Source organism: Chlorocebus sabaeus, chromosome 20 (genome assembly GCF_047675955.1).
Source record: "Chlorocebus sabaeus isolate Y175 chromosome 20, mChlSab1.0.hap1, whole genome shotgun sequence".
Lineage (NCBI taxonomy): Eukaryota > Metazoa > Chordata > Mammalia > Primates > Cercopithecidae > Chlorocebus > Chlorocebus sabaeus.
Genome location: NC_132923.1, coordinates 5,136,317 through 5,207,917, shown reverse-complemented (window position 1 = coordinate 5,207,917; position 71,601 = coordinate 5,136,317). Strand labels below are relative to the sequence as shown.

General features: G+C 43.4%; 2 protein-coding genes, 1 long non-coding RNA gene and 1 pseudogene across 6 annotated transcripts in view; 1 reads left to right on the top strand and 3 right to left on the bottom strand.

Annotated features, from left to right (window-relative positions):
- Positions 1-19,974: 19,974 nt before the first annotated feature.
- SMIM42 (small integral membrane protein 42) lies at positions 19,975-21,139 on the bottom strand. The gene is made up of 2 exons (XM_073008183.1): positions 21,109-21,139; positions 19,975-20,506 (listed from the first exon to the last, which is right to left on the bottom strand). Exons 1-2 carry the CDS (start codon positions 21,137-21,139, stop codon positions 20,208-20,210), a joined length of 330 nt encoding a protein of 109 aa, XP_072864284.1. The 3' UTR covers positions 19,975-20,207.
- Positions 21,140-24,397: 3,258 nt separating this feature from the next.
- LOC140709338 (uncharacterized) lies at positions 24,398-41,406 on the bottom strand. The gene is made up of 2 exons (XR_012089858.1): positions 40,930-41,406; positions 24,398-25,007 (listed from the first exon to the last, which is right to left on the bottom strand). It is a non-coding gene; the product is annotated as an uncharacterized lncRNA (long non-coding RNA).
- Positions 41,407-66,343: 24,937 nt separating this feature from the next.
- On the bottom strand, positions 66,344-69,808 carry LOC103223797 (RNA polymerase II elongation factor ELL2 pseudogene; annotated as a pseudogene).
- A 150-nt stretch (positions 69,809-69,958) lies between these two features.
- CD1D (CD1d molecule) overlaps positions 69,959-71,601 on the top strand; it is a 6,914-nt gene continuing 5,271 nt past the window's right edge. For all 4 annotated transcript variants that reach the window (XM_073008245.1, XM_073008244.1, XM_073008243.1 and 1 more), the window contains exon 1: positions 69,959-70,044. The gene's annotated coding sequence lies outside the window, so the exon portion shown is untranslated. The remainder of the gene's footprint in view (positions 70,045-71,601) is intronic.

The following is a 71,601-nucleotide window of genomic DNA, read 5'->3' as shown; positions in this document are numbered from 1 at the left end:
CACAGACCCTCACTTCTGGGCACAGGTTCCTCTTGCATTTAAAATATTCAGAGGGGCAAAAGATCTTAAAGGCAAGTGTAGAACCACTGGGATTTTGGTGGATTGAGGAGAAAAAACAAAAACTAGTATTCAAGTTTAGGCCAATGGGCTGGTTAAGCATGTCTAATTCAGATATGTGGGGTCCATCAATAACACTGAAGCACTCTCAGGGTAGGGAAACACCTGCATGTCTTTTTATCTGCAAAAAATTGGGGGTCTGAAATTTAAAGTAAAGAACTAGAATTGCATTTTTAAAAGGGAATTGGATCAATGATTTCTAATTTCTCTCTAAACACTAACATGTAGGATTCCATGATTCTGATCTCTTTTAGGGATGTCAAAGTGGTGGCAACTAAGCCACTTGAATTTTCAGAAAAGTACAATTCCAAATGTTCTGCACCAATTTTCCCTTCAGAACTCAGTTTCTGTATCTACAGTGTTGATGGCAAATCAGTGGCAAGAGCAAGGATCTAGGTCTTTTGACTCTAAGGCTTTTCCTCCACAGCTTGCTTTCTTCGTAACATGGATTAATCTGTTCTCACACTGCTATAAAGAAATGCCTGAGTCTGGGTCATTTATAAAGAAAAGAGATTTAATTGGCTCGCGGTTCTGCAGGCTAGCTTCTGCTCTGCTTCTGGGGAGGCTTCAGGAAACTTACAATCATAGCAGAAGGTGAAGAGGAAGCAGGCATGTCTTACATGGCTGGAGCAGGAGGAAGCAAGAGAGGGAAAGTGCCACACACTTTTAAACAACCAGATCTCGTGAGAACTCACTATCATGAGAACAGCCCCCAGGGGGAAATCCACAAACATGATCCAATCACCTCCCACAAGGTCCCACTTCCAACACTGGGGATTACAATTCAACCTCAGATTTGGGCAGCGACACAGATCCAAACTATATCATTTGGTACTGACTTTGTGCAATATCTCTGACTCTTTTTGAGCCTCCATAAATGTCATTTAAAAAGACAACAAGGCTCATTCTTGTTTCTCTCTTTTTTTGAGACATGGTCTTGCTCTGTCACCCAGGCTGGAGTGCTGTGGCACAATCATGGCTCACTGCAGCCTCGGCCCCCTGGGCTCAGGTGATCCTCCCACTTTAGCCTCCTGAGTGCATGGGACTACAGGTACGTGCCACCATGCCTGACTTGGCTCATTCTTATTTAAACACTCAAATCAGGCATTATCTCCTCACAGAAGGTCTGCGCCCCACCATGCCAAATTAAGTGTTCCTCCTTTGTCATCTCCTGGTGCTCCCTCCCTATGGTCTCACGTGCCTCTGCTATTGTTTTTATACCCAGCACAGCTTACTAAGTTATTGACAATTTCAAGAGGAATTGTAGTGCCAGCTGTCATCTACATCATGAAGTCATGCCCGTTTTTTTTTAAAAAAAATCTTGGCTTGATGCAGTGGCTCACACCTGTAATCTCAACACTTTGGGAGGCCGAGGTGGGCAGATCACTTGAGGTCAGGTGTTTAAGACCAGCCTGGACAACATGGTGAAACCCTGTCTCTACTAAAAATACAAAAATCAGCCCAGCATAGTGGCGTGCCTGTAATGCCAGCTACTGGGGAGGCTGTGGCAGGAGAATTGCTTGAAACTGGGAGGCAAAGTTTGCAGTGAGCTGAAATGGTGTCACTGCACTCCAGCCTGGGTGACAGAGTGAGACTTCGTCTCCAAAAAAAAAAAAATTTCCTGTCTAAAAGAAAGAAGAAAATGCCCTACAGCTAAGGTCCAATCTCTCTCCTTCCCTCCACATCTAAGCTTTTGGAAAGCCATTGTCTGTATTTGCTCATTTCATTCTCTCCCTTCTCAACACAGTACAATCTGTCTTCTGCTCATCTCAACCTTCCCAGAGAGACATTGTTCCAGTGGTCAAATCCAGTGGTCACTTTTCAGTTATTTTCTTCTGTTATGGAATTTTTTAAACTTTTTTTTTTTTTTTGAGATGGAGTCTGGCTCTGTCACCCAGGCTGGAGTGCAGTGTTATAATCTCAGCTCACTGTAACCTTCATCTCCCAGGTTCAAGTGATTCTCCTGCCTCAGCCTCCTGAGTAGCTGGGATTACAGGTGCCTGCCACCACACCCAGCTAATTTTTGTATTTTTAGTAGAGACAGGGTTTCACCATGTTGGCCAGGCTGGTCTCAAACTTCTGACCTCGTGATCCACCCGCCTTGGCCTCCCAAAGTGCTGGGATTACAGGTGTGAGCCACTGTGCCCAGCTACACAAATTTTATATCACAACTTTCATACAGATATAAAATGAACACATGTCAAAAACTGCATTTGATCCATTAATTAATGAGGGTTCCAGTAACATATTTCAACTAACTTCAAAGGAAAATTCAAAGTACCACACTTATATAGGTCAACCAGGAATTTAGAAATGAATTTACAAATAGTCATAAAACTGGTTTATCCACAGGGCACTAATCAATTGCATTCCACTAGACACAACTAATTTGCATTTATTTGGGCAAAAATCATCTGCATTATTATCAGTTTCTCCAATTTACATAGTTGTAAAATAGCTCATAGACAATGTAAGGTAGAGATAACCCTGATGGGTAAATTAGTCCGGACACTCAGTAATCTTTTTTGGTCCATTTTAAAGTCTTTCCTGACAATTTTTCCTGATACTTCCTTGACCTATCTTCAGCATTTCACACTACTTACCACTCCTTGAAACTCCTCTTTTGCTCTGTGGTGTCACCTCAGATTCCCCCCTCACCTCTCTATCTATCCTTAGCAGAAGTGGACTCCTCTTCTTCTGTCTGTCTGTCTCTCTCTCTTTTTTTTTTTTTTTTAAGATAGATTTTCACTCTTGTTTCCCAGGCTGGAGTGCAATGGCATGATCTCAGCTCATTGCAACCTCTGCTCCCAGGTTCAAGAGATTCTCCTGTCTCAGCCTCCTGAGTAGCTGGGATTACAAGCATGTGCCACCATGCCCGGCTAATTTTTGTATTTTTAGTAGAGATGGGGTTTCACCATGTTGGTCACACTGGTCTTGAACTCCTAACCTCAAGTGATCCAACTGCCTTGGCCTCCCAAAGTGCTGAGATTACAGGTGTGAGCCACCGTGCCCAGCCAGTCTATCTCTTAAATATAAATATTTTCCAGTGTTTTATCCTGGGCTCTCTCTCCTTGTACTCACACTTTTGAGGGTAATCTCATCTATTTTTTGTCTTCAAACCACCAAAATCATGCTGATAACTCTTAAACTTCTATCTCCAGCACAACTTCCTTCTGAGCTCAGAACCACATTTAATTTTTTTATATCCCTGCAGTACCTCAAAACAACATGTCTTACCTACAAAACACACTTTTTCTTCCCTGGGGTGGTAAGACCTTTTACCCAGGTCCTTTTTTTTTTTTTTTTTTAGAGGCAGGGTCTTGTTCTGTCACCAAAGTTGGAGTACAGTGGTCATTACAGCTCATGGCAGCCTTAAGTAATCCTCTAACCTCAGCCTCCTGAGTAGCTGGGACTATAGGCATGAGCCACATGCTTGCTTACATTTTTTTTTTTTTTTGTAGAGACAGGTCATGTTGCCCAGATTGGGTGTTAAACTCCTGGTCTCAAACGATTCTCCTACTTCAGCTTCCCAAAGTGTTGGGATTACAGGTGTGAGTTACCATGCCCACATGTCCTTAATCTAAACTCTTCACAGCCAGGCTTATTTCTTTCTCCTTCCTCACTCCTCATGTCCAATCAGTCACCTTCTGGTACATGCCTTCTGTCTTCTCACTCACCCTTCAGCCTGGCTGCTTCTCTCCATTTCTACGATGCCTGCCTTGGTTCAGGCTTTCTTCTAATACCAGAACCTCCTATCTGATCTTTCTGTCTTCAGTCTGACCCCATGTAATCCATCCTTGACTCTGCTGCTTCTGAAATAATCCTTCTAAAATGCAAATCTGATATGATATTCTCATCTCTGAAATCATTCCATGGCTCTCTGTCAAGGTCGGGATAAAATTAAGCCCACTGGCAAGCTGGTTGCAGGCCTCCTTAAACTGACCTCAGTACCCCTTTCTGTGGCCTCACCTCTTGTTGAATCCCTTCATAGGGTTTTAGGAGGTCACCTGAGTCTACTTAACAGTTCTCCATGATGTGGGCCATGCCATTTCTTGCCTTTCTCAGCTCCTTGGAATGGATCCTTGAAACACTTTTATCTACCCCCATTTATCTCTTCCTGACTCATGGTCATCCTACAGAACTATATCAGGCTTCACCTCCTCCCAGATTTCCTCCTCTCCTGCTCCTGTCTGGATTGTGGGCTTGTCCTAGGTGCTACCCCATCCTTGCACCCGAGTCACACACAAGTTTGTGGCTGTTGGCTTATCTCAGGAACAGCTGTGGTCCCTTGCTTTTCTCTTTCTATGCACTTAGCATACTGGGTTGTCACTGTCTACTTGCCTGGCTTCCTTATGAGAGTATGACCTCCTTGAAGGCAGGCACTGGACTCAATATATACTCCTCTCTGCCCTCTTCAATGTTCTCCTTCTACACAGTTCCTGAGAATGTCTAAATCCCCTGAGGAGGCTTCATCCAAAGACCCTCAACCATATACAGCATTTTAGGGGAGAACAGGAATTGCAACAAGGGTATAATAGTAGGTGGAGGAGACAAACCTGTGATGGGTTGGTGATTCGAGACTCTCGGTTCTTCTTTTAAAACTCATTCATGGCCGGGCGTGGTGGCTCAAGCCTGTAATCCCAGCACTTTGGGAGGCTGAGGTGGGTGGATCACGAGGTCAGGAGATCGAGACCATCCTGGCTAACATTGTGAAACCCCATCTCTACTAAAAATACAAAAAACTAGCCGGGCATGGTGGCGGGCACCTGTAGTCCCAGCTACTCGGAGGCTGAGGCCGGAGAATGGCGTGAACCCAGGAGGCGGAGCTTGCAGTGAGCCGAGATCGCACCACTGCACTCCAGCCTGGGCGACACAGCGAGACTCCGTCTCAAAAAAAAAAAAAAAAAAAAAAAAAAAAAAAAAAAAAAACCTCATTCATTCATGCATTCGGTACTGGACACTGTGCTAAGTCTCTGAGGTATGGAGATAAGTAAATTATGGTTTCTGTCCTTTAGGAATGTGTAGTCCAATAGCAGAGACGTAACTGTATGCAAATAACCCTAAACGTGATGTCATTGCTAAATACTAGGAGTCTGAACAAAGTACTACCTTAGCAGGAAGAGGAAGCGATTACTTCTGACTGCCGAATTCAAAGTGAGACTGTAACCTCCGAGAAGGATGAGAAGGGCAGCCGGCTTTCTCTCATGAAGAAAGCCATCCCGGGCAAAGGCACCGAGCGCTTGGTGTGGTTCTCCTGGGATAAGCCTACAGTCACAAACCTGTGCAGGGATGGGGGCACCGGGAAGCAGCCCGGTGTTCCAAGCCTTTTGAGATTATCCGAACCTGCGCGCCGCCGGCTCCGCAGGGGGCTCGGCCGGCGCGGGCGGGGGGTGGTGGGGGGAGGCTCTGCCTGCCCGGTGGTGGCCGCGGCCTCCTCCGCGCTGCTCTCCACGCCTGGTTTATTATGCACGAGGCAGGCAATTTGCCTTCCTCCCGGGGGACCCATCTCGGAGACAAGAAGGTAGTTTGTTCTCTGTAATGGCTTCTGCTGGAGTGTGGCGGGGCCCAGGCGCGAGCAGGTCCGCGGGCGGGGCGCGGGCAGCGAAGGATGCACCCGGCGCCCCCCGGCGGCAGCCCGGAGCACGAGGTCGGTGCGTGAGGAGCGCAGACTCCGCGGGCCGAGCCCTCCCCTGCCCTCCTCTGCCCTCCTCTGCCCTCCTCTGCCCTCCTCTGCTCCTCCGTAACTCCGAGCCGTGGCCCGCCTTTCTGCCGCCTCCACGTCTCTACTCTTCCTTTCTGCCCCCACTGTTTGCATCTTAAGGGTTGTCCTTTGTTTCTGCCATTTCCCCTGTCTTTTAGCTTCATATTCGTTGGGTGCCCCATCCCTTCCCCCGCATCACTCTCTCCTTAGTGCTGGGGACCTGGGGATGAGGAAGGAGGCAGGAGGGATACAGGGATGACTGAAATAGGAACTCAGGCTGGCGGAAACTTAGCTGGCTCCCTGCCTGTCCTAGGCCATCTCTCCTTTTCCTTCTGGTCTTCTCATTGCCTTTTTCTCAGCCGACCCTGGCCTTTGTCCATTTGCCCACAGAAAGACACCCGCATCACCCCTCCCATCGTTTCCGGATGATGAAGATTGTCTGAGACAGATTCCTAGAATGAACAACCTTCTCTCCTGAGGTCTCGCCCATTGCCTCCTTATTCACCAGAAATGTTTCCTTCCCTGAAGCTGAGAGAGAGAGACAGAGAGACAGATCCGAAGACGGCCAAGCCAGGCCAGCATCTCCTGGGGAGATCTTTGAGGTGTGGGGTGACTGATTCATCCAGTTGACCAGTTGACTATCTTCCCAGCTGTAAGATTCCCAGAAAGGCTCAGAAAGAAGTTGAGGAGTGCACACAAAAATTTTAAAAGTTGGCCTGGCATGATGGCTCATGCTTGTAATCCCAGCACTTTGGGAGGCTGAGGCGGGTGGATCATGAGGTCAGGAGTTGGAGACCAGCCTGGCCAACACAGTGAAACCCTGTCTCTACTAAAAATACAAAAAGTAGCCAGGCATAGTGGCAGGCGCCTGTAGTCCCAGCTACTTGGGAGGCTGAGACAGGAGAATCACTTGAACCTGGGAGGTTCACTGCAGAGGTTGCAGTGAGCCAAGATCATGCCACTGCACTCCAGCCTGGGCAACAGAGTGAGACTCTATCTCAAAAAAAGTAAATAAATATAAAATTAAAAATTGGAAAAGGGGGCCAGGGGCCAGCCGCAGTGGCTCACTCCTGTAATCCCAGCACATTTGGGAGGCTGAGGCTGTCAGATAACCTGAGGTGAGGAGTTCGAGACCAGCCTGGCCAACATGGAGAAATCCCATCTCTACTAAAAGTACACAAATTAGCCGGGCATGGTGGTAGGTGCCTGTAATCCCAGCTGCTCCAGAGGCGGAGGTAGGAGAATCACTTGAACTTAGGAGGTGGAGGTTGCAGTGAGCCGAGACTGCTCTCCAGCCTGGGTGACAGAGCGAGACTCTATCTCAAAAAATGAACAAATAAATGAAAATTAAGAAGAACTGAGGAGACTCAGCCTGTCTCCCAGGAGTCCCATGAAGAATTATTCCCCACTCTCACCCCCCACCCATACTCTCACCATCACACCAGGCCATGGATGAGTGTCTGTGCAGATGTCTGTATAAAGGTGTATGAGCACTGAACGGAGTGAGTGGCAGCATGCCATTTACATACAGATGACTGAGCTGTGGGCCCTTGGTTACTTACCTCATCTCTCAAGTCTCAGTTCTTTTCTATAAAATAAGGAGGTTGTATTCCACGGACTCAGAAGTCTACAGCTATGTTAATCTATGACTATTTTAGGGGTAGAGACCAAGGAGAATATCCCAACAAGAGAGTGTCCTCTGTGTCTGTGGACTTAGGAAGGTTCTCTGTAGAAGAGAGTGGTTGAGTAGGCTGGGGTAGGAAAGGAAGAGGAGCAGGTAAGGCTTGGGGTAGGTGTGTATCTAACGGATCTGGGCAAGAGGGACTGGGCTGGACTGTCAGGGGAGCCACAAGAATAATATGGGGACTGGGTTGGGAGTTGATGCCCAGAGCTTCAGGACACCCCAGAGGCGATATCCTCAATGCAGAAGAAGTTGAAAGGCTCTCAGGGAGCAAGGAGCTGGGAGGGTGTCAGACAGAACCAGAAGGACCTGTGCTGGTTGGAAGAAAGACATCTGAGGAGCAGTGATCAGGCCAAGCCTTGACTAGGGACCACTGGACCAGGAGCCGCCAGGACACATGGCTTTCAATGTAGGGAAGAGCTGTATTGTGGGGGACCTTGTCCTTCTGTGCTGAATCTCCTCCAAACCTGTTGACATCTGAGGACCCTGTTCCTTGAGGTTTCCTGGAATTTTCAGTAGTACAGGGGGTGTCCTCCAAAGAACTTGTGGGTTTACCCTCAAGATATCCATGTCCTTTACCCCTTTTTAGGAGTGCAGAAGTGGCTCCTCACTAAAAGACTGACGGTCCCCAGGTATGTATGTTTGGATGGGAGCACTTGTGTGCACAATGACATCTGTGTTAGGGAATGGGCATGTGTATGGACTCGGCAGTGCCTAGATGGGAATTTGTGGGTGGGGGTCTGTGCAGGAATGGGGTTGCTGCTGAGGCTGGGTGGGGCTTGGGAACACCTGTGAAAGCTCAGCCCCTAGCTCTGGGGAAAGAGGGAGGAGCCTGGAGAAGACACAGGACCACAGCGAGAGAAGTGTTTCAAAGAGAGCCGGCCTAGGCCAGGGAGGAGAATGAATGGGCCTGACGAGGAGCGAGAATCTTTCCTCAGTTACAGATCTTAACAAGAACAAAGGAGCAGGGAGGAGGCGCGGCAGAGAGGGAGAGAGGAGGGTGAGCAGAAGCCAAATGGAGAAGGAGGACAGAGTGGAGAGGGAGAGCAGGAAGGACAGAGCCAGAGAAGATTGATTCAAGGAGAGGCCCTGTCAGTTCAGCTGTGGTTGTGAACCCAGTCTGTGCTGGAGTGGGTCCTGCAGCTGGGGAAGGAGGAACCCATCCCTGCTCTTAGGTCCAGGGGTCCTGTAGGGGACCGCATACAACCCTAGGTAATTTCACCGTGAGCTAAAGGTCGTTTGTGTGGGGTTGTGGGAGCAGAGATGGGTTGCTAATCTTACCTGGGGTTTCAGAGAAAGCCGGAGGGGAGGATGAGCGAGAGACTGAGATACATTATATAGATATAGTGAGAGAGGGAGTCTGGTAGGGAGCAATCTATTTTGAGGGACTAGAAGAGACCAAGCTCTGGGCTAAAGAAAATGGCCCAAGAGATAAGTATTGATCACAAAGCCTCCTCACTGAAGCTCTCCCTGACCCCCTCAGTGGACGACATCAATCACTCCTGCTTTGGTGGCTCCTCCCAGAAGACCCTTACATATTCAGCTTTTCTCTTTGATGATACAGACTAAATTATGTCATGCCTAGTGCCAGGCATTCCATTGGTGCTTAACAGATGCTCCATGAATAAATGAGTAAATGAAGTAGTGTGCCTTGCACCCAGGAAGAGCCCTCCCTCCAAGGAAGATGGTATTTTTTCCATTTCATTGATGAGGAAGCTGAGGCTGTCCTTCAGCTTTGGGAGGATTTAAAACTAAAATCTTAGCATCCCTGGGCTCGAACAGTCTGTTTTTCTAAAAAAAAAAAAAAAGCTCAACATGCTTTTAGGCTTGATGACTTGATTTATTTCTATTAGTTCTATTAGCGTCTATGTTGGTCAACATAAATCAATTATAAATTAAAAATTACTGTGAAGGCCTGGCACGGTGGCTCATGCCTGTAAACCAGCACTGTGGGAGGCTGAGGCGGGCAGATCACCTGAGGTCAGGAGTTGGAGACCAGCTTGGCCGACATGGTGAAACCTCATCTCTACTAAAAATACAAAAATTAGCCAGGGGTGGTGCCACGTGGCTGTAATCCTAACTGCTCTGGAGGCTGAGGCAGGAGAATCATTTGAGCCCTGGAGGCAGAGGTTGCAGTGAGGCAAGATCCACCACTGCTCTCCAGCCTGCGTGACAGAGTGAGACTCTGTCTCAAAAAAAAAAAAAAAAAAAAAAAAATACAGTGAAAATAACTACCATTTGAATTTCTTTTTTAAAAGGTAGGTTTGGAGGCTATATATACCATCTTTCAGGTTTTCACCCAGGAACATTTTTTAAAAATCTTACTGGCAACAATAACAAAAATGGGAAGGATCAGGGAGAAGAGAGTAGGAGTGGAAAGAGTCTGGGCAGGAATGTAGGGCATGAGAGAAACCTGGTGAGAAACTAGAATTCTGTCAGCTCCTAGATCAGGACCAGGAGCGGGGCTGGGCTCCTCCATGCTCTGCACTGCTTCTCCCCCAGTGGGAGCTGCAGAGAATCCTGTGCCGAGGCAGCGCAGCCCTGAGTGGTCTGGTTCTGGTTCTGGTTCTGGTTCTGGCTTCCCACAAAGCAAACAACTTTGAACCAGGCACCAGAGCCCCCTGCGTCTGTCATCCTTTAAAGGAGCCACTACTCAGTCCCGAGAAGTGTTTGCGCTTCAGTTAGAGCTCGCCCCAGTTCTTCCTGACTCCTTAGTCTGCCCCAGCTTGCTGCCAGCTTGGCCCAGCCCCTGTCCTCCCACAGTTCAGCACCCACTGCCTTCCATATCCCCCACCCCCATCCCCAACACACGCAGTCTGGAGGTTGCCATATTGGGAGAAGGCTAAGGCAGGGCACAATTTGTCTTCGTGTAATTATCTGTCAGGTACAGCTCGTGAAACCTCAGCCACCTCCCTGCAACCATGCAGGAAAATAAATTACACACGAGCACGCAGAGACGCGGCGGCACCATCTTCCCCTGGGCCCCCGACGAGCTTGGCGGAAGAAATTCAGCTCAGCCGAGCCCAGGGGTGCTGATACCTGCACTGGAGCCGGCCACCCATCTTCCCCTCTTCCAGGCCCTGCCACTGAAGCTTTCATCTTTTCAGCGTGTTCCTTGCTGTGGAGGAGGGGAAGTCCATTTGGTTTCTAAGAAGTCATGAATGCCCAGAGAGAGAGACAACAAAGTCTTGGCTATTTCTGATTAGCGTTGTTGGAGGTGGGAGAGAGGCCTTAGGATTGCCTATAATTTCTAAAATGGACTGTAATGCAGCTACACATGCAATATACTCAGTGCCTGCTCTATGAGAGTGATAGTGATGACAGTTTTTAGGAGCCAGCCTGTAGGTCCCAGGCACCACGCTGTGCTCTTTGCACATGCTTTCTTGTTGGGCCCACACAATAAAACCCCGTGGAATGGATGCGTTTATCATCATTGTGGTGATGAGGACTTAGAGGCTCAGAGACGTCGACTGACCTGCCCCCAGTCACACAGCTGGTTGTACCTACCTCCCAGATTTTTCACCATTAGCAGATGGGGCTCTACGTGGGGTGGGGGGTGGAGGTGGTGGTGAATGGGAGGCGGGACCCTTGACTGCAGAGTGGAAGGGGGTGGGCTGGGGTAGCTGTTGCTCACTTCCTGGTGAGCTTCAGTTTCTTCCTCTTGAGATCTTTTTGGATCTTTGTGAGAATTAAACGAAATAGCAACTCTTGGTACTTATTGGAGCTCAAGAAATTAGGTGGCTTATCCTTCGGCCCTCCATTGTCCCGCTGCACACAGAGGAGCTTGGTGCTGGGGGCTTGGCCGGCCCCTGAGGACTCAGAGGAGCATTCTGGGTCAGGGGATCCTGACTGTTTCTGTGCCCAGGCCCCCTTTGGCAGTCTGGTGAAGCCTGTGGACTCCTTACAGTGTTCCCAAATGCAGAAGCTGAAATATATGGGATTACAAAGGAAGCCAATTGTACTGAAATACGTTATTGAAAGCATCAAAAAGCAAATTTGTGACATAGTAATCTACTGCCTTCTTTAACAATGCATTCAATAACCAGATCTAGTGGCAGATCTAATAACTACTATAATTTTCAAGTTGTGATGAGTATAAACAATATTTCAAGAGACTACAACAACTGATAGGATATGAAAACATTTTGATTTCTATTAGTGACAGAGACACAGGTATTGCTAATACTATTGGGGCTTGTAATAAACACATACTAAGTTCACTCAGAGGTTAGTGAAAATCTAGTCATCCTCCCATCCAAGTACTAAGAACCCTCAAAACATATCCATGGATCCCAGGTTTAGAGTAGAAGTAACTGGTTGAAATCCATGTTAATGTAAATTTTAAAAGTACAAGTTAGAGGTATTTTTTAAAGGAATAGATACTTGGGGAGATCAAGTAAAGCCTTTCTTCAGACAGAGAGGATTTGACAGTAAGTGTGCCTACCTTTTGCTTTGTTCTACTCCAAAGAGCTTTTTGGAATATATAGGGCATTTTTATGGACCTGGGACCATTTTTATGGACCAGGGTGGTGACCTGTCCAAGAGCCCTAAGGGGTAAGCACTGGAAGCAGGGCTCAAATCCTTCAGTGCCCCTGACTCTGATCCTCTGTGAGCTCCGCTTCCCTGGGCAGGGTATCTCGGGTCCCCCTCTTCCTCTGCCCACTCGGTTGCTCGCCCTGCTCCCCTACTCCTCCACGCTGTGCGGTACCTCCTGTGTGGCTCACTGTGGCACAGCTGTGAGGAAACCTCGCTTGGGATATTTGTCTGAATGGCAGTGGGGAGCCGGCCTCAGAGGAGCTGTGGCAGCCCCTTCAAGCTGAAGAGAAAGGCAGGGTTACCATTCATTTGGGACGAAAAAAACGATGGCATTTACTGGGGATGAGGGAGTAGCGGTCAGAGGCCCTCTTGGTTCTCCTCTGGCAGACTGGGTAAATTGGGTTGTACAAAGCCAGTGGTGACTAGAGCTGCCCACATCATCTCACTGGGAATTGAGGTGGTGTCTTCTGGGGTCGAACAGTAGAAAGAATGCAAACCTTAGACTCAGCAGATCTGGCTGCACCTCTGACTTGCTTTGAAAGCTTTAGCAGGTTACTTTACTTCTCTGAGCCTGTTCTTGTAGAAAGAAGACTAGCTTCCTCTCAGTATTCTTAGAAGGAGTTGGGATAATGTAGGTGAAATCATTTTTAAACTCTAAAGTGTTAAATAGGCACTCATTATTATTAACAGGAAAGTACAGTTTTTCCCAAATCACATTTGTATGGCTGTCTTCTAGAACCATTTTACTCGGATTGAGCATTAATTGAATCAAGGAGACCAACTAAACTCCAAGGAACATGCTCTTGCTAAATCACTGCTCCTTTCTGAACCCAAGCCAGGCATATTGATTTTTCTGCATATATTAAAAAGGATCTACCTATGTATGAAAAGGATATAACTATTTAGCTTTTCCTGCCTGGGACAGTTACAGTAAGAAATACTGAAGGGCACTTTAGACTTCACAAAGATTCTTTCTGTCTCTTTCCTTAGCTCCTTACAATGTGTGTATTTTTTTTCCCTCCATTTTACGCAGGAGGAAACTGAAGCTCACTTACACAGGGAATTAGTGGCCGGGTCAGTCTAGGAGTCCATCTTCTGACTCCTTCCAGTATCTAATTAGAATTAAGACAGACTCATTCAGCTGGGGGGCGTTGGCTCATGCCTATAACCCCAGCACTTTGGGAGGCTGAGGCGGGTGGATCACTTGAGGTTAGGAGTTTGAGATCAGCCTGGCCAACATGGCGAAACCCTGTCTCTACCAAAAATGCCAAAAGTTAGCCTGGCATGGTAGCACATGCCTGCAATTCCAGCTACTCAGAAGGCTGAGGCAGGAGAATCACTTGAACCCGGGAGGCGAAGGTTGCAGTGAGCCGAGATCACACCTTTGCACCTCTGCCTGGGCAACAGAACGAGACTCCATCTCAAAAAAAGAGACAGACTCATTCAGGAGATTTGGAGGGTGGAGGTAGCAATGATAAAAAGAAAAAAAAAAAAAGCCTGGGGAGGCATTACAATATGAAAATCATTCTTGCTTAAAGGAAGCCTGGTAACTGGGACTCTGCATGGATGTGTCACCTATTCCCCTATTCTTGGTGTTTATCATCCGCATGGCCGGGTCAGCTGCCCCTATTTACTCATAGTTGGAAAATGTCATAGCTCCTAAAACAGCTGTTTAAGGGACACATTATCTGAAGTGACTTTTCTTGTTCTGGAAGTGACCATTTTCGGAAGAGCTTATTTTGCTTTTTGTCCTGAGCCCACTCTGCTGTTCTATTTGTGCGGGGTTTCTGCCCTCAGGTGGTGAGAGAGATGAGCTACAGGTGCGCTAACAGGTTCTGGGAACTCAGCTGTTGCCGATAGGCACCTTACTGTGGTGTGTCTAGAAGGACCGTCACTCACTGTGTGCTGCTCTTGACACAGGGGTCTTCCCCAGGTACAGATGGGACCTTGTGCACGCAGATCTTGGCTTCCAGCAGGAAAACATCTTTGTCCCTTCACAAAGTTTTGTTTCCCAGACACTAGATCTTGACTCTGAATGCCAGAGAAAGCCAAGAACTGCTCTGAGCTGATATTGGAGAAAGTAGTGTTTCAAAAACCTTGCCTAGGCATTTTATATGAGGTCTTTTTAAAGCCTCAACTATCCTGTGAAGTAAGTGTTGTGTCCATTTTACAGATAAAGAGATGGATAAGGAAATTTAAACTAAAGAGTTTAAATCAGCGGTTCTCAAACTTTTCAAGTCTGCCTTTACAATCTTAAAAATTATAGAGGATCCTAGGCCAGGCATGGTGGCTTATGCCTGTAATCACAGCACTTTGGGAGACTGGGCAGGTGGATCATGAGGTCAGGAGTTCGAGACCAGCCTGTCCAATATGGTGAACCCTCGTCTCTACTAAAAAATACAAAAATTAGCCAGGCGTGGGGGTGCATGCCTGTAGTCCCAGCTACTCAGGAGGCTGAGGCAGGAGAATCACTGAACCCAGGAGGCGGAGGTTGCAGTGAGGTGAGATCGTACCTGCACTCCATCCTGGGCAACACAGTGAGACTCTGTCTCAAAAAAAAAAAAAAAAAAAAAAAATTGTGGAGGACCCCAAGGAGCTTCTGTTTGTTAGAAATTAGCACTAAACTTTTAAAAATACTTATTTCATGTAAAAATAACTATGATAAACTTATTATATATTAACAGAAATAACATTTGGAAAGAAGAATGACAGTGTTTTTACATGTTTGCAAATCTCTTTAAAATGCGTGATGTAGTCTTTCAAAAGCTCTTCTGTACACTCATGAAATTAGAGTGAAAAATATCAATATTTTTATTAAAATAGTTTCCAGTTCATGGATCCCTTGAAAGGGTCTTGGGGTATCCCTAGGGATCCCAGAACCGTACATTGAGAACCACTGGCTTAGGTAATTTGCTGTGGATGCACAGCTGGTATGTATTTGCTGTGGATGCACAGCTGGTATGAAGGGTGGAGCCAGTATTCCACTCCCAGTTTCTCTGGGCCACGCCTCCACACTCAGGCCTTCCCCACCTGCCCCCTCTGGGCACCAGAGGCCTCTGTAAAGTGAGAGTGAAATTCTGGGTGGGTCAAGGACCTTCTGGCTCTGACACTCCATCAGTCTGTCTGGATGATGGCAGCTCTGGGCAGTGCTGATTCTAGGGCTGCTGCCCCTGCCCATTTAGGGAATCCACAGTTTTTGAGCTTCAGTGGTCTGGAACAGTTAGAGAGCATCTCACAATCGCATGAGAAGACAGCTCTGTGAGTCCCAAACTTTTCTAAGTTTCTCACCCCACCCCCAGTTTGTGGCATCACCTGTTTCAGCTACTGACCCAGCCAGCTGGCACTCCAAGTTAGAAAGATGGGAGTGAGCAAAGGTCCTTATTGCTATTGCCTGCTTTTTGACAAAGTTCTGAAGATGGACCCCTTTGAATTCAACTTTTACCTCTCCACACACACTCTTTAAAAACTATTGAACAGACTGGGCGCAGTGTCTCATGCTTGTAATTCCAACACTTTAGGGGGCCAAGATGGGCGGATCGCCTGAGGTCAGGAGTTCAAGACCAGCCTGGCCAACATGGTGAAACCCCATCTCTACTAAAAATACAAAAATTAACCAGATGTTTTGGTTCACGCCTGTAATCCCAGCTACTTGGGAGGCTGAGGCATGAGAAACACTTGAACTGGGAGACAGACATTGCAGTGAGCCCAGATGGCACCACTCTACTCCAGCCTGGGCAACAGAGTGAGACTCTGTCTCAAAAAACAAAAACAAAAAACTGAGCAGAGAAATGTTTACAAAAGGGCAATTCAGGTGGAAAATATACAACAGGCAAAGTCAGAGAAACAGGAAAAAACCAGAAAGTCTGGAACGTTTTATGATAAAACTATAGCATTTTAGCCTATCTTCTTACCAAAGGGTAAGAAATCGAGAGAAATTAGGGAACTTAGGAAAGTTTTTGATAAACTTTGGAAACATGATAAAACTGTAGCATTGTAGCCTATCTTCTTAATTTTTCCCTATTCCTTTTCATCAACCATGCCAGATTAACCTTGAATGTTTATTTCATGTGTCACTTTCCTTCCCTGGCTCCCTCTAACTTGAAATTGAACACCCTAGCCTGATATGCAAGGTCTCTACCATGGGTGGGTGCTATTTTCTCACCTGACTCCCCATTGTTCCCCTGCATGCATCATGCACCTGGCTCACTGCCCCCTTGTCATGCCTTGTGAACTCCCTTCCACTCTTAAGTCTATGCTGGCTCTTTCCCTAACATTGCAGCTGCTTCAGGATGCTTTCCCTGATTGCTCTAGCCCACAAGGGCCCTTCAGGCTCTAGAATGCCAACGCCCCATCCTTCACCTGTCTCAGAAACTGCCTGTGGCTGCTGTTAGCCCAAGGGAAGCCCTTAGCCACATCAGGAACGAAAGCTCCTCAAAGAAGGGATTAACATCCAGCCAGGCATGGTGGCTCACACCTGTAATCCTAGCACTTTGGGACGCTGAGGCGGGTGGATCACCTGATGTCAGGAGTTTGAGACCAGCCTGGCCAACATGGTGAAATCCCGTCTCTACTAAAAATACAAAAATTAGCTGGGCATGGTGGCAAGCGCCTATAATCCCAGCTACTTGGGAGGCTGAGGCGAGAGAATCGCTGGAACCTGGAAGGTGGTGGTTGCAGTGAGCCGAGATCGTGCCACTGCACTCCAGCCTGGGCGACAGGCTTGAGACTCCGTCTAAAAAAAAAAAAAAAAAAAAAGGAGGGATTAACATCTCATTGCTCTTCACCACCTTCTCTCTGCCACCCATTGCTCACTGGCTGCTTTATGATGGTCCGTGCTTGTTGACTTGGTGCCTGAAGGTGCAGGAGCTGGAGCTGCCAACAGACCTCTAGGACGGTGTTGGAGAAAAGCCATAGGAGACAAGGGAGGCAGACACAAGACATCCTTGGCAGAGGATCTCCCTAAAGAGAATATTATAAACTCATGCCAGCAGCATTTTAGAGCAAAATGATTTCTGATAGAGAAAGAAGAGCTTCCTCAAAGCTGAGGATGTCTTATTCCATGATGAATGCAGGGAGCAGCATGGGAGAGGAAAATAATACAGGCTCTGCTATGGGCCTTTGAACAGATAATTAGCCTCCCTGATGATCTGAGCCTCAATTTTCCTTGTATAGGAGGGATAATGCCCTTTTCAAAGCATAGCTAGGTAGCAAAAAGATACCATAGGCTAAGAACAAGTGTATAATTGATGCTCAATATATAATACATGTTTTTAAAATTCTGAAATCTCCAGCCCTGGAAATCTTCTGGAAAAGCGATTCCCATTATGGTGGACGACTTGATTATAGTGCTTTATGGAGGTGGAGGGAGGGACTGACTATCCGGCTGAGTCCCTTTACCTTTGCGGTTGCTACAAGGATCAGGTTTGCTGATCTTTTGCTGCCATCTGATGGCCATAAGCTTAGAATGCAGTCTGGCTGGTTTGTCATTAAGTCCCAATAGTAGAAACAGAAGAATGTAGGGGGGTTGAGGAGTTTAGGGAGTAACTAAATCCTGGAGGATGGAAGGAAATGGCTCCTTGCGAAGAGGGGAACTTTGAGTCCCTGGGAAGTGTGAAACAATCTGGCCCAGGAGTCTTTTTGTTTTGTTTTGTTTTTGAGATGGAGTCTCCTCGGTTGCCAGACTGGAGTGCAGTGGTGCGATTTCGGCTCACTGCAACCTCCGCCTCCCGGGTTCAAGCGATTCTCCTGCCTCAGCCTCCCAAGTAGCTGGGATTACAGGCATGCGCCACCACATCCAGCTAATTTTTGTATTTTTCATAGAGACTGGGTTTCACCATGTTGGCCAGGATGGTCTCGATCTCCTGACCTCATGATCCACCCTCCTCGGCCTCCCAGACTGCTGGGATTACAGGCATGAGCCACAGCACCTGACCAGGAGTCTTTTAATACATGTACCTAACTGGTAAATGCAGAAATGCACCAACTGGAAGGAGCCCTAGAGATCTATCCCCATCCCCCCTCCACAGCTCAGTCACCAGTGATTACTGCCCACCGGGGTTCTGTGGGAAACAGTCCCACCTATGTCACCAGCCTCACAATGCTTTATTTTTGTGTTCAATTTCTGTGTTACAGAACTGCTGACCATCTTTCTATCGCATTGACTGCTCTCTTCACAGGCCTTGGCCGGTGCTGTCTCTCTCTCCGGGGATCTGGCCCTTCTGCTTTTGCCTCTCATCTGTTTCTCATCTACTCACCCTTCAGTTCTCAGCCCAAGCATTACTTCCTCAGGTAAATCTTCTCTGTCTAGGTGAGATTCCTTTCATATATACTCTCTTAAAGCCAGATTCCTTTTTCAGAGCACTTTTCTCCATTTATAATTTAAAAATCATATATGCAATTATTTCCTTAACATCTGTCTCTCTCACTGTGCTGTATGGGCTCTAGGAGAGAGAAGATGGGGCACCTTTCTGCTACTCTTGTATCCCCAGCACCCAGGACAGGGTCTGGTGCACAGTAAGAGCTCAGTAAATATCTGCTGGGTGAATAGAGGCATCTGCATGATAGGAAAGAAAGATTTGAAGAGTGTTAGGAGTGCTGAAGATCTTTCTACCAATTCCAAGACATGCATAGACCTTTGGTGAAACTCCTGCCCAACAAGAAGAGGCATGGAATCCATGCCCACTCAGGCCAAGACACCACTCCCCATCCCACCCCTAGCACACACTATTTTCCAAGCACACCATGCTCCACTGAGAAGGAGTAAGATAGTGAGCTTGGGAGGAATGCTAGTGGTCTTTAATAAAGAGGGCCTCAGCTGTCAGAGGCAACCGGGCTATGTCTTTCTCAGCCATGAGGCTTTTCAGTTTCATCTACCAGCTACTTGGTGGTTTGTTTCTGCCAAAGCTGGTCAACCACAGAAACAACACCCACCACCACCATTGTCAACAGGCACTCCAGGAGGCAGGTAAGAGCCCTCACTGGGTTGGACTCCCCTTGGGTCTGGTAGCAACCCTAGCCTCTCTACAGCACCAAAGGACCAAGCTTCTAAATTTCTGTGGGCTAAGGTGGAGGTGAAAGAGTGACCCATGCTTTGAGATGCAGAGTGCATGGCCCTCACATCCAGAGTGACTTATTCTTCCAGTGGTCAAACACAGTTCCACGATTGTAAGCAGTGGGGAAAGGTTTAGAGGGAAGGGGCCCTGGTTTAAGACTTCCAGAGTCAAATGCGTGTGCGGGTTGAGGCAAGGGGACACCTGATATGATGCTTCTAAAAGGAAGGGTTAGCAATAGAGCTGGTCAAAGAGGTTCTTCTCCTAGAAAAATATTCATTCATTTCAGGTCAAATCCTCCCTAGAGTAACCCAACCGGAATTGGATAAGAGTTTAGTTTTTCAAAAAACTGCCTCTTTAATTTGGATTTCATTTGAAAAGGGAGTTAACTTGCTCCAAATTCTGAAAGGACAAAAAATGAAAAAGAAAAATGATCATTTTAGGATATGATATTTTAAAATTTTGTCAACCCACTAAGTTGGAGGGTGAGAGAAAAGAGGAGAGAAAAGTATATGGTACTTCAAGTCATTTCTTAAGAAAAAAATTACTTTTTACTCCCAGCATTAAGTGAAGAGGAGGAAGGAGTGTGCCTACAATTCAGCATAGAGTGAGCCATTTCATTTCAAGGATCTTCTGGAAATGAGCTTCCAGAATAGCTTCATCATATAACTTGAGATGCTGAGATGCTGTGAGCTCCCAATAATTTCAATATCCCACGGTCAGCCCATGCCCAATTTATAGAGGAAAATTTAGGCTTTGTAATCAATTTTTACTTTTCTATGTACTTGTTTCTTTCCTCTGTTAGTGCAGAAATCAAGAGCCATTTACTATTTCAGTCTTGAAGATCCACATACACACACACACACACACACACACACACACAAAAGACATTCAAACTCAGAAGCTGGGACAAGCCAAAGAAGCGCAGAAGGAGTGCATTATAAGCGGGGTGGTGGCAGAGGAAGGAAATGAGGCCTGGAGGGACATCTGGCAATGGAGGGATAGGATGGGTAAAGCAGCTCTGGCTCCCCAGGCTCTGGGTTCTGAGACAGCTCCAGTGGCCCTGCCTCTTGTACAGCCAGGTCTTCACCTCAGTGGGATCCCCACCAAGAGATCCACATCTTTATGGCAGCCATGTTCCCTCCTTTCTTGGGTGTATCTCTCCGTTCTTGTTGCTTTTGTCTTTGGTTACTTTCCAGACCAAGATGAGTAGAGTGACCAGAGTCATCAGGGGTGTAAAGAAGAAGAGAACGTTTACCAGGTAAGCAGGATTAGATACGGCAGTGGTGAGGGTACCCTTGTCCCATAAGAAAGCTGGAAGTTGTGGGGAGGATATAAGCTTCCAGAAAGAGCCGAGATAGATACATGGTGCAAGCCGACTGCCCACACCACCAAGAAAATACCAAGATAATTGGGCTTGCTCTTGTTATATCCCAGGAGTGGATGTGGTACAGTGACCAAACATCTACTGATTCCGTTCCTCACATGGGGCTATTCTCCTTTGGATGTAATGGAGAAGGCATAGACGTTTGCTCAGCGAGGCCAAACAACTGCTTCCAATACAAACACAGATGATAGTTCTGTTAGCAAAACTTCCGGGTGGTCGGTGGGGCTTCTGGGGCTTTGTGATGTCACTGGAGGGTGAGGGTGAGACTAGGGTCTGAACCAAAGGTTCTAGTCCGGAAACCTGTGCTCTCTGAGCACGGTCTCCCCTCACGTATTGCCTCCAGATTGAAAAGGGGGTTCCCCAGTTGCCTGTGATGATGCCCCTTCAGTTCCCTTTTATTCTTTTTTTTGGTCCTCTTTTTGAAAACCTTTTTGATTTTAAAATAATTTTAGACATATAGGAAGTTGCAAAGATTCTGAGAAGAGGTCCTGTGTACTCTTCACCTAATGTTGCCCTGTAGTACACAATCAAAACCAGTGAATTGACATTGGTACAATGTGTAGTCTATGCCATTTTATCATACCTGTAGATTCTTGCAGCCACCGCTGCAATCAAGATAACAGAACTATTTTATCACCACAAAGATCTGGCCGGTTGCGGTGGCTCATGACTGTAATGCCAGCACTTTGGCGGCAGAGGCGGGCAGATCACCTGAGGACAGAAGTTTGAGACCCGTCTGGCCAACATGGTGAAACCCCGTCTCTACTAAAAATAGAAAAAAATTAGCCAGACATGGTGGCGGGCGCCTGTAATCCCAGCTACTCGGGAGGCTAAGGCAAGGGGAATTGCTTGAACCAGGGAGGTGGAGGTTGCAGTGAACCAAGATGGGGCCACTGCACTCCTGGGCAACACAGTGAGACTCCGTTTCAAAAAAAAAAAAAAAAAGATCTGCTGATGTCCATATTCTATCACTTCAATACAAAAGTAGAAACCTTACCTTCTTGTAAGTCCCTTGTTTTTCCACTTACGATATAATTGTATTAAATATTTCATCTATATACATTGAGATCTGCATTCAGGCTATGTTATACTTTTTGCTTCAGCCATCAAACAATTTAGAAAACTCAAGAAGATGAGGAAAGTCTGTGTATTTACACAATTTAAAGTTATTCAGCTCGGGTCATTTCATTTTCTCTTTTTTCTTTGATGAAGTCTGGCTCTTCTCCCCCAGGCTGGAGTGCGGTGGCCTAATCTTGGCTTACTGCAACCTCCGCCTCCTGGGTTCAAGGGACTCTCCTGCCTCAGCCTCCGGAGTGGCTGGAATTATAGGCGCGTGCCAACATGCCCGAATAATTTTTATATTTTTAGTAGAGATGGGGTTTCATCATATTGGCCAGGCTGGTCTCGAACTCCTGACCTCAAGTGATCTGCCCGCCTAGGCCTCCCAAAGTGCTGGGATTACAGGCGTGAGCCACCATGCCCAGCTAGGGTCATTTTTACAGTTCTATTTTCAAGTTCATGGATTCTTTTATCTGTCCCCTTTGTTCTGCCATTGAACTCATCCAATTAGGTTTTTTTATTTTGGTGGTTATATTTTTCAGTTCTAAAATTTCCATTTAGCTTCTAGTCAATAAGATTTTATATTTTTGTGCCAAGTGTATTCATATCTTTGTCAGATAATTCCAATATCTGTGTCATCTCGGTGTTGCCATCTGCTGATTTTTTTTTTCGTTCAAGTTGAGATTTTCCTGGTTCTTGGTATGATGTGTGATTTTTTAATTGCACACTGGACATTTTGGGTGTTATGAGACTCTGGATCTTACTTGAATCTGTTTTAGCAGGCTTCCTCTGACTCCATGCCTGTTAGGGGAGGGAGTTTCATTTTCCTAATACCAAGCAAGGGTGAAGGTCCAGGTTCTCCATTTAGCCTCCTTTGACTACCAGAGTGGGGAAAAAGGTGCTTTACTGGTGGATATGGGATTCCAGACTTCCCAGGTGGCCTCCTCTGACTTCCCCCTGGCAGGGTTGGAAGGGTGCCTTGTTACTGCTGCTGGATAGAGAGCTCATTACCTCTTGATAGGGATGAAAGTCCCAGCTCCCCACTCCATATTCTCTGATAACACCCTGGTGAGGGATGGAGTCTGGGGAGGGTACCTCCCTACAGCTAATTAAAGGTGGAAGTTTAGGCTCCCCACTTGGCCTTTGCTAATAGGGGCAGTGGTGGGGCTGTGATTTTTTTCTGTGGTATTTGGCTAGAGTAGGGCAGCTATTCTCTAAAAGTTTCTGCCTTCCTGAATTGCCTTCCTAGTGCTTTGGCTAAAGAAACCTTTCCCCTTTTCTTGGGACCTTATTTTGTGCATACTCTTTGGCATTTCTGGGCTGCTTCTCTAGCACCTAGTTCAGGATATGCAAGGTAAACAGAAAATCCTCGAACTCACTACCATTCAATTCTTGGGTTCCAAAATCAAGGTTCCAAGGTTGCTAGTCAGTCTGCTGCTTTTTCCGCACCTTTCCGTCTTTCTGTGTTAGTTTTATGTATAATGTCCAGGGGTTTTAGCTGTGTTTAGTTTAGCAGGAGGAATGGGAAGAAGTGAATCTACTCCAAGTACATCCACTCTTCTTTGTGTAGAACCCCTTGGTGCTATACCAAGGGTCAGGCAAATGATGGCAGTGCGGGAGTCACAGGATTTGAAGTCCAAGGACTCAGATCAGAGTCTGGGCACCAGTACTTTACATGCTAGTGACCTTGGTTAGGTCATTTAGTGTCTCTGAGCCTCCATTTACTCATCAGAAATGGAATTATAGTGATAATACTGAATTTATAGGTTTTTGTGAGAATAAAATGAGACGATAAATGCATAATAACTTTCAAACCATAAAATTCCATACAAGTGTAAGTTATTTTAAATACGATCTAGGATGGAGGTGAAGAGAAGTAAAGAAGGGGTACCTGGGAAAAATAAGGTAGTTCAATTTTTCTCAAGTCAGTTCTCTCACTCTCTTATAACATGCAAAGATCTACAAGTAAATTGCCCCCCATCCCCAATTCCAAGATCTCTATATCAATTCCCTAGAGCATGGGAATGGCAAAATATGTGATTAAGTTAAGGATCTTGAGAGGAGGACTTTATCCTAGATGATCCAGGTAGGGCCTAAATACAATCACATGTATCCTTCTAAAAGAAAGGAGAAAGGAGTTTTGAGAGAGACAGAACACAAAGGAGAAGAAGACAGAGCAGACAGAGAGATGTGGCCACAAGCCAAGGAATGACAACCGTCATCAAAAACTGGGAGGGGCAAGGAGTGGATTCTACCCTATAGCCTCTGGAGGGAGCCTGGTATTTACATCTTGATTTCAGACTTTTTGCCTTCAGAGCTGTGGGAGAATGAATTTCTGTTGCCTTGAACCACCAAATTTGTGGCAATCTGTTATGGCAGCCCCAGGAAGTTAATACGGGAACCTTAGAGAGGTCATCTATTCCCACTCCTTCACCTAAGAGATGAGGAAACTGAAGCATAAAGAAGGGAAGTGACTAAAGTCACACAATTATTGGCACACTAACAGGGTCTTGCTCTATTGCCCAGGCTGGAGTGCAGTGGCATGGCCTCAACCTTCTAGGTTCAGGTGATCCTCCCACCTCAGCTTCCCTCGTAGTTGGGACTACAGGTGCATGCCACCATACCTAAAGGTAGCACCACCACACCTGGCTTTTTTATTTTTATTTATTTTTATTTTTTGCAGAGACGAAGTTTCACCATGTTGCCCAGGTTGGGCTCAAACTCCTGGGCTCAAGCTATCTGCCCACCTCAGCCTCCTAAAGTGTTGGTATTACAGGTGTGAGCCACTGTGCCCAGGCTGTGTCTTCTTTTTAAAACATCTTTATTGAGATATATAATTCACATACCACACAATTCACCCATTTAATGTGTACAATTCAATGTTTTTTGTTATATCCAGGGAGTTATTAAAACATCGCTATAACCTTACTTTGGAATATTTTCACCACCTACCCCAAGAAGCCCCATACTTGTTAGCAGTTTTGTCTGAGTCCTTTCTGGTTCCCTGTTTCAGGCATATTGATTTCTTCTCCCCAGCAAGACTTGACTTGGCAGTGCCTTGTCTTTTGTATTCCTCTCTCATTCCCTAGTCAGCTGCTTCTCATGAGGCCACGGTTTGACTGGTCGCCCCAAACTTCCTTTAGACGAGGAGCTCATCATTCTTTCCGGCTGGCACTGAGGATTCTTTGTTGGGGCTCCGGCCCTGGTAGTTGGACTGCTGACCTGTGGGAAAACCCCACAACACATCATCCCCTGAACCAACCGTCAAAGATATCAAGGTTGACTTGTTCTTCATTGATGTCTAAAGAGATAGAGTCCGGAAACTGAGTCACACTGAAAGGCCAGACAGCTTTGGTTCCCTCCAATATCTTCAGAGCAAGCTCCACTGGCTCACCCACAACTCCACTGAGGAAAAGCTGACCACTGGTGAAGGCTGGCTGGCACCTCTGGATCACCTAGAGGGCTGTATCTGGAAGCCTAAGTAGACAAAAAGAACTAGAACATGCCATTGGGGGAACACTTGCTCTACATTTCTGGTGTTTTCTTTCTTGGGGCAGAAACCCTATTAAACAAACAAACCCTCCTGGCCTCTCTAGGCTCTGGCTGTCACTCTTGGCCCCAGGATGCAGAAAGCACCCCACACACCTGCTGCTTTCTGTATATTTCCCAGGGGCATGTCCCCAGGAGTGAGAGGCCTGTGTTTTTCATTGATAATTATGTTGGGTGGTGAGTCAGTCCACCATGGTTTTTTTTTTTAATCAGTTATAGGTGAGTTTTGCCCTCTGCCTCATTTCTTTGTCTCCACTGGTCCAAAACTTGGACGAGAAAAAGAGACACGTTATATATTAAGGTGGAAAAGGGAGACATTATGTACCAACCACTTAAACGTCAAATACCTGAGTCCTCCATGGACTCTGAACCAGGCCCTGAGTTTTCTCACCTTGATGATGGCAACAGAGTTCCAAGAGCCTCCCAGCTTCCAGTGTCTCTCATCCCTTGAGAGCATTTAGTTTAAATTTCTAATGTGGAAGAGAAGAGATTAAAGTTTACCGAACCTCCACTAAGATGATTTTCTAGCTGCTTTGACATGGTGTTTTATTTATAACAACAACTCTGGGAGATGGTAACAGCAATAATTTATTGCATTCTTTCTTTCTTTTCTTTTCTTCTTTTTTTTTAAGACGGAGTTTCACTCTTGTTGCCCAGGCTGCAGTGCAATGACACGATCTCGGCTCACTGCAACCTCAGGCTCCCTGGTTCAAGTGATTCTCCTGCCTCAGCCTCCTGCATAGTTGTGATCACAGGTGCCCACCACCACTCCTGACCAGTTTTTGTATTTTTAGTAGAGAAGGGGTTTCACCATGTTGGTCAGGCTGGTCTTGAACTCCTAACCTTAGGTGATCCACCTGCCTCGGCCTCCTAAAGTGTTGGGATTACAGGCGTGAGCCACCGGCATTATTTCTTTTCTTACGCTAGTTACTGGGCTGTTATACCTGCATCAGCTTGCTTTGTCCTCTCAGCTAACTGAGGCTCAATGAGACTGAGTAATTTGCTCAAGGTCATGCAGAAATTAGTGCTAGAATCAAGCATTTAATTTAGGATTAAAAGAAAATTTTGTAGCACAGTGCTTTTCTTATTCTCATGCTTCTTCTGTTGTAGTACTGTTCATATATCTCTGAGAAATCTAGAGTCATTAGCTTTTTATCTAATTTTTATTAAAAATTTTTTTTAAATAAAAATAAAGTATTTTTAAGGTGTACAACATAGTTCTTTAATATAGATACATAGTGAAATGAGTACCACCATCAAGCAAATTAACATGTCCACTTCCTCACACAGTTATCTTTTTTTTTTTTTTTTTTGAGACGGAGTCTCGCTGTGTCACCCAGGCTGGAGTGCAGTGGTACAATCTCGGCTCACTGCAATCTCCGCCTCCCAGGTTCACGCCATTCTCCTGCCTCAGCCTCCTGAGTAGCTGGGACTACAGCACTCGCCACCGCGCTCAGCTAATTTTTTGTATTTTTAGTAGAGACGGGGTTTCACCATGGTTTCGATCTCCTGACCTTGTGATCTGCCCGCCTTGGCCTCCCAAAGTGCTGGGATTACAGGCATGAGCCACTGTGCCCGGCCTTCTTTTTTTTTTTAAGTGGTGAGAGCCCATGAAATCTACTCTCTCAGCAATTTCCCAGTTTATAGTACAGTATTATCAACTATCACCAATGTATCTTGTATCATTGGAAACTCATTCTTAGGGGCTTGTAGTACCCTCTACTAATTACCTGTTCAACTACTTCAGCCAGTGGTTTGTGTTGGTCTGGTTGCTTTTGTTTGTTTGTTTTATCAGACAGATTCTTGCTCTGTCGCCTAGGCTGAAGTGCAGTGGTGTGATCTCAGCTCGCTGCAACCCCTGACTCCTAGGTTCAAGCTATTCCCCTGCCTTAGCCTCCTGAGTATCTGGGACTATAGGCCTGCACCACCACACCCAGCTAATTTTTGTATTTGTAGCAGAGACAGGGTTTTACCATGTTGGCCAGGCTGGTCTCAAACTCCTGACTTGAAGTGATCCACCCGCCTCGGCCTCCCAAAGTGATGGAATTACAGGCATGAGCCACTGTGCTGGGCCACAGCCAGTGTCTTCACTTGACTCCCACATACCTCTTTGCCCTGCCTTCTTTCCTTTTTCTATCTCTGAAGAATTCCTCCCACCTGGGACACATCCCCTTCCTGTTCTTAAAGACAAAACTTAAAGAACAAGAAGGAAGTTGTCCCAGGTGGGAGCAATGAAGAAGTCAATGAAGACTGAGAAACTGCTACTTTCTGATCACCCTAAGTCAATGTTCTCCCAGTCCTCCAGGCTGTTCATTTGTTCTTTCATTAATTCATTAATTTAATTTATTTATCCCAAAACATTTATTGAGTTTTTTTTTTTTTTTTTTTTTTTTTTTTTTTTTTTGGGCCAAGGAGAAAGAGCCAGGAGCTCTGAAAGAAGCAATGATAAATCAGAGGTGAAATTTTGGGGAGTTTAAATAATAGTATATGGCTGGGTTGTCAGGTTGAGGCAGGGATATCATAATCTTTCACTAGTGTAGGAGCACTTGAGGAATAAGGCAGGCCAACAAATATGTAGTGAATGCTACATTTTAAAAATTATTGCCAGTTGTGTGTACATTATCTCAATGTCCAGAGTGTCCCTCCTTCCGGTTGTGGTCTGGGCCCCATCCCTTTGGACTAAGGGATTCTTGCTTTCTCTCTTTCAGAGTCTCTCTCTCTCTCTGTTTTTCTCTCTTTCCTATGTTTGTAATGTCTTTCTTTCTGATGGCTGTTTCTCCTCAGCATGGAAATGTTAATATCCTTATTGTAATAATATTTTTGAGCACTTACTATATGCCAGGCGGAGATACCATATGTGGTTAGTCGAGTAATAACCCCCCAAGGATGTCCACATCCTAGTCCCCAGAACCTGTGAATATGTTACCTCATATAATAAAATGGACTCTGCTGATATGATTAAGGATCTTGAAACGAGGGGACTGTCCTGGATTATTTGGGTAGGCCCAGTGAAATCACAAAGTTCTTAAAAAAATCAGACATAAAGCAATGTGACAACAGAAGCAGAGAGAGGGAAGGGGTAGGGAGAGAGAGACAGATAGGAAGAGAGAGATTGGAAGATGGTAAACTGCTGGCTTTGAAGACTGATGAAGGATGCAGGACAAGGAAATATAAGAAGACTCTAGCAGCTAGAAAAAGAAAGGAAATAGATTCTCCCCCAGAGTCTCCCAAAGAAATGCAGCCCTGCCAACCCATTTTAGAACTCCTGATCTCCAGAACTATAAGGCAGTAAATCTGTATTATTTTAAGTCAATACGTTTGTAGTAATTTGTTACAGCAGCAATAGAAAACTAATACACCATGCTAAGTCTCTCTTATTTAAAAACCAAACCAGACTAGGCGCGGTGGCTCACACCTGTAATCCCAGTACTTTGGGAGGCTGAGGCGGGTGGATCACCTGAGGTCAGGAGTTCGAGACCAGCCTCAACATGGAGAAACCCCATCTCTACTAAAAATACAAAATTAGGCGAGCATGGTGGTACATGCCTGTAATCCCAGCTACTCAGGAGGCTGAGGCAGGAGAATTGCTTGAACCTGGGAGGTGGAGGTTGTGGTGAGCCGAGATTGTGTCATTGCCCTCCAGCCTGAGCAAGAAGAGCAAAAGTCTGTCTCAAAAACAACAACAACAACAACAACAAAAACCAAACCAAAACATCAAACAAACAAACAACTGCCTTGCTCCTGTGTTCTATCTTACTTTCCATCAAAGCCAAGCTTCCTGAAAAGTGCTGCTTCTATCCCCTCCCTCCCATGTGCTCTGAAGCCCACTTCAATTTTTCTTCCATCTTTGCCACTCAATTTTTCCCAGGGCCAACAATAAACAACTTCATCCCATATATAAGAGCACTTTCCAATTCTACCTTGACATAGCAGAATTGACCAATTCCTCATTCTCTAAACCTCTTTCTCCTCTTTGCTTCAGTGGTGGCATGCCCACACAATTTTTCTCCTACTTCAGCTCCTCCTCTGCCTCCTGCCTCCAGTTGTCCTTCTGTGTGTTTGGTGTTTCCCTAGTGTCCACCTACAGTCTTTATCTTTTGAGATCCTCTCTGGGTTATCTCGTCCATTCTCATGGTCTCAGTGACAGCCTATGTTCCAATGGCTCTCTAATATGTATCTCTACTCAGATTTCACTCCTAACTCCAGAGTCATAAAGGGAACATCCCATTGTCTTGTCTAGTTGAATCTTCCCACAAGCATCTGTAACCCATCACACCCAAACCCACCCTAATTATCTTCTCATTCAAATCTGCTTCTCCTCCATACCCTATCTCTAAAACAAAGAACGTGGGATTCGTGACTGCTCTTTCTTCCTGACTCTCTGCATTGATTCAGTTTCAATGTCCTGTCAATTCCACTTCTGAAACACCTCCCCATATGCATCTCTTCCTCCTTATCCTCACTGCTTCTATGTTAGTTCAAGCTTTCACTTCCTAGTCCTCAGCAGTTCTTGCCTGGGTCACCGCAATAGTTTACCCATGGTCTTCTTACTTCTAGTAGTCTTATTCCCTTATCATCTATACTATTCAGTGTTAAGGGAGTAATACACATAAATAAGTCAGGCCACTTCTCTCTCAAAATCCATCACTTGGGTCCCTGTTGCCTTTAAGATAAGTCCAAATGCCACCACAGGGCTTATAAACTCTACATTCATGATGTGCTTTTCTGTCCACTTCCTAGTCTCTTTTCCTGTCCTACTTTCTCAGGCATCTTATATTCCTTTACAAAAGACACCTTACATCAATAGCAAGTTCCAGGTAACGAACTGGTGAAGAGCAGTGGCTGGAGACTCAAACTTTCTGGTTTGAGTCTCAGCTTCATCACTTATTAAGAAAACTGTGACTTTGTTCAATATATTTAGTTAGCCCCTCCACACCTCAGTTTCCTCATATATGAAAGCGGGCGAAGGACCTATTTCAAAGAGTTGTGGTTGAGCTCTTAATGTAGCATCCATCCTAGGATAAGTGCTCATCAAGGGCTTACATCTATGATCACCTGGCTTCTGTACCTGGTGTTCACTCTGTCTGCAATTCTGCATCACCTCCCTCCACTCTACTCTGCTCGGTCAACCCCAACTTTAAGACTAAGCCAGTGTTGTTTTCCTTGGGAAGCTTCCCCTGACCTCCACCACTTTCTGGCCATAAATGCATAACCCTATCATAGTGCTTAGTGCTGAAACTGTTTGCCTCTTCTCACTAGATCCTGAGCAACTTGAGAGCAGGAATTATATCTTTAACTATCCACAGAAACTTGCATATAAATATTCTTCAATATATATTCATTGGGTGACCAGATGAGTGCAATATTCTGGATAAATTAATGTTTTATTTAATCTAGGAACATGATTTTTTTAGACAAAAATGCCACCCCTATTTTAGAGAACAAAATAGATTATCCAGGGCAGATAATATGGGGAGAATTTTATGTCTGGAGCTACTTCCTGGGAATGATATTCTGTGTCACCCCAGGGGTCTGAAGACCAAGGGGCATTTTTTTCTGGGGCACAACTCTTGCTTTCTGTTCTATTGTGGAGGTGTGGAGAGGAAGAGAAAGAGAAGGAAGGACAGGCCCTAGCCCCTTAGTGTCCAAGCATAGGAATATCCTTACCTTGGGAAGCTTTCATCACTCACTGTGTCCCTAGTAGCATGAAGGGGCCCAGCTAGATGTACATTAAAGCCCTCTCAGCCCTTCAAGGTCAGTTAATATTAACAGTATTTTGCTGAACAAATAAATGGTGAAATGTTGCATCCAAAGGCTGTTGTGTAGTAGTAGAGGAAGCCATAATTTCCGTTTCATTATAGTCAATTGGTGGGAAGGGAGCTCCTACTGGCTGAATCAGGCTTTTTTTTTTTTTCTTTTTTTTTTTTAAGATGGAGTCTTGCTGTGTCACCAGGCTGGAGTGCAGTGGCACGATCTCCACTCACTGCAACCTCCACCTCCCGAGTTCAAGCGATTCTCCTGCCTCAGCCTCCCGAGTAGCTGGGACTACAGGCGTGCACCAGCATGCCCAGCTAATTTTTGTATTTTTAGTAGAGACAGGGTTTCACTATGTTAGCCAGGATGGTCTCAATCTCTTGACCTCGTGATCTGCTTGCCTTGGCCTCCCAAAGTGCTGGGATTCCAGGTGTGAGCCACCGTGCCCTCCCGAGTCAGGCTTTTAATTAACCAAGAAAAGCCTTGTGAGGAATGGAGCAAAAAGTTCAGGATAAGCCGGGCGCGGTGGCTCAAGCCTGTAATCCCAGCACTTTGGGAGGCTGAGACGGGTGGATCACGAGGTAAGGAGATCGAGACCCTCCTGGCTAACATGGTGAAACCCCGTCTCTACTAAAAAATACAAAAAACTAGCCGGGAGAGGCAGCGGGCGCCTGTAGTCCCAGCTACTTGGGAGGCTGAGTCAGGAGAATGGTCTGAACCCGGGAGGCGGAGCTTGCAGTGAGCTGAGATCTGGCCACTGCACTCCAGCCTGGGCGACAGAGCGAGACTCTGTCTCAAAAAAAAAAAAAAAAAAAAGTTCAGGATAACATCCCATCCTTAGCTGTCTCATAGTTTTCTCTTTTGCAAGCCTTTACAGGATAGGGTTGACCAAATAAATCTGATTTATAGAAGTGCAGATTCAAATACAGCCCTTTAGATATTTCAAAGATTTTTCTGCAAACGTAATCTGATATGTGCAGCAGGAATAAAGGGCAGTGGCTCTCAAGGAGTGGGCTGCATGGATGGTGGTGTATCAATAGGAGTCCAAGCTTTTTCTAAACACACACAAGCTCCCTCTTCCTCAAAACCATAAAAAAAAAATGTGTTCACCTGTTCAGTTAACTAATATCGTGTGCCTTTTGTACACAAGGCACTTTGGGTGCAAACATGAACAAAATGGGCTCACACTGTCTCGGCCCTCATGATGCTTTGTCTAGTCAGGGAAGACAGACTAATTTGAAACGTAATTGGGAAGCACTGTGATGAGGGAGGCACAGGGAGCTTTGGAAGCAGAAGATTAGTCTCCTGCCTTAGGCCTGGCAGTGTCAGAACTCCTTCCTGATAGTGGTGCTGTCTACACTGAGACCTAAAGAATGAGGAGGAGCTACCCACAGAAAGATGGGGAAAAGAGAGAAGGGGTTGAGGTGGGTGACAGATGTGCTGGGCAAAGGAAACAGCATCCGTGTAGCAGAATGTTATGTATCTGGAACCCTGGAATTGTCAGTTATGACCTCAAACTAAGGACAAACAGGAGCATTCACATAACTATGAAGCAGGACTAATCACCAATGCTACCACGGGCAGGACAGCAGAGATCGTCACTATGCTAACTGCCAGGAATAGGAATCCACACACTTCTGCCCACTACATCCTGGCCTGAAGTGCTACCAGTGTCTGCTGGAGACACGCTCACTGCAACATGTAGTGTGACGTGGTTTTATTCTAATACAGACAGGCAGCAAGGGACAAGAGGCCTAGGATCCATTGTGAGGCAGTCCTCAAGGTTCAAGACAGCTGCCTGGGAAGGATGGAGTCTTGAGTGTACATGCCTCCCACACACTACAGCTGAGAGACCCTGACAGGCAACTCCCCCTGAGTTACATATCTCAGGGGTAATGTGACTCACTGGGCAAAGCTGGGAAGGGCATCCTGCTTCCAGAGGAGAGAAGAATAAAGCCTGGGCTGTCCCAGGCAGCCTCTCTCTAGCTCCAGATGTTACATTTTCTAGGAGGGACAGAAACAAGGCTTGGGCTGTTTCAGGCAGTTACTGCCTATTTTGGGTTTGTTTGTTTGTTTGAGAAAGAGTCTTGCTCTGTTGCCTAGGCTGGAGTGCAATGGTACGATCTCAGCTCACTGCAACCTCCTCCTCCCGGGTTCAAGCTATTCTCCTGCCTCAGCCTCCCGAGTAGCTGGGATTACAGGTGCCCGCCACCATACCTGGCTAATTTTTGTATTTTTAGTAGAGATGGGGTTTTACCACATTGGCCAGGCTGGTCTTGAACTCCTGATGTCAAGTGATCCGCCCGCCTCTGCCTCCCAAAGTGCTAGGGTTACAGGCATGAACCATCACTCCGGGGTTATTTTGGGTATTATGTTTTCAGCATATTCTACAGTTTTTTTTGAAAACTACAAGCAAGAAAGAGGGTGAGAATTAGGTCAGTGCAAGGTCCCCTGGAGGACTGTCCTGCAGTCACCCCCCACCAACCCAGATATCCCTCTTAGCAAAGCTAGTGCATTTTATATGTCCACAGGCTTCCCCAGATCTGGAGGTAGAGGTCTGCCTTGTCAAGTCAATGTGACACCTTCACTGACACAATCTTCATGCAACATCACTGAGTGAGTCAGAGTACATTTCATTAGGCCCAGGAGTATCATAACCACAAGCAGGGTGGCTGTACCTGCCTGCGCAGTGACCTACCCAAGGTTCCAGTGATCCAGATAAGAATTCATTAAAGAGACCAAAGAAGGATTCTTCAGATGTCCCCACTGTCTGCAGCAAGGGGGGCTGCATTTGGATCTCCTCCACCTGTGTCTCCACAATGCCTGAGGTGTTTATCTAGATCGAGCAGGAAGTGTTGGCAACGACATTCCTCCCAACTGGTCTAAAAGGGAGCCTAGAAGAATTCTGTTGCCCAAAACGACTTTCTTTAAGAATTTGGAGGATATCTGCTGGGCTGCTACAGCAGGGGCAGTGGAAGAAACAATATCTTTCATGGTCAGGGACAGATTCTTTTTTTTTTTAGCTCTGACTCCTGTGTATGGTACCAAAGCTCTCATAAAGGACATCATTCCAGAGTCGGCTCCTCCTCCTAGCAGGTCCCTAGGTAGACTAGCATACAGGTTTAGGTTGCTGACCCAACAGTGCACCTCACCCCAAGGAGTGCTGTCTAGCGGCACCTCCAGCAGGCCCAATGTATGGATCCCTCATCCATCAGCTTTTTGGGCATGACATTGCCCCTCCCATACTTAGGTCACCTCCAACTGCCCTCAGAGAAAGATGTAGCCCTCGGATGCACGCAGCATCCATTCCCCCGTTTTATTGTTCAGCGACCTGTTCATAGTATGGAGGCATTGGCATTCACCAGCTAGGCCTCATTAATCACATAGTTGCATGAGCTCAGTTTCCTCCATTCGATGATGCTCATGAAGCTCCTATGCAGAGGACTAGCATTTGTTTAGTCCTTGTTTTTGTTGTCACTGCTGGGACATTTCTGATCCAAGTAGTCAAAGGACCATGTTGAATCAAAGCACCAGCCCACCAAGGTTTTGTTAGGTGTGGTTGTGACACTTTGAGTTAGTTAAGTTGTAACAGGCCCCTCTAGCTCCCTCTCAAGTGGCAAGTGCCAGACCCTCACTCAGTAACCAGGGCTTGGATTCTGTGAATGTACATTGTGGCCTTAGGAATGCTGGTGTACTTTACCATTGGCAGGATGAGAGGGTCTCTGTGGTCTGTAACAGAACAAAGCCTGGGTTGGAGGATCCAGTACTTAGTCAGGCAGCCTGCAGTGATCACAGCTTGGGAATGCCTAATGAATGTGTTATGCTCCAGGCTTCTACGGCCTCATGGAAAAAGTAGATTGACAGGTTACTTCCCCTTCCCTTTCCCTTCCCCTGAGGTACAGGTAGTTCCTGCCTAACAGATAGGAGTTGGGCTTAGGTGGTGTAGTGACCCAGTCTGTCCCAGTCCCCAGTCTACCACCTCTGTAGGCACCCATTACCCTTGTTGCTTGACCCAGGGTTTGCAGCCTCAGTTGTCTAGCCCATGTAGGGAAATTACGTCAGGTACAAATTTGACATCTGATAACACTACCCACCTGATTGGAAAGATCTGACATCCCCAGTGCCACTAGAGGAACCCTAACACCCTGGTACTCCTTGGTTCTCTCTCCCATCCCTGTGGTATCCCATAGAAGGGAGGCACCAGGGGAAGTATCACCTGCAGATTAGTGTTGGAAAGGCCCTGTTCAGGGTGCTATAATGGCCTGAATCTCGAACTTACCTCCAGAATATGCACTCTTAAGGGAAAACAGAAAAAGAATGGTTGGGAATACTGAGATTAGGATTTTCCAGGCATAGCCTAATCAAGTGGTTGCCTGGTTCACCTGCATCTCCACCAAGCTCAGTGTTTTCAAAACATGCGCTGCAGTGCCATGTTTCTTTTGCATTGGAGTACAGAATTCAGTGTCCATACTGCCTTAGTTAGATGCGGGTATACCATACCAGCAGGCTGTCTTAATGTCCTTTTTCTGTTGCTGTCTGAGCCAGGCAGCTATTCCATTGTTCAATAGCTCCGTTCACCTGCACATAACAGGGTGCATGGAAAGTCCATCATATTCCCTGAGAGTGTGCCCGTCATGTTCCCTGGGCAGTGAAGATGTTCCTTGGTCAGAGTAAAGTCCCACAAAGTGTCCGAAAATATGACATAACTTCCTCTCAAAGGGGTCTATGGTAGTCCAAGCATCCACATGAGTGACATATATGTCTCCCTTCCAGGCAGCAAGCTGCTGCCATAGTCCTATTCCCCATACAAGGAATCAATTAATAGTCCAGTCACTTAGTTGCCATTCCTCTGACTGAATGGCTAGGTTGTTGACAACAGCCCATAAATTCATGAAAATATAGCAAGATATGATGGTAGAGGTGGCCCAGATGGCCATCATCATTTCCTGTAGTTTGGCCCATTGGGCAGAACTTTCATATTCAGTCACAGTCAATGTATGACCATCCCTTGGCCAGATGGTGGTCACAACCTCATGGACCTGTCTGCTTGTTGTTTTGCAGCTCCATTAGTAAACCTGCCATGCCATCAGTAGGCAAGTCTCTGAGTCTTGTGCCATGGACTGCCTCAGAGGGAGCCAAGCCAGTCATTCTGGAGCATTCAGTATGGCTAGCTTGGCTCCTTCTGATGAGCTAGCCATTTGTTTATGGAGCATACTGGTTCCCTGGGCTCCTGGCTGGGCTCAATTTTGAATGTACCATTTCAATTTGATAACTGATGTCTGTCAAGCCCATCCAATTTTATAGTTGGGGTTTGTGAGCGCTCAAGTGGGAGTGGCTATTTCAGGTTACAGTGTCACATGTTGCTTTCAGGCTGTAAGATGCTCAATCCCCAAGAATGCCCAATAGCAAGCAAGGGGTTGAATTCAGAAGAGACATATCTGGTGGCTGCCTCAGGCAACTTATGTGTTTGTTTGTTTGTTTGTTTTTTTATTTTGAGACAAAGTCTCACTCTGTCGCCCAGGCTGGAGTGCAGTGGTGAGATCTTGGCTCACCGCAACCTCTGCCTCCTGGGTTCAACCGATTCTCCTGCCTCAGCCTCCTGAGTAGCTGGGACTACAGGTGCCCACCACCACGCCTGGCTAATTTTTGTATTTTTAGTAGAGACAGGGTTTCACCATGTTGGCCAGGATGGTCTCGATCTCCTGACCTCGTGATCTGCCCGCCTCGGCCTCCCAAAGTGCTGGGATTACAGGCATGAGCCACTGTGTCCAGCCACAACTTAAGTGTTTAAAATGAGAGGCTGGTATAACCCAGCGGCAGTTTTCTGTTGGCACAGACTCCTGTCAGCAGGCATGGGGGTTGTGGACCTCTAACTCCATTAAGCTAGCAGGCTGTCAAGGTTTTAAAGTTAGTGAATGTGCCACAACTTGTTGAATGGCTTCCAAGGCCTGCCATTGCAAAGGGCTCTCTGTTCAAAGTGGGGACTTTGTTGGTCACTTTGACTAAGGGGGCCAGAAGGACACTCAGGTAAGGTACATACTGTTGTCAGTATCCAAAGAGGTTGAGTTGTTGAGCCTCCTTTTTATTAGTGGATACTATCAGGGTTAAACATTTTTGCTTGACTTTATCGGGGATACTTCTTTGGCTTCCAGCCCAGATGGCCTTGACATTCAGCCTGGGACAGTCCATTGTGAGTCTCCATGCCCCAAAGGCATTTTTGACTGGCCAAACTGGGCAGTTACACTGTGAAAGAGTAGCTTATAACATTTTTATCTGCAGCAAGTTTTGAATTAGCCAAGATATGCTTCTCCATTTAATATGTAACACTGCTTTTTTTTTAGTAACCCGATGGGTCCTGAGTAGCTTAGGTGGCAGGCAGGAGTGGCCTATACCCCACTGTTAATGGCTCGAATTCTTAGCTGTGAAAGGACATACCCCCTCAGGCAGTGGTGATATTTTGTTCCACAAGCAGCCAAAGTGTCAATGCCTACAATACACTTAGTGATGGGAACCATGATCACTGGCCCCTGAAATGGCCCAAAGGGCCCCACCCACAAGCAGATAAGCACCACAAGCAAATAGGCACCTTGATCTTCCATATTCACTTCCAAACCTCCTGATGTCATCACTTTAATCTTTTTTCCCCTAAAGGGACCTGGAAATATTGCAATGTGGGCCCCAGGGCACAAGAACCCCAGAAAAGTCCGAATCCTTTTCCTTCCCCTTTTTATCCTAACAGGAGAATGGAGCCATTGGCACTCAGTGGGGACCCAGAGACCTTGGCCCCATTTCTAACTGCACCATTCAGCCTGAGACATTTGGGTCTGCAACGTCCTTTATCAAACAAACACACTGCCTAGGCTACGTAAGACTTCCCTGGCCTTCTTCCACATGCATCCTTTAGATAGGGGGTCTCCCCATCTTTGAAGGCCCACCCTATGTGTGTTGGTTCCCTCTCAGATGTTCCAGGGATGGTCTGAGGATCTCTTTCCTGTTCTCTCTCAAGTGCCTCAGGGTCCATCAGAATACCCAGTTCCTGAGCTCTCCAGCCTGGGAATGAGCGATTACGTAAGTGCCCAACACCCAGGGGATTGTACGCCGCTCTATCCTGTTTCTATATTCTGTACTCTCTCCTCGGTCTATGCAGCCAGCTCACTCCCATCTGCAGGGGAGGTGGGGAGAGTATGTTTCACTTATCATCCTTCCCTCCCCATGACTCATCCAGCTGCATGTCCAGTCAGTTCCTGAATGCCCAGGCTGACATCTCTGCCCTGGGCCAGGTACCAGGGGATATCACTGTCCCACTTCACCAGACCACACCCTGCTCACAGCACCAATTTTGTGAGGCAGATTCACTAATAACCAATCCCAAGAGAAGACTCCCACTACAAGCAGGACAGCAGAGATTGACACTATGCCAATTGCCAGAAATAGGAGTCCACACACTTCCACCCACTACATCCTGGCCTGAAAGTCTACCAGTGTCGGCTGGAGATACACTCACATGCAACAAATTTTGTGAGGTGGGATTATTACTTACAGGCAGGCAGGAAGGGACAAAAGAAGGCTAGGATCCATTGTGAGGCGGTCCTCAAGGCTCAAGGAAGCTTCCTGGACAGGATTGAGTGTTGCCTGTATATGCCCCACGTGCACCACAAGTGAGAGGCCCCAAAAGGCAGCCCACTATGAGTTATACACCTCAGGAGTCATGTGACTCATTGGACAAAGCTGGGAAGGGCATCCTGCTTCCAAGGGAGAGAGGTACAAAGCCTGGACTGTCCCTGGCAGTTCCTTTCTAACTCCAGATGTTACATTCCCTAGGAGGGACAGGAACAAGGAGGCCCAGTTTCAAGCGGTTCCTTCCTTTCTCAGGATATTGTATTCCCAGCACATTTTACAGTTTTTCATGAGAATTACAAGCAAGAAAGAGTGGAGAACTGGGTTCATCCAAGTCCCCTTGGAATATATTGTCCTGCGTTAACATCCTAGAGGTGCCATTAAAAGAGGAAAGTTAGTTCTGCTACCCTGAACCATACTACAGCACCCCATCCTTAACCTCTCCTACATTTAAAACCATCCCCTAGAAGATAATATGGAGGTAAAAAGAGAAAGGGCACTGATGGAGTCATGTGTACCCAGCCATGGAAATGAGTGCTGTGACTTTTGTTCTCACCTCCTCCAAGTGAGGGGTCTCCAAGAGAATCACTCATAGAAATTGGTGGGCTGGCAAGAAGAAGAGACTGATATCTCAATCCCTGGTTGGATATCTGCTGATGAGCTTGCTGATCTGTACTCTGATCACTAGAGCAGGGAGAGAAGGATGACAGGGAAAGAGCTATCACTCTTACTACTTGGTTTAGCAGGGATGTGAGTCAAATGAATAGTGTGGAAATCGGTGTGAGTTTACTGTATGTCAAATGAACACTCAATAGGGTGTGGGCCATCTTGCCGGTTCTCCTTCCAAGAGAATTGGCTGCCAAGCCAGGAAACCTAGTTATACCACCAAGAGCCGGGCTGAGGGGTTGTGGGAAACAATTATGAGGCAGGAGAATAGGGTCTGAAGGCAAGAAACCTAAGGCAGTTTCATGCTGACTTCCTAGAACTAAATTGAAACGAAAGCCTTAACTTTCCACGCCTAAGTAACAAAAGGACCAGAAGCTACTCCCTCTAAATAAACTCCCACCATTTCTGCACAGCAGATGGGAAACTGAAAGTACCTCTGATTGGTTGCTTTTTGCAACCAATCAGATGTTTGCATAGGAGGGTAACTTTGCAACTTCACTTCAGTCTCTGATTGGTTGCTTTCCGCAACCAATCAGACTGATTGTGGGCCACCACTTCATTTACATGGGGTGAACACCAGGTGGCCAATGGAAAACCTCTAGCAGGTATTTGGACCCAAGAAAATTCTGTATCAGGGCCCTTGAGCCTCTGCTCGGCCTGCTCCCACACTGTGGAGTGTACTTGCACTTTCAATAAACATCTGCTTTTGTTGCTTCCTTCTTTCCTTGCTTTGCTGTGCGTTTTGTCCAATCCTTTGTTGAAAACGCCAAGAAATCTGGACAACTTGCAGTCAAGACCCTCTACCAGTAACAGTTTTAAGCTGCATCAGATTTCCCATCAAGGAATTGTGTACTGGGGAGAGCTCCCAGGGAACTAACCCATGTGCCTATTAAGAACTAGCATTTGGGTACCTTCCAAATGGAAGGTATTCGTGACCAATCAGCCTTCAACTGAGTGGCAGAGAGAACCAACAGACAATTGCAATTGGCTGCCAAGTCAGGCAGTTGACTTTTTGCCCAGTTAGGCAAAATGACTTTTGGCCCTCACTCCCCAACCCTCCCTGATTTTTCCTCGGGGTTCCAACACAGTAAGTATTTTTGGGGAAGGCAGACTTCTATTAAACAACAGAATACACCACTTCCCCAAACCAAGTTCCACTGCTGAAGTCTGGCTGGTGCTGAGGGGAAGGAAGGAAGTTTTGTGAATCTCATTGCAAAACTTGAAATGAGATTTAAGATTTTAAGTGGACTGCATTAGACTGGACTTGTAATAATTAAGTAAACAAAAAAACCATAGAATCTGTCAGGGCTGGAAGAACTGAGAGTATGGTTGAAGGCACTGGTTAAAACCTCATTGAGAATATGTTCAGCAGAGTTTAGAATGTTCATTAAATTGTTTCTATATGCAAAAAGTCTTTGAAGTAAGAGGCAGCCTGATTTGTTAAACTGATAATTTCTGAAGATGACTGGAACACAGAGGGAGAGAAGGAGGTATGGAAGACTAGGAAGAAGTAAGGCAATGAGTGTCTTAGAGCCCTTTTAAGGTGTTTGGACTTTATTCTGAGGCCCAAGAGAAGCCATGAAATATTTTAATGATCAAATTTGCATCTTAGAATGATCCCACAGCAGGCAGGATAGGGGCTAGAAACAGGGAAATCATTTAAGCAAGAGAAAATGGTATGGCAGTGGGGACAGAGAAATGGCAGTGTGGATGGAGAAAAGTGGGAAGATATGTAGGTGGAGAACTGTCAGGAGTTGCTTACTGATGAGACGTGGGCTCGAGGGAAAGGCTAAGGAAGCTTCTCTTTCCCTACCTCTCCTTCCAGCTGACCCTAGAAATGCTGTCCGGTTTCCAGTCCCTGCTCACACTTCATTCAATGGTGGAGGAACATCCAGCTGCTGTCCCACGGGGGTCTGGAGGTCTATGGGCACCAACAGTACCATTTCCAGTCTTTCCAGCAGCGATAGGAGGCAGGCTGTGCCTCGAGTGTCATCTGGTTTGGAGGCCGAGGTCCCCACGTTTAAGTGACTTGCTTAGGACCTTGTTACAGAGTCCAAATTTCACCCTCAGCTTTAGGGCTCTTTTAATAACACTTCATTACTGCATCCTGAAGTTAAGTAAAAGAAACAAAGATAAAAAGGAAAGCACTGTTCCAAATGCATAGCCTAGAGCATAGCAAAATATTTAACTAGAGACCCGCGCCCTGCTGTCGGGGCGTCTGGATGTGCGCATGCGTCCCAGGACGAGGCTGCCGGAAGAGGTCCAGCGGTTCGCCACGTTCCAAGTTGGAGGCCAGCCCACGACAAGGAGCGGAGGTGCGCATGTGCTCCAAATCATTTCCCGGCGGAGGAAATTGGCTAAGACCATTAGCTAGAGGGAATCGGAAAAGGATGGGTCCCTCGGCCTGTGCGCGGGGCACTATGGGTGTTGTAGTTTTTGCAGGGTGATAGCAGTTGGTTCTTTTGAGAGGACATCTTCGCGACCAGTTGAGTCACGAAGATTTTTGAGAAAAAGTTACTTGCACGGGGGAATCGAGTGTGGACTAGCTGCGTGGGTGTGGCTTAATTCTGCGGTTTCTCCTTTGGATGATACATTGAATGAACTGTGAGCAGGGACTGGAAACTGGACAGCATTTCTAGGGTCACTTTCTGCCTTGTGTTTGTTAACGCTTAGTTCCTCCCACATCTTTGGCTTCCCTCTATAAAACCCCTGCCACCTACAGATTCCCTTTATTATTCCATACGGGCTCCGATTATTAAATACTCTGTTTCAGTCCTTTTTCTCACACGCGGTTCTTGGAATCGTCATCCTTCTCTCCCTCCTGAGTACCTTTTCTTGCTTTTGTCCTAGACAGAGCTCCTCTAACACTCTGCCCTTGCCCCAGGAGTCATGCCAACGACCCCAAGAAAAGGATCTCACAGTAAACGTTTGTAGGCACAAGCAGATCTGACATCCTACTTCATTTCACTTATTTCTGCTTCTCTTCTGATCCTTGTCTCTTCTGGTTCCACCTCTATGTTCTACCTCTCTGTAGCCTCTTTGCTTCTTTTAAGTCTGGTGGCGTAGATAGTAACACTCAGACCTGCCATTTTGTCTCTGGCCTCCACAGCTTGTCATTTAACAGAGGACCCAACCCTGAGTTGACTTCTGGGTCAGAGAGTGGGAAGTGAAAGAAACTGGAAAAAGAGAGGAAACAGGTTTGAAGAAGTCGTCAGGGAGATATATGGTGAAAGAGGGGGAAGAGAGAGTAAAACTTCTTGTACCTTCAAAAACTCTTTGGTTCTGGCTGTGTGTAGGGGTCTGTGAGCTCTGTGGTGGGAATGCATTAGTTAGAATCCTAGATGCTGGGAATTTAGTTATAGAGAACACAGATATACAGGTGAGCAACACTGCAGAATGGCATCATTTTTTCTTTTGCTTTTCTGTGTGTGCTTCTGCTCCTTCCCATATCTCCCCTAGCTAATTCTGAAGTATTTTGCCTCTTCACGTCTTTATCTGTTATATACTCCTCTTCCCATTTTTAAGGCCCCTTTCCCCCTCATTCTGACCCAAGCTATTTCTTTTGTATATCATATTAAAGTCATATTTTAGTCTAGCTTTCAAAAACACCTTGGTTGTATTTTCAAAGAACTTCCAGAATCTGCTTATTATCTCCTTCATATCATGAAATATGCAATAAAACCAATACTCTTTTTCATTTAAAAAATATGTAGAGTGATATAGTTCAAAGTGGAGAGTGATAATGGATGAATGAAAGTTGAACAGAACCCAGGAATTTGAGACGAGCCTGGGCAAAATGCTGAAACCCTATCTATGCAAAAAATACAAAAACTAGCCAGCCACGGTGATGACTGGACCTGTGGTCCCAGCTACTTGGGAGGCTGAGATGGGAGGATCGCTTGAGCCTGGGAGGTCAAGGCTGCAGAGAGCCATGATCGTGCAACTGAACTCTGGCCTTGGCAACAGAGTGATATACTGTCTCAAAAAAAAAAAAAAAAAAAAAAAAAAAGAAGAAGAAGAAAAAAGAAAAGAAAAGAAAGAGAAAGAAAGAGAGAGAAAGAGAGAAAGAAAGAAAGAAAACAAAGTTGACTGTACCTCATTTTGGTTTTCTTGCTTTGTTTTGAATTCTCAAAAATGTTGGATTCCCATAATAATAATATACGTTTGAGGTATGTATTTTTTTCTTTTTTTACTCAGTTTTGGTTAGCAGGACATTTCCAGGGTGTCACAGTATATTGAAATATTACAAGAAAGGTCCATAAATGCTGCACATCCTCCAATCTGGAAAATATTCAGCAACAGGAAGACAGTGAAAGGTAAAGATGGCAACTCACCAAGAAGAATGTGTCAGTGATTTCCCCTAAGATGTGATTGTCCCACAGAAGCATTCTTCAGGGGAGTGGGTCTGTGCAGACAGTAAGTGGGAAGAGCTTCACTTAGCGTGCCGTCCTTCCTCAGCATTAAGAGAATCCATGTGAAGGAGAAGTCCCATATATTATGTCCAATGCTGTGAAGCATCTTTCAGTGCCTTCATTTCATCCAACACCAAAATCCTCAATGATGAAGAAATCTATAAATGTACTGAGTTTGAGAAAAAGTTAAACACAACTGCACTCTCATGCAGCACTGGAGAAACCTATACGTGTAAAGAAGGACAGTTTTCATTTGACTCTCAGAGTTGATTGTATATTGGCAAACGTATTTTTCTGCCATTGCTTAGGGAAAAGACAGAAAAAACAGAAACATCAAATAAAATATTGAAGAGAGAAAAGAATACTTTTTAAAGGCCTTCTAGAAAGAGCAATTGAACATACTCCACAGATGTCGGCTAGTTTACGAGGAAGAAAAAGAAGGAGCCAATTTGAGCAGTGGACTCTAGGTGACAATTCTGTTTGAGCTGATGAAATCAATCAGCCATGAATACTCTGTCAGTATCTCTCACTACGATTCTCTTGCAATTTTTTTTTTTACCCAACCTCCACTATTTGGCCTAAACTTCATCTCTGTCAGTCTCAGAGTTACACTCTCCCTCCTGTATTCTCAAATTTTCACATAGTTTTATGTGTGATTATAACATCATGGTCTCAGCTGGTTTCATCCTCTGGTCCATTTACCCACCTTTTTTGATCATCACCTTTTGCCATAAGTTAAAGCAAAAAAGACATTAGATGAAGAGGAAAGGAGATTTGTTCATAATGCCTTTCACCTTGGCATTTGCTTTGGCTTCTGACCTTCTTTACTCTGGGATGCTTTTCTTGACCCTTCACATCCCAGGGTGGGTTAAGGGGCCTTTCCTCAAGTTTGTTTGCCCCAACTTTAGTACTTAATTATGCTGTATTATGTCAGGCTTAGGTTTATATCCACCTTACTAGTTGTAAGCTCCATGCAGACATGGACTATGTCCTATTCAGCATTGTGTTCCTAGTACCTGGTATACAGTCAGTGCTCCGTAAATACTTGTTGAAAGAATAGATGAGTGAATGTGAAGCTCTTGTTTTTGTTAAATCCCTTTAAACCTTCTTGCTTCCCTCTTCCCCATCAATTTTCCACAGCTCTGAGCTTCCCGTTCCCCATTAGTCCCCATCATTTTTCCACAGATCTGAGTTTTTCCCCCACCATTTATGTTCATACGTTTTGCCTAGTTAAACCCAGCCTGCTTGTCACTGGCTACATGGAAAGGTACTGGATGTGAATGGTTGCTTTTAGTATCAAAATCTGTCAGAAGTGTCTATATATTTTTCTTCCAGCCTTAGGCTTATTTTATGAAATCAAAATAAATATGAAGACTCTATAGGTCTTGAGTTAGTATCACTTGAAAATGGAATTTCTCTGGCAGAATAATTTCTTGCTTATTGCTGATATTGAACTGTAGGCCATTTTTGTAAGGATGATCAACTCTGAGTCATCCTTACATTCTGTGAAGAGAATAGATTTGTGAAGAGGCTCATCTTTCTTTAGTTTGGGAGTAGTGTTTTCATTTGATTATATTTAATGTTGAGAATTCATACTACTTCCTAGCATATCATGACACTACAGTGTGAAGTCCCCAGTTAGGAGACACTAGAAATCTTCTTCATTTCACTGCCTGTTCAATTTCTACCACCCTTTCAGCTATATTAATTATGACATGTCTTCCTGGATAGATGTAGGTGCCCTGGAGCAAGGCACACCAAAAAACCACTCCTTGTTCATCTGCCTAATTCATTGTGAAAGCATACTCTTTACGATGGCCTCAATATTGCCAGTATTTTCTCTTTTCACATTCATGTCTGAAAAACGGCTCTGGGATTCAGAAGCTGGAATTTAGATTCTTTGTCACTAAATAGTCTCCCTCTGTTAATTTCATTTTCACCTGAAATTCCTCATATTGGGAATTCCCTGGGGTTACACACCAAGCTTCCTTTGACTCTCCCCTGGTGGCTCATACAACCCTATTTGAGGAAAAGATTGTTGGGAAAAGAAACTGTACAGCAGAAGGGGAAGCAAGAAAGGGAAGAACAATTTTACTCAAAATGGTACTTCTGAGTTTAGTTTTCTTTTCAGAGATGCTATGAAGTCCAGCACACATTTTTCCTTTTGCCAATTGTGCATTCATTTTTTTCCTGTCTTTTGGGTCTAAAGATTCTTTCTAGGCCCAGTGAAAACTTTTCCTAGATAATGTGTCCATTTGAAACATAAGATGTGCAGAGAATCCTGATAAGGTGCAAGAACATGATCAGGATTGTTGTGAACAAGCTTTGGCAGGGGAAGGGGTGTGTGTGTGTTGGAAGCAGTGTGCAGGGGGAGATGTAGAAGGTCAGCTTCGGTTCCCTTTTTTCTGTCCTGTCAAAATGGATATGAGGAGGATGTTTAGTCCATTAGGAGAGTCTAGAGAGGAAAGGAATAAGGGAGGATGAAGGAGAGGTAGAAGGGACTACAAGGAGGTCCATGTTACCTGGACTATGTATTTCCTGTACCTGGGGAGCATTACTGAAGTGTGCAAAGTTGCCTGTTAGGAAAGGGGTCCTGACTGGTCTCCCTCCCACTGGAGGCACTTTGACCACAATTTTATAGATTGTGAAACAAATAACTTGCTCAAATTCTCACTGCTGTTAGTGACAGAGGAGATGAAAGAACCAAGGTTTGAGCGCTGTTTGACTAAAAGGCTCTTACTCTTTTCTTTATGTTCTGTTAGCTAAGGCAGTTTGGTTGTGGGGTTAGGGTAGGGTGGAGTCACTGACACTTCTGGTACATTCCCGGAGTTTGCATTAGTAGGGAGGGGTTGTTGGGAGGCAGATGTGAACATGGACATGTTAAATGAGGACACCTTATACTTCTGTCTCCTGTCCTTTTTCTTCTTATGTTATGACCCTTGATCACTCAGTCAGACAAACCAGTGGTTACATACTCACACTATAGCACCTTGACAGCATGGAAAGACATCGAGGCAGGGGAGGCATATTTGGGCAGAGTGGGAAATGATCTTGGTCCTTGGGTGTCTTTGGGGATTCTGCTGCCTTTCCTCAAGTACCCCATTTTTATCTGATCATGTGTGTGTTTGAGCTGAGGTGGCTGGTACCTAAATAGGATGGGATATTGTGTTCTGGAACCTATGACTTCATCTGCTACTTGATGCGGGCAGATTTACTCAGGAAATATCCCCTTCACCTTCATTGAATCTATATTTTCATCCTCAATATCCTGGACTACTTCCTTCTCTTTCCACTAAGAGTCTTTGCAGACAGTCTGCTGGAGATGGTTAAAGAGAATCAGCCAACAGCTTGACTTGTTTCATTTGGTTCTTGGGTTAGCAAACCCCACAGGAAACCCACTCTTTCTCCTCTCTTCATAGCGACGTGGAATGGACTGGCTTGCTCTGCTTTATCAGGCTTGGCTGATTGATTATAAATTGAGGTCTCTTACCCTTGGATTATGACAGCAATATATGTATATTATAGACATTTCAGAAAAATCATAAAATTATGAAACAAAAGTCACCTGTTTTTTACCTTTACCTAGAGAAAACACTGTTAACATTTTAGAAATTTCCCTTCCAATAGTTTTATCTGCACTTATAAAAGCGTATTAATATATACAGCTACATTTAATAAGATGTAACTTAAAAAGTTTAAACAAGGCTGGGGAGAAGGAACCAAAGTGTTCCTAACAGTTGTTTTCTTTTAGTGTTTTTTTCCTTATATAAACACTGAACATCAAATGGGACTGATAAAACAGAGTTGTAAAAATTGTAATGCTACACTATAGATAAAATAGTAGAGCTTCAGTAAGTAGAGCACAATTGCCTTAAGGCAGCACTGTTGTCCATGGTTATGTTTCCTGCACCTGTTGCTGAGTGGCTGATGGGAGTGTCTTATCCATCAGGCACAGGGTGGGTAGCAACAGTCAAGGAATGAAGCCAGACATTGTTGCATCAGGCCTGAGGGTTGAGTGAGGCTATGCACAATATGATTAGTCCCAAATCTAGAGGTTACAATGGCTATAGAATATATAGCACTATCTAACAGAAGTATAATGCAAGCCATGTGTGTAATTGAAAATTTTCTAGTAGCTATATTAAAAAGGTAAAAAGAATGAGGTACAATTTTATTTTTATTTTTTAGACAGGATCTCACTGGGTTGCCTAGGCTGGTTTCAAACTCCTGGACCCAGGCTCAAGTAATAGTTGCCTCAGCCTTGCAAAATTCTGAGATTACAGGTATGAGCCACTGTGCCTGGCAATAATTAATTTTAATAATATATTTAACCCAGCATATCCAAACTAATTTCTACATGTAATCGGTAGTTTAAAAATTATTAATGAGGGCCGGGAGCGGTAGCTAACGGTTGTAATCCCAGCACTTTGGGAGGCTGAGGCAGGCGGATCACAAGGTCAGGAGTTTGGGATCAGCCTGACCAATATGGTAAAACCCTGTCTCTACTAAAAATACAAAAAAAAATTAGCCGGTCATGGTGGCATGTGCCCGTAGTCCCAGCTGCTCAGGAGGCTGAGGCAGAAGAATCTCTTGAACCCAGGAGGCAGAGGTTGCAGTGAGTGGAGATCACGCTACTGCACTCCAGCCTGGATGTCAAGAGCAAGACTCCATTTCAAAAAAAAATTTATTAATGAGATGTCTTACATTACTTTATATATGTAAGTTTTCAAAATCTGGTACGTATTCTACACTTACAACATATCTCAATGCAGACTAGCCATATTCCTGGTGCCAATGGCTGCCATATTTGATAATGCAGATCTGAAGAAAGTTGTACAAGTGACTAATGGCTACGATATTGGGTAGTGCAGATCTAAAGAAAGTTGAAGTTTGTAGTGGAAAAAGGGACAGTGTAAGTGGTTTGGCACGAAGGTTGTGAATCATGTAAAGATGTTGCATATCTTTTAATGTGCTGTCAAAGTAGGAAGCAAGAATTGTGCTTGGGAAAGGAAAATATTCTGGGCCCCCAAAATCACTAAGGGAAACCAAGCTGGAAGCCGCTTAGGGCAAATCCGCCTCCCATTCTATTCAAAGTCACCCCTCTGCTCACTGAGATAGATGCATATCTGATTTGCCTCCTCTGGAAAGGCTAATCAGAAACTCAAAATGTAACTGTGTCTCACTTATCTATGACCTGGAAGCTCCTCCCCGACGTCAGTCTTCCTGACTTTGCTTAAAGTTGTCCCGCCTTTCCAGACTGAACCAATGTACTTCCTACACATATTGATTGATGTCTTATGTCTCCCTAAAATGTATAAAACCAAGCTGTGCCCTGACCATTTTGGGCACATGTCATCAGGACTTCCTGAGGCTGTGTTATGGGCATGTGTCCCCAACCTTGGCAAAATAAGCTTTCTAAATTAACTGAGGCTTGTCTAAGGTTTTCTGAGTTCATAGGCTTATGATTTACAAAGGACCATAAGGTGTAGGAATAAATAATTTGAGACGGTGTTGATGGCAGGCACAAACTGAATGGCTTAAAACAATGAAATTCCTCAAATTTACAGTTCTGGAGGTGAGAAGTCTGAAATGAGTCTCATTGTGCTAAAATGAAGGCATCAGTAGGACATGTTGTCACAGGGTGAACCTCAAAAGTGGGGCTCAGCCTGGGAGGCCACATGGGTTCTTGGCTTCACACAGAAAAGAATTCAAGATTGAGCCAACAGAGTAAAGTGAAAGCAAATTTATTCAAAAGTAATGGAATCAAAAGGGTGGCTACCCCATAGGCCGAATAGCCTTGAGAGCTGCTGGTTGGCTATTTCCATGGTTATTTTTGATCATAGCTGAACAAGGGGTGAACTCTTCATGAATTTTCTGGGAAAGGGGCAAGGAATTCCTGGAACCGAAGATTCCTTCCGTTTTTCGACCATATCTGTCCACCATAACTTTGGGATGTTGCCTGGCATTTGTAAACTGTCTTGGCAGCTGGTGGGAGTGTCTTTTAGCATGCTGATACATTATAATTAACATACAATGAGGAGTGAGGACCACCAGAGGCAGCTTTCATCACCATCTTGGTTCTGGCTGGTTTTGGCTGGCTTCTCTACTGTATGTTGTTTGATCAGTGGGGTCATTGTGACCTGTGTCTTAAAAACTAAGCCTTTCTGAACTCTTATCTCAATGTGACTGTTACCAAGTTAGTGAAGAGGAGATTTGGGTCAGGGAGGTATGGCAGGGAACCTGATCCCACAGGCCTTGGGGGTCATTGTAAGGGCTCTGAGTGAGATCTGAGCCACTGGAAGGGCCTCAGCGTATGAATGCTATGATGTGACACATTTAGTTTTATTGATTTATTTATTTATTTTTGAGACAAGGTCTCACTCTGTCACCCAGGCTGGAGGGTAGTGACATGGTCACAGCTCACTGCAGCCTCAATCTATCCAGATTAAACAATCCTCTTGCCTCAGCCTCCTGAGTAGCTGGGAACAAAGACACACATCACCATGCCCAGCTAATTTTTAAATTTTTTTTGTAGAGTCAGTGTTTTGCTTTATTACCCAGGCTGGTCTTGAACTGCTGGGCTCAAGTGATCCTCCCGCTCAGCCTCCCAAAATGCTAAGATTACAGGCATGAACCCTGTGTGTGACCTGACATATTTTAAAGGGCTCTCTCTGTGTTAAGATTAAGAACTATAGGATGCAAAGGTAGGGCAGAGAGGGATATCAGTGAGGAAGCTCTTGTAATAGCCTAAGTGAAAACAAGAAAAAGAAACCTGGTGATAGGGGCCCAGGTAGTTGTAGTAGAGTTGGTGAGCAGTGGTAGAATGTTGTTGGATATATTTTAACGGTGGAGTTGATAGATTTCCTCATGGGATGGATGTGAGCTGGAGAAAAGAAAGGAGGACAGAACGATTCTGTTTTTTGCCTCAACAACTGTAGGAAAGGAGGTGCCAGTGATTAAGAAGAGAAAATTGGTATAGGGTGGGCCTGGCTCCTGTCCAGTGCATGATAATGTAGTAAATATGTGCACTGCTGTGATCAATCCAAGCACCACAGCTCTGTGAGGGGGCTTAGATTGAATCTGCAATGAGGAAATTCAGATTCAGGAAGGTAAGGGTCTTGTGCAAGTTAACATAGCCAATATAAATTAGATTTGGTGCTGAAACAAGGACTTACTGGCTGGTTCTGTAGTTCTCACAAGCTGTCAGGCTTGCCTCAGCTTTTCACAGTTGATAGTACCACAATAAAGCAACACAACCAGACAAACAGGCCTCTAATATCCTCTTGTTGCTCATGATTTGACCTAACTACTTTATTTTACTTATTTGTTTATTTATTTATTTATTTATTTATTTATTTGGAGGTGGAGTTTCACTCTTGTTGCCCAGGCTGGAGTGCAATGGTGTGATCTCAACTCACTGCAACCTCCATCTCCCGGATTCAAGTGATTCTCCTGCCTCAACCTCCCGAGGAGCTGGGATTACAGGTACCTGCCACCACGCCTGGCTAATTTTGTATATTTAGTAGAGATGGGGTTTTGGCATGTTGGTCAGGCTGGACTAGAACTCTTGACCCCAGGTGATCCACCTACCTTGGCCTCCCAAAGTGCTGGGATTACAGGCGTGAGCCACCTCGCCCGGCAGACCTAACTACTTTAGCTCCTCCCACATATCTTACCAATTTGCTGCAAATTATCTTTTCTCACGCTATGATTCATAGTCCCTTCTGGCCCCCTCAGAACTGATTCTAGGCACCACTTGCCAGACAATAATCTTTTTTTCTTTCTTTCTTTCTTTTTTTTTTTGAGACGGAGTCTCGCTCTGTCACCCAGGCTGTAGTGCAGTGGCCGGACCTCAGCTCACTGCAAGCTCCGCCTCCCGGGTTCACGCCATTCTCCGGCCTCAGCCTCCCTAGTAGCTGGGACTACAAGCGCCCGCCACCTCGCTCGGCTAGTTTTTTGTATTTTTTAGTACAGACAGGGTTTCACAGTGTTGAAAGGATGGTCTCAATCTCCTGACCTCGAGATCGGCCCGTCTCGGCCTCCCAAAGTGCTGGGATTACAGGCTTGAGCCACCGCGCCCGGCCCAGACAATAATCTTTTACCTTGTAATGGTTTCTTACAGACTATGCTTCTTTGGAATCTGTTGGGGTTTCTTGATTGGTAACTGGATATTTTAGAACACAGACTTAATAGGGAATATGTGTCTCTGCTTTTACAGTTTGCATGTATAATTCAAATCTGGGTTTTTATATTCATATACAGCCTTGAGAAAAGTTTTTTAAAAAGATTAGTTTGTATACATATTTTATTCATATAGCAATTTTGCTGGGTCTGAGCTTTGAATGAGGGTGCTATCTTTATGATCATTTTAGCTTCTCACAGATTTAACTTGATAGTATAAAGCTTAAAAAATCAGGCAGTTACCAAACAATTTTATTAGGTGATAATTCTTAACTCTAGAAAAGATGAATCACTAGGTTTTTTTTATATGGAATTTTTTCTCTACAGATAAGTATTTGCTACCAGGTAGTTAACAACTTGGCGGAGAAGCAATAAGGTAACACAACCCAAAGACAAAATAAAACTTTGCAATTGGAGGTGAATCTGAAAGGCAAGCTAGAATAGCCTGAAATAGCAATGTGAATCTGAAACTAACATTTAATATTCATTAGGTTAATCTTCACTGAACTTCCTGAGATGTACTCTTTACTCAATGAGATAAACTTGTGCAATTTTTGACTTATGAATAGTTGAATGCAATTATTACTTGGCGTTTAATAATTACATTATTACTTGGTCTTAAACACCAAGTAATAATTGCATTCAACTGTTTCTTCATTCAATAATGCTAGGCACTATTCTGAGTGTTGGAAGATATAGCAGTGGACAAAACTGATAAAACATCTCTGCTTTCATGAAGACTAATGAGGAGACATGGGCCCAGTGACAAAGTTTAGAGTCAAGAACAGGTAAGTCCGGGGAAAGAAGACAACTTGTTTGACTGTGGTTGGGATTCTGTGGTGGCAAGTTTAAAGAAATGGTGAGGGACAGGGAGGCAGTTAAAATGAGAGTTCTGGGGGTGAGACAGGATAGAAGGGCCCCAGCCTCTGGGGTAGTGCTCAGGCTAAGCACTTCCTCTTCCCAGGGGAAAAAGAACTTAAGATCTACTCAGTGGAAAATAGAACTTAAGATCTACTCAGTGTTCATTAAGTATTTATTGCATTTTAAAAAGTTTATTTTTTTCTTCATGCCCAGAGAACTTATTTTATACAAATTTTTGTTTTATGAAGGACTTAAACAGAATTTTTTATCAAAGACTGCTGAAATATTGAATTGTAGAAACATTGGAGGCTAGTTGTGTTATAGTGTGAGGGAGCTGTTTAAAGATACCAAATATAGAGTGGGGATAAACGAATACTTTTTTGAATGGAAAATTTTTGTGTGCTCCTAGTAGTCAGAAGAATACAGGATTTTCAATACAGATTAGTTCTGTGATCTTTCCCCTTCTTTGAAAAAAGTAGCAAAAAACATGCAGGGCAAGTCATGACACAGAAGGCATTGGTGTTGTGTCAGTGCTTCTTCAATAATTTTGCCAGGTGCCCCAAGTTCATAGATTACATTAAATTCTTCCAGTATTCAGTTAGAACAAAGAGGGGTTTCAAACAGAAGAAAATTCTTACAAAATTTGATAGGTTAAAGTAAGTTAGAGTGCAAAGCAAGCCTTTAAATAGAGAAATATAAAGGTAACGTAATTTGGAAAAAAATAATGCAAGCTGTTGTTAACATTAGATTACAAAACACAAAGTACTAAAAACAATATTTAAAAATCAAAAGCCTCCACATTAAAAAAAAAAATCTCCAGAGGCTAATCTTGTACATAGACAAGATTATAGTTGTAATCTACGAAGTCATACCATTTTAAAGTAGGGACTCAAAGTTACACAGGCTACCTTGTTCAAAGTTACCAGCCACATACTAGGATGGGAATGATTCTCAGATTCATTACAGCTGAGTTTCTGGAGACGCTTAATTTTACGCTGCTGCAGCTGAAACAATGCCAGAAACTGTTAGGAATTACACATCTTGAAAGCCAAACAATAAACATAGTTTTATTATTGGGCAAATCCATGCTTAAACAAAGCAAGGACAGCAGAGCTAGAAAGAGAAAGGAGGCAGGATCTTGGTAGAAGATTGAATAGCCCTAAAAGAAGGGGAGGGAATTTTTATATATTTACTTGGGGAGCTAGATAAAAGGAATTGACCTGCTGAGCACAGACTTAAAAGATTTTGAATTTTCAGCCTCTAAAGATGAATATTAAGAAAAATGAGGGCACAGATGATTCGTGTATAAAACCGAGAAGAATATGGACCAAGCCTGGAATATTTTTAAGGGAGTATTTGCATTCTGAGGATTTCTAACCTAAGTGAGAACCATGTGACTGAGTCTTTGGCTCACAATAGCTATTGACTCATCTGGGCAACCCCTCTCATACTTTCACTGAAGCCAAAGTGTATTAGGTCCACAGTTTAACATATTTTGAAAGAAGGGCTTAATTAAGAAAACATTTACTGAGTACTTGAGATGTGCCTGACCCTGTGCTTAGCACTGAAGATATTAAGATAAACGGTGAAGTCTCCATACTCCAGGAACTCACAGACTAGTTAGGGAGACAGGCTGGTAGATAGTGGCAGTGTGATGAGAGCTGTAATAGAGGCATGCACATGATTCTATGGAAAAACAGAACTATCACTTAGCTCAGATTGGGTGAGGAGTGGGGTTGATGAGAGAGGTTCCTGGATTAAATGGCATGAGACTGATGAGTGTCTTGGAATTAGCCTGCAGATGGGAATGGGTAGGTTGGAGAAGCTGGAGTGTGTTACTAAGAAAAATTGGATTAAGATTCAGCTAAAAAATACCAACTATCTACTATGTTCCAGGTGATTTATACACATTATCTAATCTCGTACATAAGCCTCATATGAGATTCTGATTTCATAAATAAGAAAGCTGAGGCTCAAAGAGATTAAATGGCTGGCCCATAAAGTGGAGGAAAAAACATGTTTTAAAGTCCTCTTTTAGGCTCTTTTAGTCCACAGTGTCTCCACTTTTAAAAAGGATATAGTTAAAGCTAATCTTCTAGCCCAATTTCTCTTAGTGTCACTATGAAAAATAAAACTCTGTCATTATTGTTTGCAGGGATGTCTGGCCTCACTTTGGATAATCCGGACCTTTTCTGCTGCAAGTATACCACTAGATAGAACAGAAGAGCTGTGAGATGTCTTCTCCACATTTCCCTCCCCTAGTGGGAAGATTATTGTTTCAGAGTTAGGAACTTGTCTCCAGGCTACAATCCCATGGCTACCATTCTCTGTTTCTTTGCACTTCTAAGTTGTGTTTTTAAAAATATGATTAATAATGGTGCATAACTTGCCAGGCTGTTGTGAGAATCAAAAGAGAAAAATTAAAGTGCTTAATGTATTGCTGGCACATAGAAACTGCTCAAGAAATATCAGCAATTAAAGTGTTATACTAACAGGCAAGTTCACTTACCTAAACTCAAGTTTCACTAATTGATTTGAACCTTGGTTGACATTTCATCTTCTCGGAAGCCTACACTGTGGTTGTAGGCTGTGGATGAAACAGAAACTGACCACAGGGGTCAGGGCCAGGACTCTGCCAGAGAAGCCAGGTAGATAGAAACTCAGTTTTGATGCCACTGTGGAATACTATAGGCACATTTCCATTTGCGATGTGGGTGACTACCTAGTCAAGAGCTGAGAGAAGGATGAGACAATGAAGTAAAGAAGTGGGGGAAAAAGAATGTGGAGAGGGAAGGAGAAATGGGATGACCTGGCTGGATACAGATGAAGATGAAGGGCAGATAGAAAGAGAGAAGAATGAGATAGGTAAATGAGAGTGGAAGAGGGATAGGGAGAGAGAGAAGGAGGAGGAGGAGGAGGAAGAAGAGGAAGAAGAAGAGGAGAAGGAGGAGGAGGAAGAGGAGAAGGAGGATGAGAGTATGATGGGGGAGAAGGAGTCCAGAGGAATGAAAGATCCAAGAGATAAGGCAACACGTGGTTTTTAAAAAATCTCTGCAGGTGTAGCTAGGTGTCTGTTACATGAAACTTACTCTTCAGAGGCATTTGCTTTGTAAATTTGTGAGTCAAGGTGTAGGAAAAGGAAGCTGAAAAAATTACAAGTGCTTCCTTTCTCTCCTTGCAATAAAAATTGGAGATTCTGAGAAAGCACCCATTAAAATGAGTTTTGCTTCATCTTTTGGCTTCTCTATGAACTTTGTTCCGTTTCACTGGTGGTTATTATCCTTCTGATATGTCTTAGATTTCCATCTTTCTTGAACCATAGATTATGAAAGGTGAGCCCATGAAATTAAGCTTTTTTTAAAAAGTGGAAGAACTTCAGAATTGGAAGACCCCCCCCATGCGGTAATCTCTTCAACAGCATTTGGCAGATAATCATCCAGGTCCAGTATGGCAGAGTTCACAAAAATCAGACCATCCTTTATTGGGTAAGTCTAACAACTATACAATTTTCAGTTCCACTAAAGTTTGCCTTTTGGTAACTTTCACACATTGAGCTTAATGTCACCAGCCAAAGCAACTGAAAAGTGAGTTCCCATTTCTTCCTGACAGACCTTTAAATACTGTCTAGTCCTTTAAATTATTCTTCCTTTTGATGATTTAAGACCTTTCCTCATTCTGTAGGACCTCTTCTAGGAAGGTTGTAATTGTAAATGTTCTTCTTCAATCAAAGTGCTCAAAACAATACAACATGAAACATCATAGTGGACAATTCCTGGCAACAAGGCAGAGTAAGATAATAGAGACTGCCCACCCATCCCAATGGATACTTCAAAAACTTGTAAATACTGAGTGAAATGTAATCTAAAGATTTAAAACAACACAGCTGAGCTCAAGGGAGCCTTCCTATAACAAAGAGAAGTATTAAGTAGTGAGCGGACAGAGCATCAGCTCATGGTATTTTGGTACTGGTTTTGCCTAGGTGCCGGGGACTGAGTTTCTAATGTCCATGCAGCGACAGAAGACTTTACCTTGGGATAGTGGGAGGTGACACTCTGCAAAAGAGGTCCCCTAAAACTAGATCCTCTAATAAGTGTAAAGTCTATAATAAAGGGACAAAAAAACCTTTGCCCACTGGTCCTGGGAAGTGATGAGAAAAATTGCTAGGGCTCTGGGTTAATGAAGAAAAAAAAAAAAAAAAAGGATCTTGGAGAAATGAAAACCCCAGGCCTGCGATATGCACTGGTTTGGGGGCCTCAGTATTGTGTTGTTTTCATAAGGCGTGAACCAAAAGCTGAGAAACACAAGAACTGGTCCAGAGACATTGCCATTCCTAGGGCCCTGGCAGAAGCAATTGCAAAATAGTTCTACATGGACTTTTTCATAACCTAAAGGATGGTACTTCCACAAGGAAAGACAATGATAAAACATTAATAAAAATATCTATGAAGATGAGGACACAATAGAAAGCACAAGTTACATTGGGAAAAGAGTCAACAGATACAATAAGATAATTCACATCCCAATCATTAATGGTAATAAAGCAATATGAAAGAGGTAAGTATGCTTAAAATGTTTATTGACCAAAAGGAAGGAACAGAAACCATAGTGAAAAAGAAGACAGTATGATAAAAAGAACAGAAAGATGTTTAAAAAGTTATATTTTCAGGAAATGAAAAATATTAACAAATCAATGGACAAGTTAAAAATAAATAAATAACAGGTCAGGGATAGTTGATGGTAAATTTAACAAAGTAAAAGATAGCTCTGAAGAAACTACTCAGAAATGCATTGAGTGATTATCCTAGTCCATTTTTTGTTGCTGTGACAGAATGCTTGAGACTGTCTAATTTATACAGAAAAGAGGTTTATTTAGCTCACTGTTCTACAGTCTGGGAAGTTCAAGATTGGGTGGCTGCATTTGAGCTTCTGGTGAGTGCTTTGTGCTAGGTCGAAATATGGTAGAGAAATGGAAGGGGAACTGGGCATGTACAAAAATGGGCAAAATATGATTGGCAACCTTGCTTTGTATGAACCTCCTCTTGCAGGAACTAATCTATTTCCATGAGAACTAACCTAGTCTCATCAGAAAGACATAAATCCATCTTAATGATTTTATAATTCTATAATCATGTCTTAAAGGTGCTACCTCAAAACACTGACACATTGGGGACCAAGTCTCAGCATGAGTTTTGGTGGGGCCAAGCCATAGCAGAGATAAACGGAAGGAAATTACACAGTGAAGCTAAAGAGATGTAGAGGATAAGATGGTGAAGCAACCATTAAAACAATGAGAAAATCACAAAACTAAAGAAAATACTGGGGTTTAATTCTAAAAAGTACAACTACTCTTGGGTTAATATATGAAAACATTTTTGGCTGGGGTCATTACAAACAAGGTAGTTATGAACATTCTTATGCATATCTCCTGACACACATAGATATGCATTTATGTATGTACTCAGGAGTGGAATTGCTAGGTCAGACTTCAAATAAACAATCTAATGATGCACCTTAGAGAACTAGAAAAGCAAGAACAAACCAAAGTCAAAATTAGTAGAAGGAAAGAAATACTAATAATCAGAGCAGAAATAGATGAAATTGAGACTAAAAATAGTACAAAAAATCAACGAAATGAAAAATTGTTTCTTTTAAAATGTTAAAACAAAATTGGCAAAACTTTAGCTAGACTAACTATGAGAAAAAGAAAATACCCAAATAAATAAAATCAGAGGTGTGAAATTGCTAGGTCAAATCTAGACTAGATTGCTTTTTGATATATATAGTTTCTACTTCAATTTATTGTGTATGGTAGGTCTCTATCCACTGTGGGTCTACAGAAGTGGTGTGAGACCCTTTGGGTCCAATTTTAGATTCTCTGACTCTGCTATATGACCTTAGCCTATAGGGCACATTTCTTCTTTGGTTACCTGTTGAACATATAAAGAGTATATCTACAGTGTTCATAGCTCCCTAGGCTTCTATTTTATCCAGCAATACTTGCTATGCTTTTGATATTGTTATGTTACCCCGAATACTGTGTCTATATGCAGAAACATTCTCTACATATCCTCCCTCTACAAACATGCTTGTACTCACTGTCTATATGTTTTAGATTTGATTCTCCCAGGAAAGGAAGTTTCCTGTTTCTTCAGGTCTGAAGCTGTGCTTTCCCTCACTCTATCCTACTTCCTTCATCTCAAAAATATTTATTGAGTGCCTAAATTCTCCCAGGAACTATTTTAGGTGCCGAAGACCACAGTGAATAAAACTAAGAAAATTTCTTGTAAAGTGTCTTTTTTTTTTTTTTTTTTTTTTTTTTTTTTTTTTTTTTTTGAGACGGAGTCTCGCTCTGTCGCCCAGGCTGGAGTGCAGTGGCCGGATCTTGGCTCACTGCATGCTCTACCTCCTGGGTTCACGCCATTCTCCTGCCTCAACCTCCCGAGTAGCTGGGACTACAGGCACCCGCCACCATGCCCAGCAATTTTTTTTGTATTTGTAGTAGAGACAGGGTTTCACCGTGTTAGCCAGGATGGTCTCAATCTCCTGACCTCATGATCCGCCCCCCTCAGCCTCCCAAAGTGCTGGGATTATAGGCATGAGGCACCATACCCAGCTTACTATCTATAATGTTCTAACCAGTGTAGTAGGCACTGGGGACAGAGTATTAAGTAAGACCAGAGGCAAGAGATCAGTAAATAAACTCATGACATAAATGAGCCGCTTAATTTCAGATAGTGATATGTGTGTATAATTCACACAAATCAGTGAGAGCAAACAAAAAGTAGTTTGGAGACCAATGGGAAAGTTTTATTTTAGAAACTTAAATCAAGTCAGCCAACTGAACAGTATGGCTAGGAGTAAAAAAAGAATAAAAATGTAATGCTGGTTGTTAAAAGAGAACTAAGCAAATCAACATATGGCAATCAGAACCAATCAGAATACAATCTAGAGAGACAGGAGACTTTGATGCCAGACAGCTAATCAGGAGTAAGCAGGTGGCACCCATTATTCCTCTCACTAATAAAATGAAAAAAAGTAATACACTGCCCTCCTATTACTTGGGCTTCTTATACATTAAATATTCAATGACAAATTGCATCTGTAGCTATTTTTACTTAAATCATTTGTAATTCTTTGATTCTAGTTCTGTCTTCTTCCCATCCAAGAAATTCTTATGCTCTCCTCCAGTTGTGATGGCCCAGGATTATAGAATATCAAAAGAAAGAAACCACACCAGTCATATCACTTAAACACCTCCTCAGAGGGGAAGGTGCAACCTCAGAATGCAGCTATGAGAAATAAAATATGCTAGGCCAGGAGTTAGAAGATCAAAATTCCAGTTCCATCCCCAAATCATTAACTGTGTGCTGCTTTGGATTTAGTTAGATTTAGTTTGATTCAGTTTCTCTTTGATTTAGTTTCCTCATTTACAAATTAAGAATAGTAATCCCAACTCTCATAGTTGCTGTGGGGATTAAACAAAATGGTATATGTGAAAGGTCTTTGGAAACTGAAACTACTTTAAAAGTGAAGGAAGTGATTAGTCTGCAGGCATAGATCACAGTCAGTCCCTGGGAAAAGCAGAAAGTACAGTGGATTGACTTTGTTCCCACCCTGGGCTTTTTTTTTTTTTTTTTTGTTAAAAAAACAGCTTTATTGAGATACCACTTTTTTAAACAGCTTTATTGAGATACCATTAACATATACAAATTGTATATGTTTAAGGCATAGAATTTGGTATTTTGATATATGTATACATTGTGTTAAATTAAATTTGACCTAAAGCTGCCTCTGTATGTAGTGAAGTATAACCTAACTTAATATGTAAACAAACTGCAACATAACTTAAGAGTATATTCTTATGACAGGTAACCAGCAGGGTGTGGTGGCTCATGCCTGTTATTCCAGGACTTTGGGAGGCTGAGGCGAGTGGATCACCTGTGGTCAGGAGTTCTAGACCATCCTAGACAATATGGTGAAACCCCATCTCTACTAAAAGAATACAAAAAAAAGTTAGCCGGGCATGGTGGTACATCCTTGTAGTCCCAGCTACTTGGGAGGCTGAAGCAGGAGAATTGCTTGAACCTGGGAGAGGGAGGTTGCAGTGAGCTGAGGTTGTGGCACTGCACTCCAGCTTAGGTGACAGATCAAGACTCTGTCTCAGAAAAAACAAACAAAAAAAACCCCCCAAACAAGCAAACAAGTAACCAAGCCTCAGCCAAAAATAGCAGCCAATTATAGGCTGCAAACTGTTCAAACATGTCGAAATAAGGCAAATGCAGAGCTGTAACCAATCAGGCTATTTATGTATGTAATTTCCTTTTACTTTCTATAAATACGCCTGTCATTGTTGCTGGTTGGAGCTCTCTCAATCTTCACTGGTTCAGGGTGCTGCCCAATTCATGAATCATTTCCTTGCTCAAATAAACTCTGCTAAATTTAATTTGTCTAAAGTTTTTCTTTTAATAGATTGCTGTAAGAAGTGGGATCTGAAGTTGAACTCTAGTAACCCACAGGAGCACTGAGTTACCTAGTAAATGTACTTGCTAGCGTTCAATGTGCCCATTGATCTCTCATAGCAACTGGGATCTGGGTAAGTTCTTTCCCACATTCAACCTCCATGGAATTGTGTTGTGTGCTCTTCAACTTTATTTGAGGAATTTTTACTGAACTGGATCCAAGATCAGACTGTATCTGATAACTAACTGGATTGGTTCCAGTTAGAGACCTTGGGTAAGTACCTTTTGAAATGAGTTCTTCCAAATCTAAGAAGACTAGGACTCCATTTTCTGGGACAATAGCTAATGTTTTGTACAAAAATTATGAGCCCAGAACCTGTGCATTTTTCGAAAAGCTGGTTAACTTTACTAAGAACAACTTAGAATTACAGTCACCACAATGTGGAAGTTTTAAACTAGTTAAAAATATTCACTTATAAGGTGCATTAGAAAAGAAGGGATCCAGAATGCCAAAAAGGAAAGGTGATACATTCTCTAATTGGTATGTATAAGTATCTAAACATTTAAATTAAATCAAAGTCTGCCTCTTTAAAAGGTTCCTTACAAAAGGCAAATGAAAACAAATCATTTAATTAATTAATTAATTAATTAATTAATTTGAGACGGAGTCTCACTCTGACACCCAGGCTGGAGTGGTGTAGTGGCCAGATCTCGGCTCACTGCAAGTTCCGCCTCCCGGGTTTATGCCATTCTCCTGCCTCAGCCTCCTGAGTAGCTGGGACTACAGGCACCCACCACCTCACCTGGCTAGTTTTTTTGTAATTTTTTTTTTTTAGTAGAGACGGGGTTTCACCGTGTTAGCCAGGATGGTCTCGATCTCCTGACCTCGTGATCCGCCCGTCTCGGACTCCCAAAGTGTTGGGATTACAGGCTTCAGCCACCGCACTCGGCCAAATGAAAACAAATCTTAAAAGTCCTTTTAATAATTATTAGTCAAAAGCTTTAGGCATCTGTGCTGGAAATCTTGTTCTATGGACTAGAAAAACAACTTGAGCACAGATACTCTTTAATAAATTAGTGAGCTTGCATTATTGTACATGGCACACGGCTAAAATTTTTGAATAAAAACTCTAAGGTCTTTTTCTGTCTATATGTTTATGTGAATGGAATTATTTATATGTTTTTCTAAAAATTGAGCATTAATATAAAAATACATTGATGCAAAACTAGAACTTGGTCATCCTGTAAAAACAACACATCGTTTTTGGAGTATTTATCTGCTCTAAATAGGAAATTGGGAAAGGTCTTTCTTTACCTTTTGGGTAATTGGCCCAAAAAACAAAGATTCCATGTTTTACCAAGATAATTTCCTTTGCTTTATGTTGTCCTTTTCAAGTTTTTGATTACTTAAGAACACTGAGCCTTCTCTAGTAAAAGAGCTCAGGTTTTTCTATAACTATTAACTTTCTATATTTGTCTTTGAAGTCTTTTAATATTACCTTGGTTAAATAAATGAATTGTTCACAGTGACCTGTGATCCTATTTTGATCAAATATTTTAACTATTTGATATTTTTGATAAACTTCTAAAATCAAATTCTAAATTAAGTCTTTTGCTGGACCTCAAATAAACTTTGCTATTTTCAAGATGAACTTTTGGAACTTTTCAAAGGAATACCTCTCCCGATAAAAAGAGAGATACTAAAATAACTGGGCTTATTTGACATATTCAAGTACATGGGCAGCATTGTCAAATAATAAAAGTAATGCCAAATTTTCTTTGAGCCCTATTTGCATAGATATGTTATTATGTGTTTCAGAAACTGTATAAAGTTTATAGAAATCTAACAGTCCCAGTATAACTCCAACAGTTATAATTCTAGTTATTATCTTAAAATGTTTTATGCAACAGAAATAACCAAAACACTTTGTCAATTGAATCATTATTGTAATAAACTGTCATCATATCTTTAACCATGGCCATTTCAGGTCCTGTCATTCACAGGTGGTTAATTGTTTACTCTGATACTTTCCTGAGTAACTGTAAGCCTGAAGTGTTTCATCTTCAGGGAGATTAATGAAAAATACTCTAACAAGTACAGGTTTCTGATAATTTCAAGATTATACCATTAGACCAGGCAAGAACTCCCAGAACTTTAGTGGAGTAAGTGACTGGTTCACAAAACTCCTAACCCAACATCAGGCAGAACAAGAATTAATTAAATACCAAGGAAATGACCTGGCAGATTTTCCTACTAAGTCAGCCAGTACTGAAATTATTAAGATACACAATTTGAATGAACTCCCATAAGACTGAGTTAAGTCAAATTACCTATGATAATATATTTAACAAACAATGCTATGCACCTGAATTGGAGAAACAAAATTGACATTTAAGAGGATGTAAATCCAATAGTAAGCATAGACTCTTGGAGAGCCTGGATGGCTACCTGCTTCTTCCTGAGTTCTTAAAGCTTTCATTATCAAAAGCTCTGCACTCCACGACTTATCATGGAAGAGATAAAAGGATCCAAATTGTGAAAAAATATTGGTGGGGCGACTCTTCTAAAAGTGCTAAATGTTTGGCTTGTCAAACCCATAATTCTGATAAGACAATCAAACTTTAGGTGGTGTATTTTTACCATTTGCGTGATCACTTGAACTTTCACAGATAGACTGTGAATTTCAATTTCTACCCTCAATGAGGTGTCATAATGTTCTTGTAATACTTTGCATGTTTTCTGATTGTATAAAAGCTTTCCCATGTAGAAAAGCTGATGCTATGATGATAGTTAAGAAGTAATAACTTAACTGGGCATGTTAGCTCATGGCTAGCATGGGCATGTTAGCTCATACCCATAATCCCAGGACTTTGGGAGGCTGAAGCAGGAAGATTACTTGAGGCCAGGAGTTCAAGATCAGCTTGCAGCCTCAGCAAAAATAGAACTAATTCTCTTCTAATCTTCGCCAGCTTGATCACACATAAAATTCCTTTCACAAGATTCATCTTTCACAAACCTTCTACAACTTTTTCATTCATTCACTTTTTATCCTATACTTTTACTCTTCTCATTTTAGAACAACAAACCATTCTAGTTTAAAACAACACACTGAGATCTCATCTCTATAAGAACAACAACAAAAAAATTAGTCAGGCATGGTAGCATGACCTGCAGTCCCAGCTACTGTGGTGACTGAGGTGGGAGTTTGCCTGAGCCTGAGCCCAGGAGTTCAGTGCAGCAGTGAGCTATGATTGTGCCACTACAACCAAGCCTGGGCAGCAGAACCAAACCCCCATGTCTAAAAACCAAAGAAAAAGAAAGAAAAAAAGAAATTATTAGAAAATGTGTTCCCTTTATGGGGCATCCCTGGAAAAATATCCAGCAACAGAGGAATCCACTTTACTGATCAAATTATAAGTCAGTCAAATCAGATATTTCAAACACAATGGTATTAGATACGGCTAACTGAATTGATTGAATTACTTTATTCAAAGGTGTTACCAGTTGATGGCAATTAGATCCACTACCACTGGAAAACATACATTGACCTCTTATGGAATAGTTACTGAAATACCTATGCCTTTAATAATGGAAACTCAGGTATTGGCCCCTCTTATAAACTCTGACATGGCTCAGTAGTGCCAGGCTTTAATGCATTATCCCAAAGCATATTTTCCCCAGCTTAAAGAAGCCTGTTGTGGCCCATCAAATGATGATAATCAGATCTTTCACCGTTTAAAACTCAGAAAATGGGTCTTTTGGAAGTGACACCTGGGAAAGACGGCTCTTGAACTCTAATGGAAGGGGACAATACCAAGTTTTCTGCAGCAAACTTCAGGGCCTTAAGCCTTGGATCTACATCTCTTAACTCAAAATGGGCCCTCGAGACTCCTGAAACTACACCTATTAGAGATCTTAAGGTGAAGCTGACTACAGAAGATTTGGCCATAAGCAGATGGCATTCTAGATGTGGACAGCTTTCCTGAGATTGATGATCAAGACTTCTGTGGTATCACAAAAGTCTTGTCTTTTTTACTGTGTTTCTTGTCATTCTAATCTCTTCTCTTTTCTTACCGGAAAATCCGTGGGACCATAATCTATGAATGGCTTTAGTGAAGGCTTATGTTCTAGCAAGAAACCAGAGCAATTTTGGGGCCTGTAGACTAATGTTCCCAAATGATAAAACAATTCCATTAATGCCAGTGCCTCTTTGTTTTCCCAATGACAGTCCACCTGAAATCTCAAAGGAAGAATGGAAAGCTATCCCTGATATTCTAGCATCACTGCTATTTGGCTTCTTGCCTTCAATGGAAACAATACCATAACCTTTCCAATAATTAACCTAATCACTACCAAGTATATGAAATCTATCCAAGTGATGCCTGCAGAAGGGATATTGTGCCTCCAGGTATTGCAAACTCAAGACCTGGGGACTACCTATGTGGGTAAGAGTAATTGCTTATGTGATGTTGCTAGATTAAATGTAGTGAGGTGTCTTTCCACCAAATGTGGTTATGCACCCTTATAGTATGCTATGAAAGGACCACAAAAAGGTCAGTTTCCGACTGGACCTTGTTCAGGAGCTACGCTGACTTATGGGCAGATAAATTTATTAATAACTTGACCTCTGCTCAAACACCAGTAGGTATTTTTCACCTCATTTTCAGTCCCTGAGATCCTATATTGGGTCTGTGGAGAATTTGTGTACTCTGTTGTGCCTCCTTGTTGGTTTGGATCTTTCTGTTTGGTCTTGCCCACTCCTGCCTTCCAAAAAACTCTGCCTGAAATTTCCCAGGGTACTCACAGGCCAAAGAGGTCAATAACTGAAATTAGAACCAACCTCAAAACAGATGAAGATCAGTTATTTTCTATTGAGAAAAGGTTCCAATCAAGTTTCTGATTGGAAACCACTGTTGGCAGCAGTGGGGTACCAGTTGTATGGAGTTTGAAACCAATCTGTTTAAATTGGGGAAAAGTCTTGAATTTGGAGCCAATGAGACCTCCAGGGTCGAAGACACTTTCTAAAACATTTTTGTTTAACTAAAACACTTAAGGAAACATCTTATAGCCTTAGATCTCCTTTTTGCCCCTATTGGGCGTTGTATGTGGTGCTGAACAAAACTGAATGTTGCACTTATCTTTTCTCTGATTTTACTGCTATCTGACACTTACTTAAAAAGGTAGCTAACATTGCTGTTCCTCTAGATGCTGCCACCAAATACATTAAGGAATTTATTTTATTTTTTTTATTTTTTTATGGGAAAGACACATAATGTGTATACAGGAGCAGCTAACAATTGGTTTGCAGGCATCCTGCATAGTGGATGGCAAACTTGGCTATTACAAGGTTTTCTTTTTCTTTTTTTTCCACAACAAATTTATTTATTTTTCTGGATGCTGCAGACAAACATCTTTATTAAAGACACTATCAAAAGTTTGGCAAAAATTTCAAAACAGATTTGTAAACATAATGCTTCCCTTTTCAACTGGCAGCACTTTGAAAAGACAATACAGTAAGACAATACAACTTGAATCAACATTAGTTCAAAATCCTTATATTTCTGACCACATAACTTATGTTCCCACATGATAAAACAAGTGACAGTTTAAATCAATGTCAACAGATAAACTCCATGAAATGAAAGTTTGTGCTGTTTGATGAATCATAGTATGTTATGGTTAAATATATCCACTGTTTTTTATATTCCTGGCACCAGGATGAAAAAAAAATCTTTAAATGTACATCTTATTGTAGGTAATAGCTTCTTTGCATATCTCTCTTCAAAAAATACTTTATAGCAGTACATAAATGGGTTACCTATACATTTAATTTTATAATTTTGTCCCAAAACTATAGATCTGTTTCATTTTCATGTCATATCAATTTTTGCCCAACATTAATAAAGCTGACAAACTTGTTGAAATGGAAATGCTTTTGTTTTCCACAATGAAAGTTGCAATTTGATAGAAAAAACAAAACAAAACTAAAACACCCTACAGTAACACTCGTCAGTTGTTTAACCTGAGCGTTTGGCCTACTAGATGTAGCAGCTTTTTTTCCTTCATGCACGCTCACATCCACACCACCTCTGCACACATACAGATCGAGCACACACTTCCAGATGCTGGTAGGCCACAATATGCTTCCCATTGCTCTAATCAAGTGGCAAGCAGTGTAGCTGATGATTAACCACACCACGTACAGGACTAGCAAACACCTTAAGGCAACCATTGCAATGGGGGGTTAACTTGCAGGGCGGATTTAACGTTCTAGATCAAGTCAGCCTGTATATACATATGTGTATGTGAATCTATACACATAAACCTTTCTATTTTTTAACTCTCCAAGATAATGTTTATTTTTTAAATTTTGTGCAAATTTTAAATATTCTACCATTTAAGGCAAAGAGTTTGCATTAAGAAAGGTCAGAAAATAGGCTTATGTTTACCCAAAAGCATTTCACCTTGCACATTACTGTTGTTTTTTAAACACACACAACTTTTAAGTTTGGACACTGGATCCCCAATATCTAAAAAATCATTTCTAATAACAAACACAAGTTTTTGAGGAAAAAAAACTGACTTGAAATGTGGACAATGGATCCCCAAAACCTAAAAAATTATTTCTATTAATAAGCACAAGTCTTGGGAGTGGAGTGGTGGGGAGGACCAGAAAGAGCAGCTTCGAAATGCAGAGAAGCAAAGTAAAATGGAAAAGAAAAAGTAACTCAAGTTTACTAATACTGAAACTTTGAACAGCCAAAGTTTCACCTTTTTAGAATCTAGAGCAACTCCTTTGGAATTTTAAATAAATAAGCTTAAGTTTATTCACATCTTCTGGTCCAAGCAGAGTTCTAGGGCCATTACTCTCTGCTTGCTGTTGGTCAAATTCACCTATTAGCTTTTTGATGTGAGTCAGCTTGTTATGAAGATATTCACATCTGTATTTTTCTTCATGGTAATTGGGACTAGACTGCTTTATCTTCTGATATTCTTGTAAGACTTCTTCATGAACATTCTGATACTCTTTTGAGCCTGGAGAAAGGTGCTTTCTTTGTGCATCTAGTTTGATAAATCTTTTAGCTACAGTCTCCATCCTGGCATGCAAAGCTCTGTACTCATCATACCCTGCATTGAAGTCATCCTTATAATTCTGGCATTGCTCATAGGAGATGATAGTGATACATTTTATCAAATAATCTAGGAGTTCAGTTGCTGAACTTTCCATGGAGGCAGTGCAATCCTTTTTAACTCCTCCACTGGAATTTGGATTGGAGTTATTTAGCTTGGCAATTTCCTCTTTTCTCTGAAGATCTTCCTCCTTTTCCTCAATAGTCTCAATGTTGTGCTTTTTTATTTGGTCCTTTTCCTTATGTTTTTTAGACTTCTTTTTGGACTTTTTGTGAAACATTGAATGGTTTTCTTCCATAGGCTTTGGACACTTTAGTAGAACTGACCAGGGGGTAAGGTTTCCAGAGAAGTCCTAGAGGTATATTTGTCTTGCTGGTCCTCATAGATATTATCGTTTTGACTCAAACTGTCAACAGGTAGGTCTTGGGTCCCCCGGCCTTCTGGAGTGCTAGGGGAATTGGAGTTAGAATTTACAATCTGAGGAGGATGTGAGATGGGCAGATGGGTTGAAGGCAGCGGTGGAGGGGTGGGGATGGCAGCAGCTGCAGGGGGCAGCGGGAGGCCTGCAGCAGATTTTTCACTGGTAGGATTCAAATGATCATTTAGTGTTGGTGGTACTCTGTTCATCAGGTGAGATATTCGGGCTTTTCTATTCATTTAAGGATCAATAAACTCTGAATCCAAAAGCCGTTTCTGAGGAGAAGATACAGCGTCTCTACTAGAACATACAGGAGATTCTGAACGGCTGGTGCCTGCAGCATTCTGAGATGGATTTAGTTTTCTAGAGAGCACTGACTCCAATGACCGTCTGTCTATTTCACTGTATCCACGCCAGTCTCTTTGAAGCTCTTTAAAAACATAATCCTTTAAGGTATATGAGAGGTCTTTAGGATTCAGATTGGCTACCTGTTGCAGAATTGCTCCCAGGGAGTTGTTGTCTTTTTGATTGACACCATCTTTCTGGAGTCTAGCAAGTGGCTCCAGTTTCTTGCAGTCCTTCAGGGCCAGTAAGTGAATCACCCTGTCCTTGTATGGCCTCTGAGAGACGCTGCTGCTGCTGTGTGTCTCTCGAACTGTATTTGCAGGGTTCATGGGGGTTGACCGTTTCCTCTCAGGAACTGTATCTGAAACAGCTTGAAGTGCTTTCCGAATTGGCACTTTTTTCCCTACATATGGTACACCGAGTTTGATAACTTTTGTGCTTCGGTTGCGGGATTCCTCCTCTGCCTGGGTCATTCTTTCTCGTGTCATCTGATCCGAGTCGTTTGTTGCATACACTGTAATTTTAGTCTTGTATAAATCCCAGGCAGTTGAGCTGGGAGGCTCCAGAGCTGGAGAATGTTTGTGGATGCATTCAAAGCTGCCCTGAGGGTTGTCTTTGCCCACATTTGACGAATACAAGTTAAAGTTATGAACTTCATTGAGGAGATCATTTTTTGGGAATTTTGACAAGCCCGTGGAGTCCTTGGAACTGAATTGAAGGTCGAAAAGAATTAAATTCTTGTGGCTCTGGTAAGTCTTGATCGCCCGGATCGCCGTCTCGGTGAGCTTCACATGCAGTACAGGGATGTCATCCTGCCCCAGCCGGCCGCACGACAGCCCATAGCGCTGCTCCTCCCTCTGGCCCCGCTGCCCCCCCGCCGCCATCTTAAACTCTCCGCGGTGCCGCCGCCGCCGCCGCGGCTCCAGCTCTAGCCTCCATTGCGGCCCCGATTGCTTGGACTTCTGCAGCCGCCGCCACTGCTAGAGCCCCGCGCCCCGCCCCGGGCTCGTCTCATTGGTCTAATTCCCTTCAGAACCGCCCTCATCGGCCGCCCTCCACCCTCACGGGGGCGGGGCCCAAAGTCGCTGGAGTTTTCCTCCTGGGACCCGACGTCCGAGAGGTAAGAAAGCTATTACAAGGTTTTCTAATCCTTATGTTTCTTTTAGTAGATCTCCAGGTTACTGTGCTTTGTATTATCAGGCTACTTACAAAAACGAATACCTCTTTAAATCAGGTCATTTTACAGCAAACTATGGTCCTTGATCACCATTATGCTCTGAACAAAGACTATGACCAATTGCACTTGAATACCGTTGAAGTTTCTTTATTGACTGAACTTTGAATTGTTTAATTTTGATCAGTTTGGCTTGTGGAAAGTCCTATTAAGAAGAGTTATTTAGTTCGTTGGTATCGTGCTGATAGCTATTATGAAAGTTTCCCTTATGTATTGTATCCTCTCAAGAGTCTTAAATTCTCATATGCAGCTCTCCTTTGTATATTAAATGGTCTCCTTATGGTTAAGATAACAAAAACATGAAGAAAGCACATAAGATTCCAACTAATTTGAAACTGTGAATTGTGAATTCTGAGCTGAAACCAAGTAAATCCCTTATGATCGTGACAGAGTCCAAGGTATTGGTTAGCCTCTCAAAATTGAGAGGCTGAAATCCTTCGACCAAAATTAACCCATTTGCCCCTTCCCTCCAGCTCCTGGAAACCACTACCCTAACTCTGTTTCCATAAATTTTACTATTTTGGAGTCCACATATAAGTGAGATCATGTAGTACCCACCATGGGCTTATTTTGAGGCTTTGAGTAAATCACCATCTCTTCGTGCTAGGGTATTCTGAGTCAGTCTTGTTATAAAAGATTTTGTTTAGGTAACATATTGCAAAACATTTCATAATTCAATGGTTTCTTTCCCAGAAAAAAAGCAGTGAAAGTTTCAATAGCCAAAAAGTGTCTAACTCAACTGACCTTTGGCAAAAAATATTGGTATAACTCCAGATAGCCCTAACTTCTGAAGGTAATACTGCCTGACCTCTGGTGATAAACAAACAAAAACCAAAAACCACACACACACAAACCAGCTTCTTGTCTTTAAATGTGCAAGAATATTAGCACTTAAAACTTTTAAGATCCACATAAACTAAACAGAACTGTTCAAGTTTTTAAAGGGAGCTTGGAAATTTGAAGAATGTAAAGTTAAAAATATTGCCCCCGATTCTTATAATTATTCTTCTTTTTACTTCCATCCTCATAGCTTCCCTCCTATCCATTATTTAGGCAATTTTGTATCCAAATTTAATCATTTAACACCTTATTTGTTACAAGAATACGTTGCTATGTTATTTTAAGCTTTTCTGGGCAAATTACACATAATTAGATAGGCTGGGTTAGGGCTGTCCACAAGATCCCAGCCTAGAGTGTGGTACAGTAGCCTATTTTCTCTAGAACTCTTGCTGCAACAGGATATAGGAGAAGGGAAACATCAACATTAGCAGAATGGGAGGAACCAGATTATGAAGACATGATCCTTGCATTCCCGCACCTCTCCAGTGGATTTAGAAGAGGACACAGAGGGAGACAGACATATCGCCATTTCTATAATTAGAAGCTCTGCTAGGTGCTGAGAGGATAGGTTCTCAAAGCCAGTTAGTGTACAAGCAGTGGAGG

Bases quoted from the DNA above. Each gene is read 5' to 3' on its own strand.
- SMIM42 (XM_073008183.1), bottom strand. From the start codon at position 21,139: ATGAGCCACCGCAACCGGCCAGATCTTTGTG. The intron at 20,507-21,108 runs GTGATAAAATAG...GGATATAACAAG, and splicing joins CAACCGGCCAGATCTTTGTG to AGCAAGCCCAATTATCTTGG.